The sequence below is a fragment of the Trichoplax adhaerens genome, genomic scaffold (assembly GCF_000150275.1).
Source record: "Trichoplax adhaerens TRIADscaffold_5 genomic scaffold, whole genome shotgun sequence".
NCBI classification, from domain to species: Eukaryota; Metazoa; Placozoa; class Uniplacotomia; order Trichoplacea; family Trichoplacidae; genus Trichoplax; species Trichoplax adhaerens.
In genome coordinates, this window is record NW_002060947.1 from 763,872 (window position 1) to 824,819 (window position 60,948).

The window sequence follows — 60,948 nt, forward strand, 5'->3', positions numbered from 1 at the left end:
TTATGTAGTTCTAAGATTCTTTATCAAACAAAAATACTTGATGATAATCCAGAAAAGTTTACAAGTTTGACTGCTGCGGCTGGAAAGGAGCCCATTACATTCAATACTTAATTTGTGATAAATTGCTACATCGCACGTGCAATAAAAACAGTTGTGATCTGTTTTCAAAGCGCTAGCGTCGGTAAATGAAATCATCATCACCGATGCTTCGTTACTTTTACGTATTCATGCACAAATTTGCTAGTCATTAAACTGCATTAAAAACACAGACATATTCAATTCCAAAAGTTCAGTCTTCATGGATGTCACGCTTTGCATAGCTTATTTTAAAAATAAGATAAAATTATCTGATTAACTCATATTAAGCTCTAGCTAATAAATAAATTTAATATTAAAAAAAGACAATCTATAAAATATGAAAAACCGAATAAAAATATTAAATATTTAATATTATGTAATGAAAGCTAAACCAAAATTCTGATTTACGTGTCTTAAAACTGTTAAATAAGAAATAAGTTATTTAATTCCAAAATTTAACATGCGTATTATAGTCGCAAGAACTTAATCGTATTACCGTAAAAGTACAAATACCGTCCATTAACCCTAGTAACAATAATCGTAATTCGTTAATTACTAATAGTGGTCTGTAATGATGTCGATTTTTATAAACAGGCTGTCTCATTAAAATATCGGACGTGATGCATATGAATAGCTGTATCATCAGTACGACTTCCTTTTTATTAACAGATTTCTAGGAATGTTCATGAGGGCGATATTAGAATTATTAGTCATAGGCCTATTAAATATGGTGTAATAAAGTAGGTGAGAAGTTTCTATGATTTACTAGAAATTAGCGATTAAATCATATTATCTTAACGTATTATCTTAAGATGAATAATTGAGGTTTAAATTATTGCAAACTATTGCAGTATAATGATGTAATCCGAATTATCTAAGTGAATTAATTTTATGTTAAAATGCCTTCTTTCCACATTTGAATTGATAATTATTGATACTGATAATAAGAATTAAAGCAAGACTACCTTAAATACTGAATTTTCAGTATAAAGTAATAAAATCTACGATCGTTACACCTCGCGTTCTGCGTAAAGGTAAATATACCTTTTCCTTTCCATTATAATTATTATTAACGTAAGTTTGATAATGAACTATTAACTCTTTATGCTATACGAACCAAATGAAAATAGGTATTATGCGAGTATTAATATTAGTTTGATTAAGCCTATTCAAACAAAATAATAAAATGCAGAATCTTGCAAACTTCAATTTATTACTTAAAATTGGCTTGATCTTAAAACTATTGATAGACAGTTACGCAATCTCATATTCTAACGTGTAAGTTAAATTATTCTCGTACATTCATATGATCTTAATTGTAGCCATATTTGAGGCTAAACCGCAAATAGCTAGGCTTAACAACCAGATTTATCAAGTCATGATCCGACTTTGTCAGTTAAAAGGTAAGATCGAATTAATTGCTTAAGTCAATAACTAAAATTAAGTCGATAGATCCTTGACGCAAATTTTACCATTATACCATTTGTTTCATATTTTTAATTGTTCAATGATAAAAGAGGATTCAGAGATTCACACAAAGATACAGTCCAGCAATAATCTTTACATAATGAATTACATAGATGAGGAATACTATAGTAATTTATGTATGGAGAGTTTAATTTTAGCCTATTGCAATCTGATCTTAAAAATGTTTTGATCATTATCAATTGAGCTTTTATTATCTAGTTTTGCTCATAGATTTAAAAACTATTCTTATAATACTACTAGCAAAGTCTCTCTGCTATAATAAATAATACTTACCTGCATTTATTACCATAATCTTTGCAAATACCAAATGCTGTATTGAACTTATTACATGCCATAATTTCTCTATTTTAATAATTGTTCTGGATAATGAACTGGGTCTCAATAGACGTAAGCTGGAAACTTACTAAGTATTAAAAAAATGAAGAGATACATAACGATTAGGTATACGTAGCACCAATACCAGAGTTTCCTTTAATAAAATTAATATGTAATTCGGTAGCGAACTGAAAAATGGAATCAAATGCTACTTTTTAGATTTTAGGTGTCATGAGTCAATCTCGTTGGAATTTCCTATATGTACGTATGTAGGTTGTAAGAGTCAATCAAGAAGGTCTTGACTATTTCTTTACTTTAATAGCTACTGGACTTTGTCACGAATGTAATCTGTAACCGCAAGTTTAGTCACAAGTGTTTTAGAAATTCTAGTTCAATTAATTTATTCAAATCCTAAGATGAGATAATTTAATTTAATCAACCTTAAAATTAGCTTAAATTCAGCTATCACTTCAACACCTCAAGTAACTATAAGGGTAATCGGGTATTTCTTAACAATAAACTATTATTTACTGTTTGTATATGTAGATCACGTATGAACACAAATTATAAAGTAAAAAAATAAGTGATTCAGCGATATAGTATACATAATATTTATCATATTCAAGAATACAGCTATATTCAGCCATTTATAAGTTTATTTTTTATTTTTCTTGTATTCAGATTGAAGTCTTTCACTAATTTGTCACTACAATCTGCATATGCATTATAAAAATAGATAAACAATACGATAATGAAGGAGAAAGTCTGTTTTCTCAATTTTATGTTATTTATTCTATTAATGCATTGAAAATTTGCATGATCCATTCTTCACGAGTTGCTTCCTGGAAACATAATATTATAAAGAATTAAAAGTTGATTTAATGAGTGGTTCCAAAGTGCTAACAATTTTACAGTATATAAAACTGATGAAATGGATTTATTCTTTGCAATAAAGAGTAGGATAATTTTAATTCCACAACATCAATTCAGTTGATCATTGAAATTATGCCACTATAGAGATATTAACTGTCAAACTATTTTTGTTGAACACAATAAGTGCTATCGCCATATATCCTACTGAGCTTGAACAGAAATTTGTTTAAAATTGTAAAAGGTCGCAAATGCTCTTGTCCATTGTCACAAACCAGCTTCATGACAAAGATAGCTTAAAATAAATCTCTAAATTACTATAGTCTCCGGGATTCAGTATCCCTTAACTACCTGACAAGAATTTAGAAGCCTTTGCTTCTGCATTAAACAACTATTAGAACACCTCTTTTATTCAACCGTCTGCTGAGCCGGCCGAGCTTAAATACCCTTCGGCAGCTGCTATCATGTATGAGTGATACACAGAATTATTTATAATATCATCTATAATTGAATATCTTCAGGATATTCATCACAAGTCTTTCAAGACATAACACTATAATCAGTTAACATCAGTCACCGTATAAGAACTCTTACTACAGTACAACATAATTTACTGTAACAAAACAATAACTACCGTAGTTCTTAGTGTAACTCATTATTAGCTATCTCCATATATAAATGTTAACCGCTGAATTTAGTCATTTACTTTTCACGGTGGTTCGTACCGTGGCATGGATTAATAGCTGTGTCATCACTATAGGGGGAAATAAGGACGGTGAATTGGATGGATCTAACTTTCACGTCGTTTCCAAATAACCTGTGCAATACCTGTTTATCGGATGATAATTATGCTGAGATACCAGATCCATTAAACTCTAATATCCTTGCTGTTACATATATCATCATTGGAGGCATTGCAATTCCTATGAATGGATGCTTCATAGGTTATATGATTTATTATCGAAAGCAAATGTCAATTCACGATATCCTGATCATGAATTTATCGATTTCGGATTTCTTCTATTTGGTATCATTGTAAGACACTAATCAACTTTTAACTTTGCTTCAGTATAATTTTATTTGGCTGCGCTTCTTATTATAAGATTTGATTTTGTCTAATCATTAGCCTAGCTATAGTCATAGTAGATCACTTTAAATTTCAAATATAAGGCGCTTACTTTTTGAACTCATTATTTAATTATAATTATTTACCTGATGATCATGAAGCCAAATTTTTCTTTCCTGCTCCATTAAAAGCTTCGTTTCGTTAGCAATCGATAGCATATAACACAAAAAGTTCTAAAATTACGATACCATTTATTCTGGTTACTCCTGCTAGCGCTTCAGGTTGATTACGATAACGCACGCAAATAATGAAATAAAATACATGTCGCCTTACAGAAAATTATGATGCGAACAGAAAATTTAATAACATTTTATTCCATCCGGAGACTATTGTAAAAATAAATTTAAACTGACAGTCATTCATAGTAAATATCCAAATATCTTCTGCTGTAGTAGGTACTTGTATATCTATGATATCTTTACAAAGCAAAAGAATTTACTATGGAGTCTAGCTAGTCGATATCATTAAAGGCAATAGTCAGAAGTGAATTTTAATCTTTCTAACGAAGCGTCTTTTCCGAGAAATGTAGCTTCTTATCACTATGCCATAGATCTTATTTTTCTAATACTGTAAACTTATTTCATTCGACAAATAATACTATAATGCTAGCTTAGTACACAGTCGGATTTACAGCGATCTCATGAATAAATTTAGATTACTAAATATATAATTGATGCGAAGTATGGTTAAAATAATTCGATAGTATAACATACAGTACGTTTGCTAGATGTATGACTAGAATCAGTTTTACAAATAAATTATACTATTCCTATACATTGTCAGTCTCGAATTTAATAAGATTTTATCAAGCTTAAATAACGGTGCCAATTAGTTATGTTGTCTCATACCATCTAACTCTAACATAGACCTGCTTCCGAGAAATTCCCTCTAAACGCTATCAGACCAATCAGAGAGCATGGCTAGATTTTAATCCCTCTTAAAATAAACTTCTGTAACAGTTTTATACAGTTAAAATTCAACTAGGTAATTTATAAATTTAACCAATATTGCTTTAGTTTAGTAGATATATTTCGCTATTTCATACAACTAAAATTAATGCTTTGTTTTTATTTCTAATGTAGCTGCTGGAATATATTCCCTGTCGTTCTGCCAAGTGTTGAAAAACCAATCTTTAAGGAAAATAATTTTCTATGTCGATTGATGTTTTCTTCCTTTGTTCTATCTTTCTTCGTCAATATTTGCCTGATGGCTGCCTCAGCGATAGCTAGTTACTGGAAGATTAATAATTCAGGCCCATCTTTTACGATTCGTCGCGCTTGGCAAATGGTCTGCGTGGCATATATTGCACCAGTATTATTACTATTGCTACCAACGGTTGGCCTTTGGGCAAGAATCACATATTTTCATGGTGTTGGTATCTGCATGATAGATTTTAGTTCCGAGATTGATACTAATCATATCGTATTCATGTTCGCAATTGTCTTTCCAATCTTATTTATTACAACAGCAATTATAGGATTTTGTTATTGTCGTATTTACCGAATCGTTCGTCGAAGCAGTAAAGTAATTGCTCAATATAATGCACGAAATCATCAAATGCAAGCTACCACACATAATGCACACAATTGTAATAATACTCCATTTGAGCATCGCAAAACTTATTCTAGACGTGATATCAGTTTAGCTAAGACCCTCGTTGTAATATTTGCATTATTTATTGTATCCTATGCTCCATATGCATTAGCTAACATCTTCTATTTTTTTAATTTAATTGATTTATCATTCACACAAGCACTATATTTGTTGACTGTATCTTGTGTTAATAGTATTTTTAATCCTATCATATTTTACAGTCGTCGGCGAAGACTAGCTATTACCGATAAAATATTCAGGGTTAAGCAAGTAGATACCGGTGTTACAATGGCAATGAAGCAGTTAGAAACTGTTATTAGTCATTGACCTTTACACTTACACCAAAATATACAAACGCTCACACGCTTATTTTAAGGACAAAACGATCAAAATCTTTATCAGATAAAGCTAGCTTGTTAACAAATCAAGTGATATAAGCATACTTTCGATATAAGTGTGATAACTATCAGGTAGTTTTGCTAGATTAATAAAGGAAAATTTAAAACTACTTTGCTTTGATTTCTTGTGTGACAACTTCGGTCTCGACAAGCAACTATTAAACATCGAAGTTCTAGTAACGATAACTATTGAGTCTAATATCAATTTTTAGTTAGACTGCTACAATACTGGTTGTATATTTTATCTATCAATATTTTCTATCACCAACTAACCGATCACAGAATGATACGAAACTAATTTCGACGATTTTAGCGATATCTTAAGTAAACGATAGAACCAGTGTTCTTTATTAATTTAGCTAACTCTGTATAAATATAAATAAGAGCTACGAAAGAGATCGGATATATTTGTCTTCAAAATTAGAAAATAGATTTTCTGAATATAGTAATTTGTATCTGATGGTAAATTGTTCGCATAAAAGATGAACCAATCGATATACGAATAATGAAGAATTCATTGCTTTCAAACAAATCTAATAATTATGACGTAAGATAAAGTTTCGGCGTGTTAAAATTTTAATCATATTTAATATTTCTTCGTGACCTTCCTTGATTTTGCATAAGTAAAATATCTATAGGAAGAATAATAACAATATAGGGGTCAATTGTCGATCAATACCACCTTTTAGCGTGAATAATACGAATTACCGACCAGTTATGTACAGGAGGAATTTGTGGTCTAAATTGAAAGCGTAATCGGATGAAATGTACAAGATTTTCCATTGAAAAGCTGTACATAAACTTTCATTTGATTCGTAAACAATTCTAACTTTCAATATCACTGCATATCAATAAATACATCGAAGCTGATTCCTAAGTTGGTACTGGTTACATATTAGCTGTTCTAAGCAATTAAACTCCTGCTTGTCAGAATAAAATAATCATATATTATTACTAAAAAATCATTCAGATTGATGATTTTGCAGGATATCGATGTGAATGAACACAATGGTATTACCTACTGTCACAAAACAGCTTTGCAACAAGATAAGGTAATGTACGATCAATAAGTTAATTCCTTGAACCACGTATCAAGGAACGATATCAGTACTATCAGAAACACTTTTGCTCTACTAGCAGACTATACAAAGACTTAAACGCCTCGTATTTTACGTTAAACACTAAGTTTGAGAATCTACTTTATTACACGATATACTGCATTTATATACTATTCCTCAATAGTTCATGAGTCATAGTTAGTACGACTAACTTTGGAATCATGTACTGAATTAGATATCAATTATAGCTACTGCTCCCTTAATGTGTACAACAGTATTTACGAACATAGACATCTAATGACTAATACAGAATAATCAGATTACGATATGTCCTATCACGGAACATTTCCACGATAATTTACAATCTACCATAAGTAAATTACAATCACAATGATTCGAACTGTAAGTAGATGATTTGCATTCCCTATTATAACTATTAATTCAGTATATGTATATATGTCTCTGTCATAAAAAGTCAGTGCTATATTAAAACACAGTATATCCAAATTAGAAGTTAACTAAATAAGGATTGGGTGCCAAGATTCCTTCAGTAATAAATGATAGTAAATCTCTGACTATCTCGTCTACATCTTCTGTGACGCTATAATTATACCATAGTATTCGGTCGTTGGAACTGAATTATTTGGTGATATAGCTAATCTCGCCTCTTTAAGTTAGTAACTGGCGTTCTCCGCAAGGATTGGCGTGTGTAGACTACTTTGTCACTAGTGGTGTGTGACATCCTAACATAGATATTTCTACTCTAATACAGTATATAGCACTGTCACACCTACTTTATCATTTTAGTTTGTTTTATGCATTAAATCCAAATTTTATTTCTAATCGTTATTAGACACTGGATGATTCGGCTGCTGATGTTTGAGCAGGTACATCACTGTCCGCATAAAGCCTGAGTAACAGTTCATCATCTATAAATAAATTTCATGAAAGTAAATCGAGCCTAGTAGAGAATGCATAACCTTTGACTGATAATACCTTATTCAGTAGCATTATGTAAATTCATTTGCTTTATTATGCTTGTTAAAAGCTTAACTTTGACGGAGTTACGGTTCTATTATTAATTATTAAGCTGAGCGCATGTCTCATCAAATAGTATTAATTTCTACATTATTAATAATGGAAATGATTTCATGAAAGAATCACCTGCCGGTTTTACTTTGTTGTAATGCTGTCAGAAAAATGGAATTGGTGTCTCGCGGTACATTATTACATGAAATTTACACAAATCGTAAATACTTATAGGGTTGTGCTTAAATCAGCTAGAAAATTATCTTTTGCCAGATTGTAAACAGAAAGTAAACCTTTAAATTTAGGTATGGTAACGATATCTTTTATGCAATATTTTGATGAATAGTTTATTAAAGAGGATGTTTTAACTTTGTTATTATCTCTATGACGCGCATATAAGGGTATCATAGCGTTTATAGTAATGAAATTATATCTTATACGAGCTGGATAAATTATTTTTGGGGGATTGTCAGCTTAGAAGTAATTTAAATAAGCAATTTTTATACGGTATATTTATTATTCTATAATATATCACTGAAAATTTGAAGGCAATTTAAACCCGGGAATAAGGAACACTAGTTAAAAGTTGAAGGAAGATTACAAATATTTTGCTGATTTAAATTAAAATTAGTACACTGGTAATAGTCTGTCATTTTTTCGTCGATCATAAATTTGCAATGGCTGCGTTACATTATATTTCAAAACAGTCACATAATAATGTGACAACACTTAAATTATCCCACGCTAAAATATCACTAATTTACTCCTCCAATCGCTAAGCTATCTAGAAATACCCTAACAGAAGGGTCAGAGACAAAAATTTTAGCACGATAAGAACAACTTTCACGTTATACCTTTAATCTAAAAATAATATATCTTCAACAACAACCGACTACAATTTTTATCTTTATATTAGCTTATATGTAAATTAAATTAAGATATCATAAAACAGGCTTAAAGAAGACATTTAGTCTGATAATGTCAACTCAAATAAAGCGATTCAAACACAATAGATTCTTACTCGGTTAAACCCTATTGTTAACTTAAATGAAATAAAAAATTATAGCGGATCCTTAGTTTAGCGCGTAGAAAAATTATAATATAGTTTATGTTAACGTACTGCAAGTAACCTAGACTTAAGCGAGCTTCTGTTTGGACACTCTTATGAGTTGGCACAATGTGAATGGTACCTTTATTCTAATCTGCTATTCTTTTCCTTGGTTTATCCATGTTTTGCACAAGTGTGAGTTTCATAAAAAAAATAGTTATTCTCATTCTTTATGTTTGGTTCGATTACTGTAAAAATAAAACAGCTTACTTCTGGTTTATCCGGAAGGGTGCTATTTTAAAGATGGGACTACCGCTGCTGGACTCAGAGGTAAAAGATAAACCTAATATCTATACCAAAGAAAATGTACAGACGACTATCTTTCGTTACAAACGGAAGAATAAAATTTCTATCCAACAGCTTTTTTCAAGCCTAAATAAATCTGTAAGGAAAACCAGTTATATACCGTAGTAGGCAGGTTGCTGGGACTACAGTCAAAATTATCGATAACAAAAGCTCTATTTACGTAACTTTCTATTCTGTTGAAATATTTTTCGATTCTATTAACATTAATCTCCAAAATATATAAAGTGCTAATACCATAATTAGAAAAGGGAAATATTCCACTGTAAAGCCATAGTTAATAACCAAGTATAATAATAGACAGGACTACTTAGGTATGCTTTTAATTCTACTGCTTTCTTTGTAACTCAGAAATTGTATGATAACATATAAGGAAAATATTTAAGTATGCGCTAAACAATATAAGAACTCAATATTAAACCATCAAGTTTCAGTTAAGATAATAAATACCGGTATTTCTTATCGAATTTTGAACAATTTTAAATTTAGATAGATCTACGAAAGAAACTTCTAAAATAGATATAAAAAAAGGTTTATTGTAATAATAATGGAGAATTTTTCAAGAATTTTGACGAGTAATTTATGGAGCAAATTACCGGCTGCCCAAATTATTTCAAATTTCACCATTTGACGATTTAGTTGCATTTAGATAGCAGTAGGTAGTTCCAACAAAGATAATTAAATTAGACAACTTTTACTCGTATTGTTATAGTCCAGTAATGAAACAGAAACGTATGCAGTATTGCACAAAACAATATTTTAAGTTGCGTAGAGCGGAATTATCGACTCCTATTTAGAACTAATCATGACAAAATTGACAATACGTATACATCGAGGTAAGAGCTTAAAGAATAGCTAGATTAATATAAATAGCTATCCTAAGAAATTTTAGTCATTGTTATTATATTTAGATGAAAATATATCTAATTGACATTCATTTCAGCATCTAAGGTTTGAATGCAAGACACTGTGATAAAATTGATCATGAGTTTCCTAACTTTGCAGAAAGATATTTAATAATTTATTAGATTTTCTCGCAAAATATATTGTACCATGTGCTGCTATATTCTAGCTGAATCTAACCACTAAAATGATCTTTAAAGTAATTACTGGATCATCTAAAGTTGATTGCTTATAAATTATCATTCGCATATACGGCCTCAATCGGCTCAGTCATGTTATCTCCTTACTTTACCTAAAGAATATCTTAATAAGCTGAGGTTTTATGGTCTGTAAACATACAAATTAGGAACCCATAATAATATTTTTCAGAATTTAAATACGAAGGCAAGATTTCACTTAAACACAGCTGTAGAGCCCACTTAGAGCTTGAATAATGGATTGAACTCGTTCGCTATTATTATAAGTTAAATTTGAAGACACTAATATTTTGCTATGGTATACTATAAGAACAGTACAACCAGTGATATTTAAGTACCTGAAAAATCTATATGAAATCTCATACAGCCATAATCTAAGCTAATTGCAGTAGTAAAGTATATGGCTAATAAGATGAAAAAGTGCCTTTGTATTATTTTTAGTATAAGGCTGAGATCCTCCAATCAATTCCATATCTGATAGCTAAATATAATAATACCATGAGTCTACTATACGGCCATTATAATGACATAAAACATATCAAATCAAGTAAAATTGTGTTAATTATATTGCATCGGCTGTATCCTGTTCGATTACAGCTTTTATCGTGAAATCTGTTTTTTTATCATCATGATCTGATAAAATACAGGTTTTATGAACTATGGTTACTCAGTAAACTTATTAGCCAATTACGAAATTTCTGTTAAAATGGCTCACGCTGCTTACTATTTTATTAGGCTTGAGAAAAATATTTTGTTTCTGTCTCTTAACGCATTTGATTATACTACAATTTTAATATGATATAGCATTTCGCGAAGATGCTAAAACCTATGTAACATTTGTCATAGGCATGCTTTTGCTCTTCTTCGAAATTCTCGATATTATCTAAAAACTGTCCACTTATCAGATATTTATTTACCAATCTATTGTTAGATGTTAAAGGCACTGAAACTACTGAGCATATAATTATTTTTGAATCAGCTTTGATGCGACTTTAATTTGCGAATTCTAGCTTAATTGCAATGGAATGCGATGTGATATACTTATTTTAACTATTGGCAACCCTACATTTTAACTAATTTTGTGAATTCATAAATAGTGCTATTGTGATAATCTCATTTAGGTGTTTCATAAAATAATTCTGTTGTTGTTTTTCTATAAAATACTAGCCTTACCAGTATTAGGTTTTGTGGGTGTTACAAAGTAATGATTTCGCAATTGGTTTAGTCACTCAACTAGTAGCTAAAATTCACATAGCCTGTAAGCTTATTTGATGAAACCATACACACACATATTTGCACTTTGGGCTTACATAGCACAGCTATCATAATATGTTCTTAGCTGGCTCATGTTGTTATTAAACTTACAGTAGTTATCGCTTTGATTGATAGGACAAGATTCCCGTTAACATTTCATGATATGCTGCAGCAAAGCGTTATTATCTTTTTAATTTCTATCCGTAATGGTACTAATATCTACAATATTGTTCATTTCTGCCCTCATAGTCTAATGAACTTTTCTTACTCTCTGTTACATGGAAATTTAACAAAGAAAATTTGCAGAATTTGAATAATACGAGTTAAGTTTCAATCAGTGAAATTTGCCTGTAATTCATTCGCTTATAATGCACCATACAGCTTGCTCTTATTAAAGAGTTACTCAATATAGGTATAATTTTGTCAGATATCTTTTTTGTCAAAAACCAGGAATGACATCATTAGAGCCCGCATAGAATATTTATTCATTTATACTCAACATGAAAATTACTCCTTTATGAATAATTATATTTTAATACTGTCAGACTGACCTTTGCGCTAATAAGGAAGTAATAGAATTTCACTCGCTAAAATGATCAATAAATGCAATGTGCTAATTAGTAATTCCAGCGAAATTAAAATTTAGAGTATTTTATGATCTGGTGATTGGACTTTAGTCAAGACATACACCAAAGTGCCTATACACTAATTAATTCTTGCTACTATTAAATCATTAAATCAAATCATATGTCATGTGTTTGTAAACATTTGTAGCTGTCACAAAACAGCTTTGCAACAAGATAACGTAATGTACGATCAATAAGTCAATAAAAAGTCAGTGTTATATTAAAACACAATATATCCAAATTAGAAGTTAACTAAATAAGAATAGACTAACAGAATTATCCTAACATAGATATTTCTACTCTAATACAGTAAATAACACTGTCACAGTAGCCTAAAACCGTAGTAGGCAACATCTTTTGCAATTCCCAGGAAAGCTTTCTAAGTTACCGATAAAGAAATCAGATGTTTTAACATACATCATTTCCTGTAAAAATATGCATATCAGATTAGAGAACTGATTATTATGTTTCGCTTTTGTATTTCTGTTGGTAAATATACCGGATATATATTGACGAAACTTGTTTTTGACTGTTAATGTCACCAATTATAGTCAATTACTATCAACAAATCACTCTTTATCAAAATATAATGGATATAGTATCAATTAAAAGATTACTGCTCGTAGATTATGACTAAAATAAACTTTTTCTATTATCTGCAAGTTGCTCATCAGATCATAAATAGTCTTATATTTTATTTGAAACGAAAATTTTAAACTCTAATATGCCAATAAGGTATAGTTACTATAGTAATTTAACATATTACCCGCACTGGATTATCACTATAGTAGTGTATTTCAACAAAATTTGTTAATATATGTGGGCTTGATCGGTAATTCCAATATGTTAATATGCAAAAAATGGAATGCCAAATTTGAGCACTTGTATTAACTATAATTACCATTCAATTTCTAAATTAGCAATTAATGTACAGCTATTTTTTTTGCGGCCAGATAATGAGCTATTTGATCTTAAATATTTGTAAACAAAAACTGATATTTATGAATATACCTCAATAAGTCTTGTTCTGCTAAATTAGTATATTATGCAATGAGATATCAATTTCATCATAGACTTCTTTAGTGAAACAGCATTAGCCCTATGCGCTTTTCTACAACTATTAACTGTTAAGAAATTTTAATTTGAGGTATACTGAATCAACTTAGTTCATGAGATGTTACTAATAGTGGAAGATATAACATTGAGCTCAGCATAAATGTGAGAATTGATAAAAATTCTTCAATAACTTTAATTATCGGCTTATAATTAATTTTGAAACAGTGACTATGAAATCTGTCTCGTACGTAAGATGCACACTTTTAACTTGTAGTAGTTTAGGCAGCTTACAGCTTTGTTATAAATAGTTTTGTGAATCAATTAAGAAATGCATATTAGATAATTGCCGACTGCAATATTCTAATGTAGATCATATATAACATGCCATCATTCCATAATTTTTAGTATTTGAAATGGTGATATTTTTACTGAAAATGAAACATTTAAAGACAAAATCAATCATTTACTTAATAAGGGTGTTGGTTTAAAATTTTAATTGTAGTACTGATTGATTTATATGAAATAATAAAGAAATAGTTATCATATTTAATGCTTTTTTTGACTCCCAGTTGCATTATCATTGCTATGATCCTGTACGAAGTCATCATGTATGCTGAGCGAACGAACTAGATACCGTAAAATTTATGATTAATTTAAAAGCAAGTCAGGTTCCGTATTTAGTTTTATTATTCATATTTAAATTACATTTTAATTTTAAAAACTCATACTAGTTATAGTCAATGTGTGTATAATAATAGTTATTGAACATTTATCTCACCAGATGATAACAAATTTTTAATTGGATCCAACTTGGTCGAATTATATACAGTAAGAAAACACACTACAGTTTTTGAAAAGTAAATACGTAAAAGAAATAGACTAATTTAAATTTAAATATAAAATTCTTCAATTCTTCTTTAAATAAACATCTAAATATTCTAGAATAAAAGGTAATTGATTGACAGTTAAAACCAACTGATAAATACAAAATGTGCACTTAGTATATCTAGATTTATCACGTTTTTATTAGGTTTGTTCGCTTGATCGTGCAGCGATTTTGTTATAATATTATAGTGTATATTGCTACATTATCTAGATGTAATGTAAATTCTACCATATGTATGGAATAAGTACAAACTCATAATACCGTAATATTAACGATGTAATGTTATATCTTGTTATATCGGCATCACACCGAACGCATGTTACCATACATAGATATTCTGTAACCTCTGACGCTACGAGTCAGTCTTGAAGCAGTCTTGCATCAGTCTTGAATCAGTATAGTTAGTTAGTCATCAGGCTGCAATTGGATCGTTACGCATATGTTTGAAATCAGTATTGTGTGAAGTCGAATAAAGTCTGAACACTGTAAGTGAAATAAAATTAATCTAAATTCTTAAACGTCATCGCACGTTGTTTAACATTGTGCCTTTAACTGCTTAACTAATATTCGGAGTAACTAAAATTTCTAGCTAGGCAATTAGCAAAACCCCATCATAACAGATCCTTATAAATTAAATTGTTTTAAGTATAGTGAAGCAGCATTTTAATTCTAAGTTAAATCCTTAAAAAAAGAAATTCTTATTTAAATACTGTTAATTAACTACCGGATATCGCCTTTTACATGAATAAGAAACTATTATCGTTTCAATTTTTAATTAAATCTCTCTCTAGAAAACAAAGGTTTCTATGACTTCTTATATCAACGCCTAGCTATTATTTACATGCGTGCAATTATAAAAATAATTAAGAGTCACAGCTGATAAATTTAGCTTCTAATAATTTATAATGAAGGACAAATTCCTCTCAACCTCAAATAAAAATATAACAATGAGCTCAGAAAAACGTAATTTTACCGATATGAAATTCGATCTAAGTCAAGGTGTTATTTTATTTGTTCATATTTGTAAAGATTCTATTATTCAATTTCAAGCATGCTACGTTATTATTTAACAAGATAGATAAATCTTGGAAATTTTCGTTGTTGATCATTTTAGCTAAGTAATTACAAGGCAGTAAACATGACTCACTTGCCGGTCCTTATGGAAAATTTCTGAATTAAAGAGCATTCGTACTTTGCCTCAATAAGTATTAAAATGTGGAATGAAAACGGTGTAATTAATATTTCTACTAATTGCAGCCTATGTGCAGCAGATGATAATTATGCCGAAGTACCTAATGTAACACACTCAATAATTATAATGTCTCTCTTCCTGGTTATTGGTGTCATTTCTGCTTTAGCCAACGCTCTATTCATTGGTTACATGGTTTATTACTACCGAAAAGTGACCGTTCACGATATTTTCATTCTAAATATTTCTCTATCCGATTTTTTCTACATCGTATCCTTGTAAGTAAATTTCAGGAAACATTGCTACATAAAGCCAATAGTAGTGATAATGGCTAAAATATCAAATAATTACGAAGTATCTAGTACATATATACAGTACGCGCATTTATAAGTGAAAAGATCAAATTAAAGTCATGACTTCTAAATACTAAGTATTTGACAGAGCTCAAAAAAATGATCCTAAAGAATATCCTTTTGTCAGTCTTACACATCGAATATTTAGTATTTTTGCTTGCAAATTATAACAACTTTTACGAATACTTACTTATGCTTTATACAAAAATTTCTGAGCGCCAATAGCGTATTATTCCAATAGAAAAGCATTATACACCTTTGTAAATGAGCTTATTCGACAGATATATGTCAGAAAATTTTTCCATAGCATAGTGATAATGATAATACCATCAAAACTTTAGCATTTGACTACAAGCCATATATTTACAATACGAGAATATCAGGCTTTGATAATTATTTTACTAATTATCTTTATCGTTTTTTTTCCTCTTTTAGTAGCTGGAATGTATTCCCAGTGGTTATACCATCAATTCAGAAGCCAGTTTTTTCACATAATACTTTCCTCTGCCGTTTGCTGTTCTCTTCGTTTGTATTGTCATTTTTCGTTAACATTTGCTTAATGGCAAGTTCTGCACTAGCTAGTTACTGGAAAATATCTAATTCTGGAATTTCTTTGACTATTCCTCGTGCTTGGATTATGGTTGGTATATCATATACAGCGTCAATTCTCTTATTATCATTGCCAACTATTGGTGTTTGGGCTAGAATAACATATTTTCGAGGCGCAGGAATATGTCAGATGGATTTTAGCCCAACAATTACTAAAAATCACATAATTTTTTTATTTGTAATTGTTTTTCCAATGCTATTTTCAACTACATGCATTATCGCATTTTCATACTATCGAATTTACAAAATTGTTCATAATAGTGCCGTTAATATTACAATGCATAATAATAGCAATAGGATCGAACTTGGTGAAAATTTAAATCACCGTAAAAAAGCTGCTAAATCCTACTCAAGAACTGATATCACTTTAGCAAAGACCTTATCCGTTGTATTTGGGTTATTTATATTATCGTATGCACCCTACGCTTTAGCAAATATTTTTTACTTTTGTAACTGGTTTAAATTAAGTCTAACTGAAGGACTGTACCTCTTAATTATTTCCTGCACTAATAGCATCTTTAATCCAATTATATTTTATGACCGCCGCAGCAAAAGTGTCCAACGAAGTAATATTACAATGGTTAGACAAATAAGATCCAGTTTTGTCGGAAATCAAATGCATTCTTCTGTTTCCACCATGACCATGGCCAAAAGCTCTTCCTTTACCTATAAGTAATGCGTCTTTTCAACGTTAGCACGATTTCTAGCATTTAATGGCATAAATTTGTAGCAATACTGTACAATAGCTCTTATTTTCTAGTACAGTTCAAATTCTTAATAATTGCACCAGTTTCGTTAATGTAATGTTGGAGATTCCATGCGCTTCATTTATTTTATTGGATAAAAGTCGATCTGAGAGCTTAATAAGTGGTATTCAATCAGAATAAATTCATGAATCTTTAGAAATACTCAATAGAAATTTTAAATTATTAGAATTCATTCCAGAAGTTCATTTGAAAGTTGTAGTCATGCTGCATACTATTAAGGATTCTTAATAATTATAATTATCGACCTTATTATGTATTAATATACTGTACTATGTTGCAATAATTAATGATCATTTTCATTTCTTAAAATAATATCTGTTGTAATCACAGTGCAATAAATCCACCCTAATATTTGTTAGCGTACAAGATACAAACTGCAATATCATGAATATTAGCACCAAGCAATGTGAAACTTCAATCTTTAATTTAGACTGCCAAATTTCATTATATCTTGTTTTCGTAAATAAGTATGCATATAAATTTTCTTAACGATAAGCCAATTAAATGTCATGAAAGTGAAATAAACTTAATAGATTGTGATATTTGAAAGTGTTCGATAGTAGTTACAGACTCTGCTACCTCCACATTTTTAGTTTTTCAAGACTGTTATTCAACAACTATCTTAGTATACGTAATACGATATATGGGAAAAAAAATTTTTTGCGCTTTGTACCAATAATTCGCATATATTCATGTCGATTCATCATATTAATCAAATAAATTACCGTAAAACTACTATTTGATCGAATAGTAAATTTGATCAGAATCTAGGATGTCTCATAATTTATGATATTTTTATAAAGTAGTCTAAGCTTTTTAGATTTAGCTTCATCGTTAAAAGCTGAATGTGACAGCTGGATATTTATGTTGCAAGTTACAATATATCATTTCGGAGAGTAAATATTAGATCACATGCATTTTATTGGTAATCAAACCATGCGCATATGTATAATAGTACCATTAAATGACCGATATAGGACTGGCTCTACTTTTATTGCATTTCAATTCACTAGACAACCTTTTCTTCTAATCGCTCTGATATAGAACGGTAGCTTAGCTACATGCTGTAGACTACTAAATTATTGTAGCATAAACTATACAGCATAGACTGAAATATCGTTATCAGTCTTCTAGTTACATGAAGTATCACGAGTAAGGAAATGAACTAGTAGGTGTATATCCGAAAAATTATTTTATTTTTATGCTATCAGTTATAATTAGAGAATTAGGTTAATTAATGAATATATCATAATTATAAATTTTTTCTTAACGTAAGTTTAAGGAGGTTAAGTGAAAGGATTACCGTTTTTTTCCAGAATGTTAACTATAACGATATCTTATAATAGATTTGGTTATTAAGCTTTCTCACTCGGCCCCAGTCATCGTTATTATTTTTCGGTTACTGCATGGTTTTATAACCTTTTAATTATACCCTAAATTAATACAATGTTTGCTTTATGTTTATTCTATCAGCAAAATAATACAGAATTCGAACGCAATAACCCTAACTTTAATCCTGATATCATAATGTTTGCATGTCTTTTAATGAAAATAAATTGCTTAAATTTCTACGTAATTATCTTTACTTAATAATAAAGGTACCATTATCAATAAGTCTTGTGAGAAAATTATTGCTGATTATATTATTATCAAGCAAGCGCAATTTTGTTATAATAGTTTACAAGTATTGAAGCCAGTATACAAGTAATTCGACATCCGCCTGCAACTTAGTCTAGGCGAATAATAATGAGATCAAATTAAACCGTAGTGCACCTGAGTTTGAGGAATAAAATTTTACTCTTAGTAAATGTTGAAGCATATTTTGATAGCCTCATAGTTAAATTTTCATGTTCAATCGCGACTTAATACTGTACTTTGAAAATAACAACCTAATTAGTTTTAAAGTGACATACTGACATTTGAATGTTAAGCTTTGGATATTTATATATTAATAATCATCTTGTCGCCTGATCTACAGGAAACTAATATGCAACAAAGGGCTTTTATCTTAAGTTTTATTAAGCAACTCTTTTTGTTCTCCCCAGAAACAAATTATTTGACCTTGAAAAAATTTGTTAATTTATAAATTAATACGAAATGAAATTTCTAGAATCCAGACTTTATTATCAATTCTATTCCACTAATTTACGCATAATATATCGATATTCACGGTCAATATCCGGTACTTTCGCATTTATTTCGGTGAAAGCTGGATGTCTACCCTGAATTAAGTATATTTTCCAACCTAGATTTGAGCCAGTTTCTTCATATTTACTTTATTTTAGTATTTCTCATTTTTGCCTCAGTAATTATTATAATGCTCACATACCAATTCTGTATGCCTTAATTTTAATATTATATAAACTAACGTACCAAGTCAAGTATATGCAGTTGTGCACATACAGTAAATCATATATTGACATTAATATTATATTTTAAATAATTTAAAGAATATGTCTAGCTTTCGTGGCATCTCACTCGTGATCATACTACATACGCGTATATTAGTCATATGAGATCCGCTGGCAAAGACATTACATTTATTGAATAAATACGATTGTTAGTGTTTTAACTGACGCAATATATAAAAATTTATCAATGTGCTCATTTGCCAAGTAATCAAACTCTGCAATACTACTAAGCACATTTCCACCGATTGAATTGCTTCGTATAGCTTCGTGCCAGCTGATCATTGGCTATCGCTGGAAAGCTGAGGCTAGCGCACATACCAAGACTTAAAAAAAAACAAAGATTAATATAAAAATGCAATACCTTAATCTAGTTCAACTCATTAACAGATTTATAAGTAATTTTACTTTTCCTTGCATCTAAATAAGCAATAGATAACAAGGTCAAAAGCTCCGTTATATCAATTACTTGGCGTATACTCTCCAAGCGTATTTCTTCATGTTTAAGTGGTAATTGCAATGAAAAGACTTTTCTTCTTTTAATTATTAGTTACGGAGCTTGAAGCTCTTTGATAATAGCTAGTAGCAATCAAAGATAGTAGAGTGACTGTAAAGATTATAATTAACCTTGAAAAATACTATCGTGTGATTAAAAATATTATTAAAGATTGTTGTATTGTAGACAGCAATCCTCAATTGTTAATTGATTATTATTAATACTAATGACTTTGAATTGAGCCATACTATACTGGTTATTAATTAATTATACCGAAGTCAGCAATATAACTAATTCAAGATGTGATATTGCACCATTGTGGTGTGATAAATAATTTAACTTGCTAATTAATATTAACTAGCGAAATGTATTAATTAATACTCGGTCTAGTCTACAATAAGCCTGGATTGGGTATTATATAATTTAATGTGACAGATTAGCAACGGGGAATTTGTGTGACATAGGAGATTGTATGTAAGCTTAATTGTTAATTTTAATCTCAGTACCTTTGAAACTAGAGTACTCTGTTACTAAGTTGCAATAGCTAGTAATAAAATATTTATTTACCCAAACCTATCATTGGACTCGTTTTCTATAGTACTGTATAGGAATAAGCTAGCTTTCCTTTACTGAGATCTCCGGAGCTATTCGAGGAACCTTAAAGTGTAGATAGTTTAGTTTAGTAACGATCATTAAAGCAGTTTAGTAACATTATTATATATACTATATTACGCAGTGTTAGCGAAAATATAGGATAAAAATCAGTATTGGCATCCGGACTTATTACGCTAGCAATCATCTGCTAGTATAATAGTCCAAGCAATAGGTTACATATAATTTATCATTTTACAATCAATTCTTCTAATTTCCATTCTACTCTCTGCTCATTTGAGAGGTAGATCTCAACTAGTTGTTAATAGTTTTAATTGGCCATAAACCCCTATTTGAAGTTCTTTTGCTTACTATACAGCATTTACTTTAAGAAATGCTACCGTACTATATTGTAATGATCCGCTATGGATCAGTAGCGCTAATTATTTTAAAATCATTAATTATCGAAGCATTTGGACATAATATAATAAAATTCGCTTTCAGCTAAAACTCAATCCTAGGCGTACTGATTTGTGAATTACTGTATACCGACATTTAAAAGAAATGTGATGCTTGGTGCCAGCGGATTTTATTTCTATTATTTTGATTATGCTATCTTGTGTTAATTTTACTCAGGTATAAAAATTATAGAGTGAAATACTCACTAGATTACGTCTAATGACTAATAGTCCATATCTACAGCATAGCAGTCTAGACCAAATCTCATGAATTAGACGGTGTTGAAATAAATGAAATAGTTTGAAAAAATTTAGCTCGACAACTAGCAAGCAGCCGATAATCGGATTGTTTGTTATTTATAATTCCTCATAAACGGTCCTGATTTAAAATATTTGATTTCAGGATCTGAAGAGTAAATAAGTAATCGTAATAAAAAGTCAAAAGTTTATGAGAAAACCGGAAATGATCGTTAGGTGATCACTTATATCTCGATACAGGACATTTATTCTATATTTAAGAGAAAAGCTAACAATAATGTATCTTCAGTATATTGCTATAAACAATGAATTGATTAAATCGCTCAAATCTTTCATCAAGTTTATATTATGCAATGTAAGTGATGCAAATCAGTTATTGGGTAAGCTAATGCTGGGGTACAGTTTTTATTAAAATATCGATAATGTCTACGATGGTTAAATTAAAAGTCTCAGACAGGCTTTATAGGTATGTCATTATTGAAACTTTATTATTACTCCCTAGTTTATTTGTACAATTATCAGCAAACGATCATCATTATGAAGTAGTGATCCCGCAGTTGGATCTGTCTATAAGAGTAATGTAGTACATAAACTGTAAAAATAGAGCTAATAAATAGATTGCAATAGGCTAAGGTAGGGGAAGAGACTGAATACGGGAAAGCGAATCCTGGAAATGTACGTATACAGTAAATAGATTAAACACTACATGAGTTAGCTTAAAAACTGGTAACGATAATTTTTGTCTTACATATTAAACCTTCATTTCTTATAAATGTTAGCTCATTTATTTAGCTACTCTTAGCGGAATTGCTGTGCTGTATTATGATTTTGATATTGCAAGGATTGAGAGAGATTAATCTTTACATTAGCATTTTATGAGTAAATTTTTCGTTAATATATTAAACTTCAACTTGTGTTTTGTTCCGAGTACGGTATTGTGCTGCATATTCATGATTTAACTTCGATAATGCATTTGAAATAAATAGTATTTCAGAATCAAATGGGAAAACCGTTACAAAATTTCAGTTTAATCAACAATACTTGTTGAAGATGTTTTTCAGGCTATTTTGATGCATGCTGCATATTTATCCATGTATTTATCTATACGCGTATAAATTAAGAAAAAAATTTAATTTTATCCCACACTATAGTTACTATTTAATAGTTAATTGTTACTGACGAATATTTGTTTCATTATTACGCTGTTTGATAGTGGAATAACATTTGTAATGGAATATGTATAGATTGCCATCAAAAATATATTATCAGTTAATATTAGATAAATTTTTATTGCATTTAGACTAAAATTCGATCAAAAAGGCGATTTTAAGTGCCTTATCCGAGCCCATCTTGATTGAAAGGCTGGCGAGTTACGTGTTGCAAACAAAACTGAACACCAGTATCAAATTAATTTATTGAGTTTTGTATTATTTTTTGGCTACAATAAAAGAAGTCTCTCAACTATTATAAAGTTAATCTTTTCAATAACATAGTTGAAATAGCCGAAATGATTTTACATTATTCTAAACTACAACAGAAAGGAACATCGCTTGAATTTTATATGCAAGGACAATAATTAGTAAAATCTTTCTAGAACGATAAGATTGCAGATAATATCGTAGAATATGAAACAAATATCACGACTTAACGATAAATTTCAAATTAGTCTATTCTTTTTGATTTGTGGTAAATAACGTCATAATATCATTGTCTTAAGTAATAATTTCTATTTTAAATTTGTTACCTACTATTAGAATGACATTTTAACAAATTCGCTTTAGCTACTCTGTTTGAGGTAATAGGGCCACAAACGATCCATTATTCATTTGCTTCATGTATGGATAAAATGAAGATAAATTTAGTAGGTGGGTTAATTAAAAAAGGCAGTAAATTAAGTTCAGTGTTACTATGGATACTCGACTATTCTCGCTTTACGTCTGTTTCATTCATTAAATATCAATACACGTAATTAATCATTTCCTACTGAATTAAATAAATTATTACTTGGTCGATATTTTTGTCTCACTTTAATGTGCATTACATAATCGATATTATACGCTCATATAGCTTGTACTATCACATGAATGATCCCTCCGCCGTATTTTTATCATAGTTTAGTAAAATTTTATCACATATCCGAAAGTACTTGTAAAATGGTTTAATTATGTAAGTTAAGTTTAGTAGTGTGATTTGTAGGGTAGGTTTATTGTTGGTATATTACTCTATTCAGATTATCATTCAGATCTATTCTCATTACTAGCTTTTACGATGTTGTAATTTCTGCGTACTTTCTCATTTAGGGCCTCAATGATTTAAAATGGATATAAACAATTTCGATAATCTTACTTACAACTGCAGTTCAAATATAGCAGATAATAATCTTGCTGTTGTGCCTACAACTTCAAACAGTATCGCCATAACAACGTTTTACTTGATCGTAGCAATTTGTGCGATTACTTCCAACGGTTTCTTTATTTCTTATATGCTAATTCAATATAAAAAAATAACTCCTCACGACGTCATAATCTTGAATTTATCTCTTTCCGATTTTTTTTATATAATATCATTGTAAGTATCAATATTCTTAAATTTTTTTAAGCATCACAAAATCTTGTTTATGGACATATAATTACCTTGATATTGGCATGATACGATTCTAATTTCTACAGATACCAATCTTGTATAAAAGCACAAAAAATTCAGATTAGGTCAATTATGCTATATCATGCTATATCATATTAAGCCTCGTAAGCCTGAAATATATAATAACGTACTATAGTTCACTCCTTAATTGCACCTAAATATTAACGTCGAATATATCATTTACTATATATTCTCCTTATTAAGCTCATAATTACAGAACTTTATTAAAATTAGATATGAAATGATAATCTAGAAGAAATCATAAGCAAAGAATCTGTAAACAAGTACGGTACTGTTCTCACACATGCATTAAGTTTTCTCTGACTGGAATTTACCAATAAGATAAATTCTCCTCAATACTTATAAAACTCACACCCGATAGGCTTCACATACTGTAAAAACAGTCAGTAAGTCCTTTCACTTTTTACTTTACAGTTTCCATACTAAATAATTCTGTGATTTACTTTGATTGAAACATTGTCAATTGCTAATAAATAATATGTATCAATTTATACCATTACTTTAGAGGGTGGAATCTTCTTCCTATTACGTCGCTCTCTGTGAGTAAACCCATTTTCCCTCACAACACATTTTTATGCCGGCTAGCATTTTCATCGTTTGTTCTATCATTTTTCGTTAATATCTGCTTAATGGCATCGAGTGCAATGGTTAGCTATTACAAGATTGCTCAATTAAAGATAAAGTTCACATTATCTCGATCTTGGCTTATGGTAATTTTCGCCTATACCATCTCTATCGCGTTGCTGCTATTTCCAACATTAGGCTACTGGGCAAGAATTCCATATTTTCGTGGAGCTGGTTTGTGCATGATTGACTTTAGCCCATCAATCACAACAAATAAAGCCATTTTTCTATTTGGAATTATTTTTCCTCTACTTTTGTCGACCACGATTATTGTGGCATTATGCTATTATCAAATCTATAAAATAATTCACAAAAGCAATAAAATTATATGTAATTATAACGCAGAAAATCATCCGTTGTCGAATTTATTTCGTCATCGAAATAAAAATATCAGGGGCTTTTCGAGGTACGATGTTAAATTAGCAAAGACGCTTGGCGTTATATTTAGCTTATTTGTCTTATCATATGCACCTTACGCCCTAGCCAATATATTTTATTTTTTTGGCTGGGTTCGTATAACTTTAACACAAGGATTGTATTTATTAATTATTTCATGCAGCAACAGCGTATTCAATCCTATCATACTGTATAGTCGGCGGCGTAAGCGTATTCAGAAAAGTAAGATTAAAGTGGTTAAACAAGTTAAAGGAAGTAGTAATCCACTCACGGTATCGACCAATAATTTAAAATTATGAATCCAACCTATCTTATTAATTCCAGTATTATGTCCAATTGGAATTATCCAGTTATAGATTTTACCCTTCCCCCTTACATTTACATTTATGCCTACAGTTTGACTCTATTCTCGATCTACTTAATCATTCATCCACTATTGATCTCTATAACTATTAATTAAACAAAAATATATATAAGATAATTGCAAGACGTCTCAATAAAGTATCTATATACGTATCATCCTAATTTATTGATTATTGATTTAATCAATTATGGAGGTAATGTGGATGACTGCATCCCATAAAAATCTACTGTCTTTAATAAGTTTATAATTTTCCAATATATAATTATTAACTGCAAATGATTAAATGAAGCCGCCTTTTATATATAGAGCAATATCATAAGCCCTCAAATCATAATGGTTTAAAAGTATGTTAATGAAATTTCTCACGATTTTACGTAACGATATGGAAAAAATATTTAATTGCATAGGTAGAGTATTTTAAAGTATATTTTTAAAATGAAAAATTTTTACTTTTTTATGAAAATCTTGATTCTTAAATTAATCATATTGCATATAGAAATGCTTAATCACTTATATAGCTAATAATTACAGTTTAATCTGTCATAAAATATCTTTAAGATTTTGACCACAAGGTAATTAGTGTTAGGTCCAATTGTTGTACTAGTAATTGCTAGACAACGCATTTTATATGATATATCTTGTGGATCCATGGAATGGTATCATTTACTTTATCAATGGCACCGCAATACTGGAATAACTGAAGCAGGAAAGTGTTGACAATATGTTGATGCCATTCATTATTATTATAACTATTTCTAAATAAATAGGATAGCTGTCAGTACTGCTGTACAAGTTTTCATTAAATCGATTCAGATCCACTTAATAACCCGATAATATTATAATCGGATATGAAATTATTCTGGATAGAAGTATTGATTTTTAAAGTCGTAAAAATATTGTCCCTGACATAAATAATTTCTACTTTATTAACTAAAAGTTAAGTTATAACATATATCCTTCTAATCAATAGAGATATTGTCATTTTTATCATCCTTTATCTACACGTTAATACGGTATTGTAATCACAAATTGATTTCAGTATCTTGCTAACATTCAATAAATTCTTTATTCTGTTTTAGATTTGTCAAGTGCTTAGTTACAAATGTTATGCAAAATAAAATTTCTTACTCACCACTTAATAAACAGTAGCGTAAACATTATCTAGCGATAACTGACTAGGGATAGTTGTGTGCATTATCAAGACTCTCATGTGCTACTAGAAAAAGGCTAGAGTTAGGCTTAGGCAGAATACAACTTAGATACTCGTTCAGAAACTGATATTAGAAGGTTGATTCGGATTAGTAGGCAGGTATGACACTGATTGACGAATACTAAAGCACAAAACGTTTTCTACTGCCATCTTAAGAATCATAGCCATGGATGTTATACTTATACTTCGTAGCTGATAACCTTGGCAATATATCAGTATTGGCGCTTTATTATCATCAAGGATAAAAATGAAATCAGATGCAAAGATTCCTTAAGCCCTTAAAATTTGGTTTAGCCATTTTACTTTATTGCAGGTACCACAAAGCTATGTATTGAGATGTGCTAATGGTTGAATCGAGCAAACTTTGAGCGCATTAATACTCAACCAAGTGAACTATGTCATTAGTATGATTGTATATTAATTACTACGTTTAAAGAAAATTAGAAACTGCGAGAGTAATGGGTATTTATGTCGTACTTTCCAGCATGTATTGTAGTAAATCGATTGTAGATGTAACTAAGTATGGTTATAGTCAAAAGCATCTAATGCATAGTATAGTCTGTCTAGGTAACACTACGTTTTTTTCTTGAGAAATTCCTAACAGAAATTATGTGAATATAAAAGTAGGGAAGCTATGGGTAAAGGAAAGCATTTATTTAAGTTGAATTCTCTATTACATCTCGTGTCGCTTAATCATGCTTTATACATAAGTATTATTATTACCAGCACACAATTGCGTCTGCGAAATCAGTTCTCAGTAATCAATGTAGCGATACTGTTTAAATTTCCTATCATCTGTCATTCTGAGTGTAGTTTATGTTTAAATTTCTATTAGTTTCTTTATTATTTCCAGTAATTCCCTGTAGCGCTGTAAAATTAAATCGGTTGCAGTATTTTATTATTAAGCTACCAGTTTACCAAGGGGTATATAAATACGCCCGCTGAAGATTTCCAGTTACTCACGTACAGTACATTGCTTGTTCTTTTTATTCATTTTTGCTTTATCTACTCACATATCAGACTATGTACTGTAATATGAAATATGCATACAAAATTTTTTATATAATATAGATTATTAGTTATATTTGTTTGTTTCTAGCAAATAGCTTTCAATTTGTAATCTATCCTATCTGTATTTTCGGATTGGCTCATCATCTTCTTTTAAGGCCTAATAAGATACCATTTGCTGGTGATAAAGTAGATCCTGCTGTAATTTGCAAAGGTGTTTCGGTTTCGTTGACGGTCAGTAACTGAAAATTTTGTAAAATAGCCACTAGAGCGGCTCTCACTTCTAACAAGGCTAAACGTGTTCCAATACAATTTCGAGGACCACCGCCGAATGGAATAAAGGCCATAGGATGGTGTTTGATTTTTTCTTCCGGTGTGAATCTCTCAGGTATAAATTTTTCAGGATTAGGCCATATTTGAGGATTGTGATGGACTGCATAAATTGGAATAACTGCCATAATACCCTTAGGAATACGGATGCCATTAATGGTAGTATCTTTTCTAACATCACGATGTGCCATGTAACCAGCAGGATACAACCGTAATGTTTCAGAAATGGTCATTTCTAAATAAGGCAAATTATTTAAGGTATCATAATTTACAGAGGTCGTATCAGGACAATTGGAATCAATTTCGTCGTGCAACTTGCGTTGTATTTCAGGGTTGGTCGCAATTAAATAAGATGCAAAGGCAATGGTATTTGCTGTTGTTTCATAGCCGGCTATAAGGAATACAAATGCTTGGCTTACGATTTCATCATCACTTAGTTTATCATTGTCCCCAGCTTCGATCATTTGCTGCAGAATATCTCTACGACAGGGTATCCCAGCTACCATAGACTTTCTCCTCTCCTTGATGACACTTTTGACTGTTTTAGTTAAATAATCCATAGAATAGGTTATTTTTCCACCTAAGATTGGTTCTAGAATGCGAAATAGTGATGGCATAAATATGATTAAAAACTGTAATAAACCAGGTAAACTTCTAAATAGCGTAGCAGCTGCTTCGGTTAATTTTTCTTCTTGCTCCTGTGACTCAATTTCTATTCCAAATACGGTAGCAAGGATGACAGACATTGAAAACTTGCCACTTTGACGCCAAAAATCGATTGGTAAGCCTTTGGCTATCGCATCATCGCAAGATTGTATTAGATCATCGCTAGCATTGTCAATAATGGGCATAATTGACTTTAGCTTTGCAGAGCTAAACGTTGTAGTTAGAATAGTTCGAACACGCTTCCAGTCATCATCCTTTAATTCTTGAAGCGAATTGCTAAAAGGGCCAAGACTTTTAGTTAGAGAATATCGATTTGAAAAATTGGAAAATTCTTTTACCATAACGGTCCTTAACATTTCAGGATCGTTAAACCATATCGCTGGGACTTTAAAAAAGAGAGTTCCGTAGATGTTACCGTACATCTGTAACCGCTTGAGTTGAGCAATGTGGCCATTGCCAGGACCAAAATCGGTTACATTACCAACAATTAGTTTGGGTTTGGGAACGTCTATTCCTAGTCTCTTAAGACGACAATATGGGGCGATGAGACTTGTATATACATACCATAAAATGCAAGCAGCAATACATAGGAAAATAAGACAAATTTTTCCTAAAATAGATTGAGGTAGGCATAAGAAATTTGCAATTTCAACGACCATCTTGACCAACAAATTCCAGTAATTTAATCGATGAATTAACAGCAAGTGAAGCAGACGATTGAGATCAGTGCGAATGTAATGATTAATTACAAAACTAGTTCAGACTTTTAAAAAGCTAGAAAGTATGCGAATTCTCTTAGTCAGCAAAATATAGTCATTAACGTGATAGCCGACAATGCTGATACAAATTCCCACGTTAAGCTTTAAATAATTACAATCAGCTGACCAAGCAGAATAAACTGTATTGAATTGAATTAATTAATTCGTGGGTAGTATTAAACTACAGTACTGTACTGTCGGAAATACGTGTTCCATGAAGCTGCTGAAATATTGAATGCGTTACCAATAGTTGAGCTGGCATTTAAAGTCGAGCTCATAAAATAAAAGGGATCTTCTTTACAAGGATCTATGTGTTAGGTTGCGTCTCATTATTGACTTATCAACACGAAATTGTACTATAATTTAATTCACAATCGTATAGTATTAAATAAACAAGTGAGAGCTGATCGTAGATAAAGCATAATGATCTTCAATATACTGTGCTGTAGTTAGTAGTGATAAAATAACTTGAATAAAAAATTTTAAGTTGAGAATTGGAGCATAAGATGAAATTGCGTAGATTATACTGCCCTCAATAACAGAAAGTAGACTAGCAAGGGCTGAAGAAAATTTCTAGTTACCTTGAATATCACACAGAATGATCCAACATTATTATTCTTACTGTCAGCAACGCCATTTGAACTGCAAATTACGGATTTCATAGTCATTTACTTGTAAATTCCTATTCGAGTTTAGGGTTTAGTGGTTCAATTAGGGTTAGATTTCGATCTTTAACATTACACAGAATAATATGCTGTCTTAAAAAACTCATCATATCAACGCATCAATTTCTTCCAGTTTCCAAGAAACTCTACAATCAGCGCTAGACCTAACCCTAGCAGTAACTTTAACACTTACTTTGACTTGCTTCGACAGATTCCAACCCTAATCGCTCGAAAGATCTGGTAAAGAGTAGAGTACTGCTACTACAACGCCTAAGAACTACCCTTGTAAAAGGCTCACCACCAGTAGATACGCTGTACTATAATCTACAAAATAGCTTTATACTATAACACAGAAATGCTGTGAGCAACAAGACTTTCTTCAACTCTATAATTTAGGCAAGGTAGTGCCTGAACAGGCTTTGAAGCCATCTTTGCCTTCGAAATATTTTGTTTTTATACGAGTAAACAACTTGCGAGCAGACAAGAACGTCAAGTGGTCTGATCAATATACGCTGTACTATAATATACAAAATAGCTTTATACTGTAATACAGAAATGCTGTGAGCAACAATACTTTCTTCAACTCTATAATTTAGGCAAGGTAGTGCCTGAACAGGCTTTGAAGCCATCTTTGCCTTCGAAATATTTTGATTTTATACTAGTAAACAACTTGCGAGCAGACAGAGCATCACGTGACCCGATCCATATACAGTACGTCCAATACAGTACATCGTACTGTACACTGTAAAGTCCTGTACTGTACTGTGTCGTACTGTACCGTACCGTACAGTACAGTACCACCATTCCAATTCGCACTTCATTTCCAAATTTCCTTTACGACGTCAAATCTACTTCTGGACAAATGGCCGAGCCAGGTATCGTCAGCTAAGATTTCTACTTAAACTTGACTGCTGCCATGAATGATATAATTATGACAATAATACTGTAGTCCTTTGTAACCAAGTCTTCTTTCTTAATCATGTTTCAAATAATTACTTTTATTCTTATTGGAAACTCAGTGATAATAGTAGTACAACAAGTCACCGATCGTACAATTTAGGATTCAGTCGAGAAGGATAGCGAATCGATTCATATAACCTTACAGCCAATAACAAAACAAAATCAATACCACGTTACGCAGTATTATCAAATGGAGTTCAATAGAGAATTAATCGAATCACTTATAGTAATCATAACTAGCATTAGCGATAACATCGAAGCAAGACTATTCGCTACATCCTTTCAATTGCAGCTAGTGAACATCAGCCACAGCCGAATATTACTACTTAGTTACTTCTCCCCTTTCTTGAATACAAAGATACGAGGCGGATATCTAAAGACAATGTTATTACTCCGTTGACATAGTCTGCTTGCATACGCACAGTGCTCTAATATGTTATTTTTTAAATATAAAATTGGCTGCCTTGAGTGGATAACCTCACAAAAGGAACTTGTCTAATCATAATTATGCAAATTCCATATCTACGAGATAAAAATGTCCGTGTTATATTTTACATAAATTAATATATCAGCATTGCATGGAGCAGTTGTTGTTGCAGCGGATATGGATCACAGTTCAAGTTGTAATTAATTTACATTATACCCTCGTAGTAACTCTAATCTCCACAAATATGGATTGATTATCTCGTCTAATAAACAACTTAATGTATCACCGACGTTTATATCTGTCTTATTGTAGATTAAATGAAACTTTCATTGTTGTGGTAATATAAATTTTTGGAAGCAAAACTGTAATCGATACTTTCGTTGAATAGATGTTGCCCAGACGGATTGTCAAGAAATACAGCTTGTGTCTGAAGATACCCCAAAAGATGATGAGGAGGATGACCGAGAATCTACCTACACCATTACATTAGGCGAAGTAGCTGTCCGTACTTTATTTACGGAATTCACGTCGGCTGCTCAACGTAAAATTGAGCAAGTTATGGCTGAACCTCTTGTAAGTTAATTGCACAATAATTATACGAAGATGTAAGACTCTTTATTATGAAAATTTATTTGGACTGAATTTTATCTCCTCTGCAATCTGGATACTAGGACGTGATTCATATAGAGCATGATAATCTAGCTTTCAATTTTCTTTTAGTGTAATGTTTTATATAGAATGCGTTCCTATTCATTTGAACGGGTATTGACTAGTAATTATTATTATAATAATCAGAGTAAAACATGACTTCAATTTTACCGTAAATTACCTTATTCAATACGATATGTGTATATGGATATCATCATTATTGATATTCTAGTAATTAATTTATTCGTAGCTGGTGACGATTTCAATTTGTAATATTTCATTGTCATTGAATGCATTCCTGCATCTACATTATGCAGGAGCAACTACTATCAAAGTCATTACAGAGAGGTGAAGATCCTGAATTCGATCAGGTAATCTATTGTAGGATCAACAAGGGAAAGGGCTCAACATACGAGCGTATTGCAATGATCTAATCGGCAACAGAAAGTCCCTTTCATGTTGAGAATATGCCATTGAGTGATAATTTGACCTAAAGTATGAACTGATTTTATTGCTTAGCTGGATCCCTATTGTAGCCAATCCTGTAGTTACGCTATTATGCAAGTGATATCGAGATAAAAAAATTATAATTGATGCTCGATAAAGTATTTAATGGACCGCATTCACAATTGACTAGAGATTTACGAAATGTATTTATATTATTTATGAAAAGTTCATTGCTGATGAATCCTTACATTTAATATCATTTTAAATATCGGTGTAGCTTCTGGTATCACTTAATGCAGTAGCTGAACATTGCTTGCCATCTTTAACTAAAACATTGCTTGAATGGTATATTAGACAGGTAAATTGATTATTTAAGGTTAAATTCTTAGTTATGTTACTAATTACCGTCTTTGTTAACAAAAATTGTATATATTGGAAAAGTATTGCATTGTTATGCACGTTTATTGAGACTCATCATAAAATTATGTTATTTTAGAATGGCATGGAATTAGATTGTTCCTTGGATAATTTATCGCCAAGAGTTAAAAAGTTGAAAGATTTGACTATCATTTATTAGGGTTAATGCTTGAAATTTAATTTCTAATAATACAATTATTGCTTTACAATATAGTTTATTTGAACTGAATAAGATCAATGCTAGAGACAGAATAAGAGATGTTTTGATGGAGCGTCGAGATGTAAATATGATCATGTATATTGCTTTAGCACATGTATTCTTTCTTTGTAATGACATGATGGACTTAATTGATTCAATATTTTCGCCTTGAAATCTTTGGCTTCAGCTGGCAGTTGATTTTTTGTTCTGTCTAGTCCTAATTGAAATTATTAAAAAGGTAACTTCGGATTATCATTATTCATTTTGCATATAATTTAATCGCTCTGTTCGAATACTAATGTGGTAACCTTTTTTTATTAATATGTATTGTAGCTACCTGATTGTCCTGTACCGGATCATTTGTTGCAACTTATAGAGGATTTAGCTTTCAAGCACTTTAAAGAAAGAAAGAGGTTTCCATAATGTATTACTTGATAATATATTACTCAATTTTAAATTTGTTTATTACATTTACATGTCGTGCCACCTTTACTTCAGCTACAATTCATCTGAAAGCCAGCATAATGGCCAGCTTATTGCGGACCTGTATGCAGAAGTACTTGGAGTTCTATCTCATGGAAGAGCTCAAGGCGTTCGTAAACGCTTTTTGAAAGAACTGAAAGGCGATCAACCATATGATGTAACTGTTAGCGTTGTTATGGGAATGCGATTTTGCTCTCTAAAGGTATAAATTGTTGTTGTAGACATTACTGAAGAAGGCTTATGCTGTTTTCGTAAACTAATCTATGCTTTATCAATATCGATTACAATGTAATTATAGATGTTTCCCGTTGAGGAATTAGAAGCGTCATTTCACTTTATGCAAGTAAGTAAAGTTAATAAGTTTATGCGAATGATATATACTCGTATGTATAAGAGTATATTACATAAACTACTAAGAAAGTGGAAATCGACATAGGAAGTCACCGCTGGGTGCCTAAATTGTGGGAAGGCTGATTATTTTCCGGTCACTTTACTGTATCGCATCAAATGAATAAGATTGGCATTTGTACTACAAATAGGATTGTGCTGCATTCTTTAATGAAGCCAGAAATCGTGATGTTCGTCACGCTATGGCTGCCATGATGGTGGAACTTTTAGTGCCTGTTGCTGGTGTTAGTTACCGCTTTTACCACTACTTTACATGTCCATAACATAGTTTGTATTTTGTGTATTTTTACTTAATAATTTGATGTGCAGATGGCAAAGCGAGAAGTTAATGTACCGGCAATGAAGAACTTTGTTGAAATGCTATACTTTAATGCCTTGGACCTAGCCAAGAAAAGTAGGCATGTGTCTGTAAGTTCAAATGTAAAAGTACTGTATTCTTCGTAGGAAGTAATATGTTTTGATTGCGAAGTATCGAAATAAGTATTTAAATATCACAAGAAGTATACTCGCTACTACGTTATGCAAGTAACGCGACTGCAGAAGGTATTATTTTCAATTTTACAGGTAATATTTCCTCTTGTAACAGTGTTGCTATGTATCAGCCAAAAATCATTTTTCTTGTCAAATTGGGGAGCCTTCTTGACTATGTGCCTAGCAAATTTAAAGGTTGTAGTAGTTGTGTAAACTCTGGCAAGGAATTGCATTTCCTCATCAGTGCATTTAACTCATTATTATGTAAATTCGTTGTGGTATAACTTCAATGTTCGTACTTAGTATATTTTACGTGATATTTAATGTTAAATAGCACAAAGTTGTTACTACTCAACGGATTGCCTTGGAATCGCTGTATAGATCCATTTGGTAATATGCTAAATTGCTGCAGTACGCTAATTACTTTACTGCAAAGTTGTGATATATTCTTTACTTTAAGGGTTTACATGATTCGTATCAATGGAGAGGATAATAACAATACAAATAGGTATAAATGTAATTATTAGCAAATATGAGTTTTATATATGTATTTAGCATAGTCAGTTTTAATATTGTTGAGACTGTTGCTAATACTTGCATTCAATGCAACAAATAGTCGCCTTAGAACTATTATGGAAGCACTGTTTCCACGAGGTTCTAGAAATGCTGTGCCGCGGAACATGCCTTTAAACATATACGTTCGAATTATTCAATTTATAGCTCAGGTACACTTCATGCTGTTTGTATACGTGTAAAGGATGAAGTTGAGTGACAATCATTTCTACTTTATTACAACACTATAGGAAAAATTAGATTTTGCCTTTAAAGAAATTATATCTGATCTATTGGGAGTTAATAAAATTTCGAAACAATTCGTTATCAACCCGGAAGTACGTACGGTGACGAAAAGTGTCTTTTCTGTGCCGCTGTTATAAACCTAGCTGAACTTGTTCTTCTAATAATTTATCGATTCCAGCGAATGACAATTGGTTTGAGAGCTTTTCTAGTTATTGCGGATCAGTTAGAGCAAAAGGTTTCAATATTTCGTTGTTTAATGGCCTGTAAACAGTAGTTAGTTTGCGTATTAAAAATTAACAATTTATGTAATCTTTACAAATGTATTAGGATGATCCACCGCCAATGCCTAGTACAATTGGTATGTTACCATCTGGGAATCTACTAAGAACGAAGAAATCGTATTTAAATACTACTTTAACTGAAACTGGTGCGAAAGAGCTTGGCATTGGACCATACTACTATGGGTAGGCTTTATGGATAGATATACAGCATTTGTAAATTCTTATCAAGCAATTAAGGATATAAAATGTCATTAATAAATGTGCAGTATAGGTTATATATTTCGAAAAATAGAATGCTGTTCAAAATGTAACTGCATTAATGTGGAATTTAATGCTTATATCATAGTATTAGAAAAGCCCTTGATTGCATCTTACGTGCACTAGATGCACAAATTGGTAGATCAATGTCTATGATCAACGGTCAGCTTCTTCACAAAGAAGTTGACGATTTAATGTAAGCAGCGCACTATCTTCTTTCTGATTTTCCGTGAGCTAGTTCTTAAGTTATAGTATAATTATAGCGATAAACATATATTTTACGTATTCAATTTTAGAAGCGAAGGTAAAGCTAAAATTGAACTATTTCGCACCTGTGTTGCAGCAATTCCGAGGTAATCATACCCCTCTTTCGAAATCCTATTAAACGTAAGGTTTCATAATTATGGTTATTGCACATTGTGATTGATGTATCAACAGATGCTTACCGGAAGGTATGACGAAGCTGGAACTGGTAAACATGCTTTCAACATTGTCTGTCCACGTAGATAATGAATTGCGAAGGTTCTATAATTAATCTATATTTTAATAATTTGACAATTGAAGTAAAGAATCAGCATTAATTACTAATGTATACCTAACATAATAACATTTTCTAGCTTTGCAATATCCTCTCTTCAAACATTGCTATTGCATTTTCCTGATTGGACTGAAATTGTCTTTAAAGGTTTAGTGTATAATTCTTAATGATATTTACGAGAAAAAATATACATGTTGCATATTTGTGTTCATGCTTATTCTTTATGGTTCTGATTAGGATTTGTCAATTTTATCGCGAAAGAAGTTCCTGCTACAAATACTGAAATTGTGCATAATAGCCTACGGTTGTTGTATCAACTACTTACAAACTGGAAATCAACCGTGTTTTCGCAGGACGATCATGTATGTAGTCAAACCACGTATAATGGAGCTGTTAATAGAAGATTAGCAAGTTTACTTCTTGTTATCTTTTATAGAAGTATGATAAGGTCAAGTACCTTGCTGAAGAACATTCCAAAAGTGCATTCGAACATGTTTTTCATTGTATTGAAGGTTTGGCTTTGGTAATGCTTTGCAGGTATTTGCCGTCATCATGATGATGTTTTAGGTTCCTTATCTGCTAAAATTTGATGCAAAACTTTTCACTGTCTGCAAATATGTTAGTTTGTCTTCAATAGTACGGAAGATCGCTATTGTAATCCTAAAAGAAATACGCAGTGTTATTGAAATAGCTGGCAAGCACAATATTTTAAAGGTTTGCAGAGTTTTGTTTAAGAAAAGTATTTATCCAATGTAAATAATTTTCGACATGATACCGTCGTCTTTTGATATTTAGATTAGTGAGCAACCGGTAATCCAGTTTATTGATAATATTGGACCTAGCGTTTTTGAAAAATATGTTGCCAACATACCTGGAATCGATAAAGTATTATCTTGATATTAATAAATTACCGTGTCTTATTCTTTAGCTGTATTAAAGCCCTTGCATATATTTTTTAATGTAGGAAAATATAAATATAAATGCTCTATTATTGAAATTTGACCTGCAATGGCTATCTGAAAAAGCTGTATCGCTTATATCAAATGATCCTTTCCAGTCAGAGGATCAACCTTTTACTAAAGCTACTCAGTATCCTATAAAAGAAAATGAAATGTTAGAAGCAATCACAAACGATCAAAGTATTCGACGGGGTGCAATCAGTACTTCGCCTTGGATTTCTTTTTTGTTAGGATTGTTTCATCAGCATAATCTTCCGAAGCATTGTTGTACTGCCTCCATGTATGCATGGCTAATTTTGCAGACAAGAACGCAGTGCTTGAGTCATTTAATTGATCCAAGGTAAGATTTCGTGAATAAGCACGTTTTTGCTCGATCAAATAATATTTAGTAATATCTTGCTCATGTTACTTAGCCTAAAGAAGCCGTCAGTAACCGCTGGACTACCTACCAAAAATGATTTCTTATTGCTCCAGTATTATCTGATGTTGTCATGTGCTTGTTGTACTCATAGCATCTTAAATCCTAATAATCAGTGTCTTTCTGACCAGGTGTACGGGTGAGTATGTTGTTGAAGTACATTTAATATGTATCATGAGTATTAATGTCAACCCAAAATATTTATAACATCTGCTTAAATTGTAATACTGACAGGGTATCCATCGAATTGGGTGAAAAATCTGAAAATTTAAAAGTATGCACCGTTAATTTATATAGGGTTAATTCAAATACTTAGTAACTGAACTGAAGTGACTAAAATTTCGTCCTCGTTCTAACCTTTTAAATTGGGTACGCTACCTGCTAGAGCAATGATCCAATTCAAGCATATCTTAAAACGGTACTATCTTTATTGAGGCACGATTCAGAGGCAGTATCAGATGCTGCTATTTCCGCTTTAGGGCACTGTAATGCTGCTACTTTCAAGTAAGATATGCACAATTGTAAAGAAGACGCACGGTTATTGTTTCGATTAACTTTTACATCGTAATCCTAAAATTTACCTTTTAACTCGTATTCGTAGATTGTTGTCGAGCGAGATTTCAATAATGTTGAAAGAACGCGTTGATAAGCAAAAAGCTGAAGTTAGTTTGTCGCTGACGTATTCTATAAGCTATTAGCAGTTGTTCTATTAACCTAATAGTTAATGAGGAATCACGTATTTTATAGTCTGTTCGTAAGCGCCGTAAAAGAGACCCCATACGCATCAAATTTGTCAAGATATTTGAAATTGCCGCTGAAAACAGCTGTTTCGTTCCAAAGTATGAGATTGAGCTATTTAACATCATTGAAGGACTTCCAAAAGCTATATTTATTGCTGCTGTACTACTAAATTTAATAATACACGCTTTACATAATAGTAACTTTACTGTGGACAAGAATACTGGTCTAAATATGATATTTGTAGACTACATTGAAACCACAAGGTTTGTAAACTGATTATAGTATGATTGTTAACTATTCTTCCTATGTAAGGTAATATCGTTTTTCTGTAAAACAGGTGCCATCTAGATTTAGAGAGCTCTAATGATGCAGCTTCTGCTTGGGACTTGCGTTTACATTTTTGCAATTTCTTACGAAATTTGATTAATAACGTTCCAGGTATGTTACTTAATTCTATTTAACAGTAAATGCATTTTCTTACGAAATTTGATTAATAACGTTCTTGATACGATAAATAAATTCTATTTAACAGTAAATAATTTACGGATTCATAAACTGGATTTTAACAGTCACACTTATAAATTACCAAGATAATTGTAGGCCTAATTTGCTTACCCACGATATGCGACGAAATCTATTTCTTCTTTGTGCATCGTGCTGTGAAGAGTTTACGCATTATTTAAGCGAGAAATTTAGTGATTTCAGGCAAGTGAAGTTCAGCTATAGTAACTATGATTTACCGATGAATTATTTAATCCATCAAATTTTATAATTCAGACAATGTCGCAATCCACCTAAGGACGTTATGTTGTCAGCATTAGAGGTAGTATGTTGTACTAAGTATCGAGATTAACCAACAACAAATGATACAATAATTATAATGGCAGGGTGTAAGATACTATTGTTTCATAAGTAATTCATTTTAGTTTACGGTTATTTACGAAGACATAAAAGAACAGATTTTCTTGCTAATTTTTCCTGCTTAATACTACTATGTGGGATAAGAATTATGTTACATCTATAAACTGGTCCTTTGTAGGGTATGTCCGCTATTGCGTGCTGCGGTCCAGTTTTCGATCCTAAAGGAATTGAAGAAAATGGATACCTGTATGAGTGGCTAGACTCTATAATTGAATGCAAGAGTAATCGCAAGGTTGAGTATTACATATCAGTATTTTAATTTTACAATATATCTGGTATGTAATCAAACCTGTTGTGTCAAATATTTTAGATTTATGGCATTGGTTGTAGAACTGTTGAATTACTTTTAGCTTATAACGAGACCTGTCATTATTTCTTGGATTGGATAAGCAATAAATGCTTGACGGCATCGCCGTTAGCTTCCTGTGGCTTGTTTCGCGCGTTTTTAAACATTTTTTCGAGAAGGTATTTTTCATTTTCAATGATTACCTTACCTTTTTTCTAGCTATAAATGTATTCTTCCAAACTGTAATAGCATAGTAATATGGTAAATGTCTTTTAGGAATTATCCCCTTCGATTGATACGGACATTAAATGTTATCCTCTTTAAAGCAATGGATACCGATCAAGAATCGCGAGGATGCGCAGTTCGGATGCTACACGTATTAGATAAGTCAGTCGCTATTTATCGTTGAATAATTATATTCTCGTAATGTATCTTGTACTACTATTGTTAAATGATGCTAAAATAATGCAATGTTATCCGCAGACGGTATTTAAGTATATATCGAGAAAGCACTGGATTAAATGTCTTTTCATCAAGTCAATTTGCATTAATAACTTTAAAGCCAGAAGTAGATCTGTCTGCTACTCTTGCGAAGTTATATCCGGAGTTTACCATACCAATGTTTTCAGGTAACATATCATGAAGTTACTATTTTCGTTCTTTCTTATGGATTGTAAGCTGATATTAAATAGAGATTTTTGATAACGTAATTTTCAATAGAAATGTGCGTTAGCCTAAGGAAAAATGTAACAGAAAAGCGACGTTTATTTATAAACATGCTTCCTTGGATGCAAAACATTGAACTTATAGACAATGCCGCCAGTAGTCATGTCACTAGTAATACCGAAATGATATGCGATGTTAACCTAGATGAGTTTCTCCAAGCACGTGGACGATTGCAAGGGGAAGGATGGGGTTCTGTAACTGCTACAGAAGTGGTAGTATGCAATCTATTTCATATAACCTGCAAGGTAACAATTTGGCAATGAAGTTATGCCGTAAACATTAATGTAATCAGTATTGTTTTAATTTATTTTAGTATTCAGACGACTATGCTAGAGAATTAGCTAACTTATGGTGTGCCCTATGTGATGCCTGGAATGGAAATTTAAGAGTTATAAAAAATTTCTTTTGTATTTTGGCCGGAGCTGGTCTTAGTAACAGTTTATTAGCTCAGGTACTCTATAAGATATTGATATTATGGTAATCTTACTTACTAATATTACTAGTAATTTGTAGATTAGAAATTCAAATTTTGGCAGATAGCCATATGCACTCTTGTTTTACGGTAAAAACTTTTTATCATTATTTATACTTATATTCAATTAGATAAAAACAGTTATAATGTATATCGGTGAGCGAATGCCTGATCGCGTAATTGAAGAATTATTTCAGGATTTAAGAGTAAGATTTTATTTTTAATTGTCTGTATTAATTCAATTTTGTAATATTTTCTTAAGTCATATAACTGTAAGTGAATAAGCATTGAAGTATGTTGACACCTACATAATTTGTTAATAGCTTGTGGAAAATTTAGCTTATTCGTTCGATAGCAGCGATAGTACCGGAAAACAATTGGCCTTTCTGGTAAAGGCGAAATGTTTAGATCCGACAGTAAATACTAGCAATCAAAGTAAGTCGTTTGGCGAAATAGTATTAATGTATAGTCTTAGTTCGCATCGTACAGACAGCAGTATTTTAAAAGGCGCCATTGATCATATCGATTTATTAAGAAGTGTTGTATGTGCATGTTCATATTTTAGATACCACATCAGACGGAGCAGATCATACTAAGAAGAGAAAGCATTCATCAGTTTCCGATTTCGTCAATGTAACTAATCCTAGTGAAGATGGATTTTATCGTACTATTCACAGAGATGGAAAATATGGTATGTCGAAAAGTTATATTGAAATATTATGTAAATAATTTCAGCACTAATCAGTGAGTAATATCGCTATAAATAGAGACGGAATTTTCTAGTGATACATCAACTGTAAAGGAAGAATTTCTGACGTGGGCTAAAAGCTGGTCTCTATCAATCCGTAACGGTAATGGTAAACCAGTACCATTACCTACTCCGAGTGATCTCTTGACTCATGCACCACTGTATGAGTTATTTTCTGCTGACAAGTCTACGATCGGTCATTTCAGGTAAATTAGACGTTTTCCATGATATGTAATTACGATCGAAGGTCTAGAACTTTTCCAAAGATTTTTTTTAAACATTGACTAATCGCGACTACTTATATACTTGAATCCGTAGGTGCTATTTTTCCTTAATGCTCATATCTGAATTACTGTTAAATCGAGTAACGTTCGATAGTCATATCCACATGCCACTATTACTGCATGTTATTTGTCTTGGTAAGATATAGGTAGTCACTCTTTCGCCTATACAACATGTCATGAAAACTTTACATAGAATACTTGCATTGATTGGTATTTAGAAATAGTTATTAGGCTTTTGTTGATGGAATTATTTTGATATTTGATAGGAATGGATCACGTACACCAAGTAGTTCATGATCATTGTAAATGCCTCTTAATTAGGCTTTTGATACTTATTTCCTACCAAGATCACTTGTTGGACATTGATACTTTTGTGGGGATACATCCGTTTAGTACAGACGTTTTAGATTCACCATCGGAAGTCATAAAACGGTTACGCAAAGGTCGAAAGCTAACAACTGGAGAAACATTAATTGCTGACGTTGATTCTTTGTCGACGAGGGAATTCAATAAAATAGAGAAATTAATTGAATTGCTACTATTGAGTGGCCATAAACCGTTATGGCAATGCGAAGAAGTCACTCCAAGAAATATGTCTATCAAAAGTATTGACTCTTTAGAAAATTTTGTAAAGAGCATCATCGATGCAGCCTCCGTATTGCAGTCCTGTAAAGAATTGAAAGAAAATTGGATACAAGTTGCTTTACAGTGGGCAACATCTTGCTCGTCACGTCATTACGCTGGTCGTTCATTTCAGGTTTTGCGACTTCTGTGTCCACCTCTTAATTGGCCGGCATTTTCAGACATACTATCGCGTTTGTGCGATACGGCGACTGATCTTAATGAAGATGTTCAAGGCTATGTATTGGAAATTTTGTTAACTTTAGAAAGTGCTATTGATATGCGTTTATCACCCTTAAAAAAAGCTATTGATGAAAAATTAGGCCGACTAAAAACAGATACTAACAACTTCCAGAAGAAGAGGAAAAACTCTACTGCGGAAATGTATGCTGGTAGCCAAAGAAGTAAAATTCGACAACGAAATACAAGCAGCATATCAGGTAATTCAATTATTAATGTTCATACGAAATCTGGCTCCCGAAGTGAATCAATATCATCAATTACTGAAGAATTAAAAATTGATGAATTTTGTAATGATGAAACTTTCGATGTAATTTCTGGCGACGTAAGTAGACAAGTAAATTACGATGATGTAGCAAAAGGCAATTCTGAAAGTAAAGCGGATCGTCATGGGAATAATCATACAGATGATAATCTGATTACAGAAGATGAATTAAGCCTGTTATTAAGCGAAGAATCTCGAGATTTACTTGCGAGAATCTTTTGGTCTTGTGTATGCTTGCTAGAGTCAGACTACGAGCACGAGTTTCTTGTGTCACTCAGAATCATAAATAAGTTATTCAAGTCGCTACGATTTTGCAAAGTACAATTTTATGCTAATTTAGAAATCATATTAAATCAGATGGAATGGACAAACTATCCTGGATTACATGCCTTATTGTTGAAAGGTTTAACGATTCCGTCCATTGTTACATCAACATTACAATTGTTATGTTGGTTAATACCTGACAACGATTATCGAATAATTGACCCATCGCAGCGTATTGCCTTACCGCTCAGTATGATTGCGGTGCTACCTTATTTAATCCAAAATTTTGATAGCCCTGATGATTTTTGTATATCATGTGCGCAAAGTTTTGGATCAACATGTGAAAAAAGTCGTAATTTAAATAACGTTGCTACTTTACTTAAAATGTACATTGACAAAAAGTACCCCCAACCATGTCAAGTTTGGCTATCAGCTGTGTGCAAATATATTAACGACGCTTATCCCGATTTACTAACAACTATATTAACTTTTTTACTGGAAGTTCTAGAGTTTTGCCCTGATAATGTACGGAGAGAACATCTGCTAGTTCTTCAGTCTTATGTTAAGCATATTGATATATTATCTTCAGACGTACAGCAGTGGGGTGGTGAACTTATTCGCACGATTTGCCGTTCCTTAACAGGCTCACATTGGTCGGAAGCGTTAGATATAATAAGATTGGTTGTTGCGAAATCTTCTGTCAATTCTCCACAAGATAGTAATGAACCTCGTGCACTATGGCGATTAGACACTTTTGGTGGAATGGTAAAAAGAGAATTGCCCGGACCTACCTTAAGCTTTAACTACGATTTATCTAGTACAAAAATTATTGGATTTAGCAATACATCGTACCCAGTAAACCTGATCCATAGCCCTATATCATCCGAAAATGACGAAGATGACGAACTTGAGATTGAGAAAATGTGTGCCGCACAAAATAGGACACGAAATTGTTTACGTTTGCTAACGAGCACATGCGGTAATAAATCAGCATTAATTAAAAATTCGTATCAGTCGATTGTATTTAGCTCTACCAGCAGCATGCAAGCGTTCGATCGACGTCAAACTATTGAAAAGAGTTCTTCAGATGAAGGATTGATCATGGACGAAGTTACTCATAAAAATTCAGATTTTCGCAGAAGGAGCCTGATTGGTGTTGTAACTGATTTCGACTTTCTTGATGATGAATACAAAGTAAATGAACAGGCTAATTCTCCCTTATTTAATTGGGCTAGTGTGAGTGTGTTACACTCTCCATCAGCGGAATCAATTATTTCAACTACACAAGAAGAAATCAACCTGCGTAAAGATTTATCGGAATTGGCTTCGATCTGCAAAGAAATGTACGAATCCTCAGATGAAGAATCACAAAGTACTATTGACGATGAAGAATCTGTTAAAAGCATTGATATTAACTTTAAAGTAGAATCAGAAGAATTATCGGTTTTGCCTGGTCCTCACACTGGCGATATTCCGGAATTAGTTGTTGATCAAAAATGTGATGTTGAAGTTGCTATTAGTGATAATAGGATGGAAAAATTATCTGAAAGCGGTACGGAAATTAGCCAAGATAGTTGCAAATTAGTCACTCATAAAGCTGGCAGTCATATTTCCATGTCAAGTCTTGAATCAAGTATTGGAATAGCAAGCGAAGAAACATATAAACGTGGCTCATCAGCATCAGATGGAGGCATGAAAGAACTATCTGAAATGTGGCAAATTCATGCTTCGGCTGTATTATCTAAAAGGATTAATAGCAAACTCTCATGTACGCATGAGATTTTTATAAAAACTTTTAATAGCATCATTTCCACATATCAGCGTTTGACAGACAAGAGCCGTGAAATTACTCAGTTAGATGAGTTTCAGGGTATTGTCGTTAAATTAAGTCACGTATCTCAACTGCTGTATCAGGTTGAAATTCCTTTTGTCTACACCGATTGGGAAAGTTTAACCGAAACTGGCTTAATGCAAGAGCACGCGTTTCATATTATCGAACTACACAACTACTGTAAAAATATCTGTAATCTTACTGATAAGTTATGGGAGGAATTGTATGATATTACGGCAACAGAAGACATATGTGAAACCGTTATCCTTAAAAGAGTGCAGGAATCCCGGATTCAATTATATGGAGATTTGTATCAGGCAGCTTTTACAATAATACTACTATTGGAAAATTACAATAAAAATATAAGAGAATTGTCCATGGCAATTTCGAAAAGCTCTAAGGTATAATATTTACGTATCCATGCTATTATTTGTTAATAAGACTTTAATTAAAATAGACCGTAATTATCTTAATGCCTGAAAAATTTGCTAGATCGTAAACATTACTGAGGATATCGAGAAGTGTCGTACAAGTCTAATTGATGTCAAGAATAAACCTAGTGATCGAACCAGCAGTCCTAGTAGCTTTTGGAGTGAAACCTCTAACGTAAAACAAAAGGCAATAAGTAATATTCAGGAATGTCTTGTGGAGGAAAGCTTCCAGGAAGCTCTTCGATTGTTACATAATAGCAGGTAATGAATCCGCTATAGTAGCGCATACGATGATTGGCATCGGAATAAATTGTTGCTTATCTAAATTTACACAACTAATCAACGTTAGTATAGTTAAAAATCATGGCTCACATGTAAGATGACTTTCGATAGCTTATATTATATGTCTTGCTTTAATCCAATTAGGCGTAAATGGTCTGGCGATGTATTTGGAAAAGATGATAAAGAAGATATTAATATTTTATTGACCATATATTTCAAAAGTATAACAAAGACTAAACACGGTAGCGTACACTCAACGTACTATAGAATTCTCTATTTGAGGTTTTGTAACATTTTTAGGGTTTGTGTCTAGTAACATTTAATAACAAAATGAATTCTTATGACTATAATACTTTAGGTGTAATTGCAATACAAGACTATGCAGAAGAAGTATTAAGAACATGTTACACACCAATTAAAGGATTATTGTTAGAAATTTTACCTCAGCTTAATGACTTGAAACATGAAATATTGTGCAATTATAGTAACACCTCTGAGGTGTTCCATGAAAGTAAAGTGTTTAATTAGTTACCTTCAGTGAGATTACTTTACGGCTTTCTTGAACGTATTAAATCTTTTACTAATGGGATAATACTAATCTCTTTGCTAAAAATGTATGATTGCTATGTTATACTTTGGCAATATATGCATTGCATGCCACTGCTACATAGCATCTCGATTTCACTTGCAGGTTTTATATTCACATATCTAGCTATCAAAGATGTACATTTAATATACTGTAGATATTTAGCAGTTCATTGTATAGAATTTTGCATCAGGAATGGGCTTATTTATCAGTTGATTTACTAAAAGTGAATTGTTTTGTTCTACGGAGTAGTGTAAGCTACCATTACAAAAATTTGTATGCATGTATGTACATAAATATATATATATATACTACCAAAGAAGAGAAAGTAGGTATATGTATACTGTATTTTAAGATATCATTTAATATAGTTACGGCGCATTTCAATTATTTACAATTGTATATTATTGAAATTAAAATATTGGTATACTACATTTTAGCTATCGACAGCTGATTAATGGGTTCATAAACTACGGCATTTTTGGTGTGTTGTTAGCGGCTACTATTTACTTTGCTTTGCATATCTCATGAAGATGCATGTACAATAGAACAACAACCCTATCATAAGCTTAAGTGGTGTAACTTTTCAATCATTGATTAAGCTATTAGTTTTTTACTCACATCTTGTCTTCAAACAAGCATATTGCGAATGAGATAGAAGGTTTAAAATTAGTGCATTACAACGATAATATTTATTTCAATGCGAATATTACTGTATCGTTCTAAAATTAAGACTATCCGTAAGATGTAATTTCTACTTGCATGATACGAATATCGATAAATTTGCTCCATCATAGACGACGCCAGCGATTGAATGCTTTAGACGGCGAGATTTTAAACATTATACGTGTATTATTTTAAAGATTCTGTAGATAAATAAGGAACAAGAATACTTAATGAAAAGATGCTTAAATCGCATTACATCTATCTTGTGTAATCAAGTTTATTCTTTCAATGTAATTAAAAGGGCCGATAATGGGAACTGCGTATAATTGCTGTTTTTATCAACCAAGAATTTTAACCCAATTTTGTTGCAGTTACAGATTTAATTGTATTGCTGTTCTCTAGAATTTTAACTTTAATTGAAGTGAAGAATAATTAAGTTATATAAATGCGCATAGAACTTTTAACAGCGATTTCAGCCTAAAATTTAGTAACATAAGCTATTTTTTCTGTAACTTATTCGTTAAACATCCTGCATTTTAAAAAATTTGAATATCAATATTTAGTAATAGATTGTAGTGAACATAGACCGATGATTGAGTTAATATAACTATCCAACCTAAATTCGGGTCTAATAAGCTGGGAGTAGGTAAATATTAAATTTTAGATTTATTAAATTATTAAATATTAAATTTAGATTTGCTTGTGGTGAAGATGTTGCAACCTATACTGTTTTTCTATTACTGATAGCAAAATAAAGTAGTTACTAATACCATCGCAAATGATCGCAAGAAATTATACAGCTTATCCTAGGGTTATTATGATCAAAAAATTCTATGGCAGTCACCCTAATTAACTAAAAATTATACGGAGATGCTAGCCGCACACAATATTTACTTCGATTAATATACTGTAGGTAAAAAAGTTAAGGCTGTTTAATGCGAATACGAAAGATCTAACGTACAATCTTGTAAGCGAATTTGATTACGCAATGCATTTTAATTAAAATTGCCAAGTAAGATATCAATATAATAAGTAAAAGTGCTGTATCTTGACCAATTGGTTCATTCGGAAAATATAATTGCAATACAAAACGGCCATGTTTGATTATATACCGATAAGTGGTTTTTGCGGTATATTTATCGTGTACCCATTATTTTAAGATGATTGCTTATCTGACTACGGTACTATGGCACCCTCTCTGTGCAAAGAAAATCTTGATGATTCTCTAATTTGAAATTCTAATAGCTGCCATCATTTACAAGAATTGTCTCTTTATCAATGGAACATTGATATTTCATCGCCAACTACTCAGATAAAATCTTAAATTGGTGAATGACATCGTAAAATTAATCCATGTAGTAGGTAAGACACTAGCATTAACTGAAATTAAAGGAATATTATTATTCATTCTACATCTAATATGCATTCTATACAAGCCTTATTTCTCTTGGCATTGATTTCTATCTTCTTTCATTCCTCTAATCATAGATAATCCAAGATAAAGACAATCTAGCTTCACCGTGATAGCAATCAGTATTGTATTATACGACCGTAATATTGTTCACATGGCGCCATTAGTGAGGTCATCACTGTTCTCCTGCGTATGCCGTTAATATATTGATATTTTTTTCGCGGGTAAGTTGTTAATCTATTATATGAAATTACAATTTATTTTCTATCTTACAACGAATAGAACTGTCGTCAATTTTGCTTTAATGTTGTCAGCAATGTCAATTAATAATTAACTCAAGCTAGCATACTGTAATAATGATGATCAAGTAAAATGCTTACATTCCCCATTACAATAATTTAGCCAACAGCGCCTTAATAATTTAACGATACCTAAGCTGGAATAGTATTAAACGTAGACTACATAAAGATCTTTTGAATTATATAACAATATAATCGAACAAAAATTTTACAATCGCCGTAGTAAACCAAGAATAAGTATTATCGTTGCAGATAGCAATAAAGTCAATATAGAAAAACAGATTATAGCCATCATTTATATTTCTATACCATAAAACAAAATAATAGCACACAGACCAATCTCCAACATAAATAATATGACTCGTAATGTAGCTAAACCTTGATACTTCTCTAAAAGTATCTAATAGAACAATTCCTGTCCATCTTTTCAATTATTGTATCCAATGCCCAGTGTGAGTCATAACATTTATCCATACATCTTCACTGTAGATTAGCACAAAAGAATCGTCCATTTTAACACATCTTGGTAGTCTAACTACTCTTGAATAATAAAAAGTAAAACAGGAAGGTAACAAACGCTATGGGGTGGCTAAATTGACTGTTTAAGCTTTATAATATGACCAAACAAAATCCGTCTTACATGTGGTTTATACCAAATAATGTAAAAATTTATGGGTTGGGGTCCAATATCAATTCCCTTAAGCTCGGCAGATAGCTTAATGAAATAATAATCTCCAGTTTTTAGCCTTAGATCAACTTTTTTATACAGGAAACTCAAATAAAAGGCATTTAGATATCGTTAAATCCGTTCTTGCTCTCATCCAAGTATTTCGTGCTTATTGCCTGGCTGCAATTGCTAAGATTGCTGGGGCATCTCGGGATAGCGATAGCTACTCTCATATACTGTATCTACGAATAGATATGGCAATCCCGCGAATGAACACTATGTATGCAAGTATATATGTATAATACGATATTAATCAATAAACTACTTGGTTTTGATATTTTTAAGACACTATGGAAGTAAATCGTTTAATTCCAATTTCCAGATTATTGAATGAAATTGATTGAGTGATTTAAATTACGTATTAGTGAATATGAATAATGCTGCAAAAATTAACTAGCTATCAGAATATCTTAAATTTTTTATGTAACAGATGATATATTTATTAAATAAATTAAGGGTGTAACGTATTAAGCAATGACACTATTACAGATACTGATTGACGGATAGTCAAAATAGTATTAGATATATTGGCTATCAAAATATAATGAAATTTGGAATAAATATTATATTTACCAAATTAAATTGAGGATACAAATATCTTAAGTAATGGTAATATCACAATAGTACAGCATGTTAATACCCATTATAATAAAATAATCGACTAATCAATTCGATTCCTAAATTCATACTAATCTGCGAAGGAAGATAGTTATGTTTCCATACGCATCAAAAATCTTATTATAAAGTCTATATTAAGAGTAAAATTCTGGTAAAATTGCACATTATACATTTCAAGAAAGCCATCGTAACGGCTGATAAAAATTGATATATACTGTTATCATCAAAAATGAATCAAATATATTAAACTTCGATCAGTAAGCCAATCTAAAAATTTGCCTCATGCATGAAACTATATTCTAATAGCAGTTTGGTAAAATGTATACAATATGACCCATGTTACTCAGTAATTAATAAGTACGATAGACAGAACTAAAAATCGATTTCAATATCTTAATCCCCAGTCTTCACAACAGTAGAGCAGTAAACTTAAAAATCAAACGTTAAAAATTGGGCCAGTATGCAATGGCCGATACATTGATAGTCTCTTTCTATTAGCTAATTATATATATAAATATATATTATCAGGATACAGTGCATTACTATATGGAATCTTTCAACATCTTGCATTTGATACTAGTCAAATAGTCTTCATATTTCGTATAAACAATAATTATAATTGATATTTAAGTTAATATGCCACATGATGTTAACATTAAATGTAATACCCATGGCAAGATTATTCTTCAATGTAAGGATATTATTCAGTGGATTTGTATCAACACAGTTTCTATATTTGTTTAAAGCTACTAATGTAATAGTTATCTTGATTTGGGCTAGTTACCATGCAGCATTCGGATTCTTCCATAATGGATCGATAATGCATCAAAGTAGAACCAACTGCTGAAATACTGTATGTCATTATTTACTTCCAGGAGAGTGTCACACTTGCGGTAATGAGGCTACTTTAATAGGAAATTTGCCATTCACTGGTAGTACTTGTCGAACGTTCATGTTAATACGTCCACCCAATAGGTAATTGTTGAATGACGTCCACAAAGTTTGTAAACTGTTACAATCATGATTTAAACTTAACACAGGTGAGGTATAATTGTCTATTCTGTCTGATAAAATTGTGCTGGTTGCATCTGAGCTATTAATTTCCATCAATTGATCGCTTGCAACTACATTACTATAGTCTGAATTTTTCAATACATTTTGTAATCGGCAATCTTCGCAACAAGGGTAATCAAAATAATTAATTGTATGTCCACATTCGCACTGTAAACTATCCTGTAGGTTACTGCAAGAATTTCTCTCTTCTAAAATAATTCTAGGCACAGCATGATAAGCTAATCGCGATTCCCCTGACATAATGCAGATATCACCACTTTCAATATACATAGCAACGGGAGTCACCGAAGTTGTCCGACCACCCAAAAGAAAGATTGCTTTTTGTCCAAAACTATGTGACATATTGAAGATATTATACATATAAATACTTACACTAGTATTAAAAATAGTGGCTGTTCAGATAGTGAGTTAGTTAGCCATTAGCATAGATAACTATAACAAGTTATGAATAAAATGTAGAATATCTTACCTGATAGAAAATAGAGGGGCAGTAAAATCAAATTCGGAGTGATCGGTATGGCCGCTTAGAGTAGAATCAAGCTTGTAGTAATTTATAATTGCAGCTTCAGGAGAAAATCTATATATAGTAAATTTAATTTATAGTCAAAAAACCCCAAAGCTCAGTGAAATGACAAAATGATATCAGATTGATTAATTATTATTTCTAATAATTGCAAATGAGATAAGGTGAAAAAATTATATAGTAATAATAATAATATATCAACGCACAAAGGAAACCCTACAGTTGCTGCTAGTAATTTGGTAAGTTCAGCAAGATCTGTTGGAAATTCACTCTTTCTGTTGTGATAGTATTCCTAAGCGATTAGAAAGAAGGAACGGGTGTAACGGTATGATATACTTATGAAACAAATCGTAAGTGAATATAGCCGATAACATTACAGATCCAAGATAAACATTTAACTTACTTTTGTACTCCAGTCATAATGATATCCTAAGGTTGTCCATCTTAACTTATCCATTAAGTCATTTCTATGTTTAGTTACGACCTCCTTGCCTTTAGTACTGTTACCACTGTTGTAAAAAGGCAAAAGGCAACATTGAACTTTCGAGATCATCTCTTCAATAATAATTATAATTACTTCTATTTAATCTGCCTTAGAATTGAAACAAGAGACGAAAAGCCATGATATGTAACAGAGGCAAATGAGAAAGCATAAAGGACACATGACTATCTTCTATTTTACATACCAGCAATAATGGCTAATATTCCACAAGTTCTCATCTACACCAAACGAATACTGGGCATCTAAATTTGTCTTACTTGGATAGGTATGAAAATTTTTTAAGCAACGTTTAATCCAATAACGCTGTCCGCAATTTAGGAAAGGATTGCGTATATATATAAATCCTATTCGATAGATAATTATAATAGTTACAAGAACGAAATATTTCAAACTATGGTAACAATTTTATAGTCTTTTTAGCTATTGCATTGTCTGACTCAGCATTTAATTTTGTAGGCTAGTTTTTTAATTTTATTTTATGAAAAGCTGCGTAATAAGCCTAGATTAGAATTATCTCGTGGCATTTGTAATCAACTGTAAGTTCCAAAATCGTTTTATATGCGAAACTTCTGTCATCTCAAGCTAGTAAAATTTTAGATTCTATGATAAATAGCTTCATCTTGGTTTTTTGTTATTAAGTTATACGTGTAAGTAGCTTTATTATGGACATATACCGAGCAACATTGATTACAGTCCTATCTGTAAGACAGACTTAACAAACATTACATTGTAATAGAATCAATCACTTTAAAAATACGTATCATAATTACGATAGTAGCTTGGCGTATCATAGCAAGGAAAGGACGAGACATAGATTTTAGAATCTAAATCTAGTATTATGCGAACTTTAGGTTGTGCTGTAATTTGCGTTGCATACAGTAATATCCCGGTAAGTCATACTTTGTGGTAATGCGTAGTGTCAACTTAGCATTCTAGGTGCGAGTAACGTATGTACTTACAACATGGCCATACCTATAGAGAATTTTGCTGCCAATAAGTGGAGTAATAATTGGCTAAAGGTATAGAAGTCTACAGTGTCTTTTTAATAGGTGGGTGGGTGATGGGGATTTTTCAAGCTACCTGTACCAATGTGTATGATGTGATTCATATAGCTGTTTACAAATTTGGGGTACTCCTATTTAAGGTTAATTTCGATATAGAGTGCCAGATTTGGATTCGATTAATAACTGGCCGTAACGTTAAGCCATAACAACAGTAATCCTGATTTACAAAACTATACGAAACTTCTTAATGAATATCTTTAATGTCTTCTTCATTTGGGGCGTACAGAATTCATTCTTATATCATTCGAATTCGCGTTCGATGCTTCGTATACTAATGCACTGTAGAATAAAAATTAATGTTGGCGATAAAGCAATATTATTCTTCAAACTGCTCGTCCATGATCACTATAGCATTCTAGCACACCTGCTAATAGTGAATAATTGTATCAACTTTATCAACTATAGCAATCATTTTCTATACTATACGGACGCGTATTTGCTCTATGCCATAGTATTGTTAACATACACTTTGCTACCTGTAAAAACTGTAACACGCTCGTATACTTTACAATTCCAATGTATGAGTACCGAATTAGTATCGTAGAAATCAGTCGATATTAATATAAGAAGTGATCAACCTGGAAACTTCTCGATGGTATAGCATTGCCACTGAGTAATAGGTTTGAGCCCAACATTCCTGCATTGAGCGTCTGTTGCTGCATTTGGTACAGGCAGTGGGTATTCCTAACAGTCAATAAAACAAATAAATATCAGTCCCATGGTTGAACGGATTGGTACCATTGATTCATTATTGCATTTGTATTTCAAGCTAAGCTGCAAAATATGCAAACTGACCCTGATCTAGATCACGTCATAAACGACTCTATTACTTACGTTAACCCTAACAGACGGATTGGATAGATGTGATTTTGTAGAGTGGAAATCAATTACAGCTGACAAATCAGGTGGTGGTTGACGACGTTTGTAATATTTAAAAACCGATCGAAAGGGCGGTGTAAAATCCTCATCGAGCGACATTGCATGAGATTAGTACAAAGGATAACCTTGGCATCAGCATCTCCCCAATCGAGGACTAGAATGTCACAGCTTGATTGTATTCCATCAATCGGAAAATATAAATAATTTACGTCCAAGATTCCAGCTAAATGGAGCTTGACCTAGCAGTCGGTTTGGTCGCTTTGCAGCGTTGATGGCTCAGTACTTGACCGTGATACAAATTTCAGCTCTTCGTGAGTATGCGCATGTCGGCGATGTCAGTACAGTACTGGTACCATCATTAGACTTCTGCTTTTGTATCCAGTTTAGGCTTGCGCAGTCAGTATCGGAGCCACGTGATAATTGTGCTCTACAGCTCCAGCATAGAGGATAGTTCCTTCTTCAACGTGCCTCTGCTGTGCTGCCTTAGGACAGCGATTTTAGGACAGAACTTGAAAACTAACTACTGTAATCCAATCCTGACGACAATCAACGAAGTTATTGTGTCTTGGTATGTAGTAGATTGTATGGCTTTGCTTCGTAGCCTGTGCAACTCGATTTAAGCCATCTCTGAATCCCATCTTTTTACTTGCACTTCTGACGTTTAAGTGTGGTATCGTACGTACCATTCAGTTGCTGCATTTCCTCGTTTGGGTTGACTTGGAATCCATTTTCGCAGTTAAAAGTAGCTATAAAGTGAAATACGATTTAATCAGTTTAATATTTGTATGGAAATTAATAAGTAGTGTATGTAGAAAGTATACAAATACAGGATAGGTAATGGATTGAGCTTAAAGTTGATGATTAACAGTGTGTGTAGTTATGCAGCAGATGCCAGTTTGCTACAAAAAGTTTTTAAATTTAGTTATGATAATAACCATTACTAAAATAAAATTTAAATTAAAAATGAATTGGACTAATACTGTAGCGCATTACAGACGCTTAGATTCCTGTATTACCGGCAGTTGTTATAATCATTTTATGTAGCTTTCTCTCGCTAGGAGCAGATTACATGCTGAGTCGCTTTACGACTAGCCCTTGGTTTTCCTCGTAACGAGACATAGCTTAATGGCTATTTGCTCACAAGTGCTGCCTTTTATTTTCGAAACTATACGAATATTTATTACATGAGTAAAATAAGTAACTTTAGGATTTGTATCTCATGCTGTAGGTGAATTTGGTTCCTGAAAAATTTAGGCAATTTTCCTTTCAAACTTTAGTTACAATAAACCAATATGTCATTCGGTGGGGCTGACGCTGAAGGTCTTGATCCTGAAATTCGTAGGGCTTTAGAAGTAGAGCAAGCCAAAGCGCGATTTCAAAGTCAAATACATAGTTTTACCGATCTTTGCTGGGATGCCTGCATAGACAAACCCTCTGCCAAACTCGATTCTAAAACTGAAAATTGCCTAATGAATTGCGTTGAACGTTACATAGATTCCAATTTGATGCTAGCTAATAGGTTCGCCGATAAAATGAAAAGGATGTCGAGCAATTAACCGAAGGTCACTATTTGCCTGCAGCTTATACCGGTATTGGGCTAACGTCATTCCATCATTGAATTATAATTGCTAGCTAGGTATTATTTGAGCTCAATTACTACATTGCAGTACCATATTTCAATTCCTATTCTACTGCACGTACACTCTTCTGCTTGTTTGGCAAGTACAACTATATTTATTTTTTACGGTACATAAGTGGCTCGAAAATTTCATATTTTCTGTAATAAATGCAATAATACTATATCACATATTGTATGTAATCAGTTATGCTTTCAAATCCAATTAAATCGTTTTTGCATCAATGTGGAAATTTTCAAGACTCTTGGCTGAAATTGTAATACGTTGCAGTAGATTCGAGTGCTGTACAGCACACTGAGAAATCTCTCACTGAATTCGTCAAGAACGCGTAGAATGTCAGATGCGATGTCATGGAGTTTACTGGATGCTAGTGTACAATTTCGCACACACTTGTAAAAGCTCTGTGTATAAATATCGTTACGGTGCCTAAATATTGCTGACCGGGCAAGTCTAGGATGAAATCGACGCTTATAGGTGCATAATATAGTTCTAATCTGATCTGATCAGTAATGCAATTGATAAATATCTTTGCATATGCATTTAGTGCTGCTGCTGCTCGTGCAAAAAATTCGATATCTCACGTATTGATAGGGTTTGTCTGAAGGCCATACAATACGTTGTACAGTATACTATACACCAGCTTAATAGTATAACTGTCATTGTGCAGTAGGGCTACTCTGTACGGAATTACTGTCGTCGCGTAGTTAACTGAGAATTGAGAATGCATGCCTTTAATTAATTAATTAACTGATTTACTACTCTACATGACGTCAGTATTAATAGAGAAAAATAATATAGCATAGCATACAGATAGATTTTTCAAACAAGGAAATTTATGAATCTTTTATACGAGTATATGCAATAGTATAATTAATTGATAAGATCATTAAGTCGTGAAGATTTTACTATCTATCAAAACTACATCAGCTGTTACTCTCCGGAAAGTGATCGGTTATGAGATAGACAGCATCATACACCGAGAAAGGTCATTTGATGAATACTTGCGAATCTTCTTAAGCTATCAGTATCCGATCCTATCAACTAATTATCTAAAATTTGTATGTATATATATATATATAAATAAATTAAAGATAGATAGGCTTTCATGCTTTCATGAGAGTTTACGAATCTTCCACGTATCTAATTATTGATAATAATATCATGAAGATGCAATATTTATCAAAAAACTACATCTGCTATTACCCTCCGAGAGATGATCGGTTTGTGAGGTAGATAGCTTCATTAAAACGCCCTTTGATACATATGTGTAAATCTGCATATATTAATTATCAGTAATAAATTAGTGGAAATATAAACACAAGATTACAATTTAAGATACTGAAACATGGTGATATAAAAATAGAACATGATATAGCCTATAATTTAATTATTACAAGTTCACTGTGACTTGTATTACAACTATCAGTCTAAAAAGTTCATCCTAAGCTTTATACTCGTATTTATCAACTTTTTGATTACCAGAACTATTACAGTAAATCCTACGTATTTAAAGATTGTTCTCTTTAGTACTGTATACATACACTTATACAATAGGGCAATATCAGTTTTTTATGTAATACGTTTATTACGTATTTCTTGATAAGTTTTTCGGAGCAAAAGTATTCCAATTGAATCACCTGCCAGATGATTCGAAGTTGCATGCAATCTTCGTTGCATTTAATAATGCTATTTCTACCCTTTACGCTTGACATCATCACATTAGGCAATCGCTATCCAGCGTTAAAACAATTTTAGAAGGTGCTCTTCCATTTCTTCTAAGCTGTAGCAGTATGGACCTGGACCCCCCTTATAGGCTACTTTGCCATCCTTAATTATGTATAACCTTTCTGGCATGGATGAGTAGGTCTTCAAAGTATCATCTGTGATGCTGTCGACATATAAAGGCACAGGATAGTTATAATTTTTAATAAACTCCTTGGCAATGTATATCCTGTCTTCGACTTTTCTGGGTGCACGATAACATACGCCTATAGAATCGTTAGACAAGTCTAACGCCCAACCGTCCGATGGGTGGGCTTCGGCAATGTATACAGTTAAAAAATTCGCCCGATCACCATATTTCTTTGCTAATTCCATATAGTGTTCGGTATTGTAGCGAAACGGAGGTCAGGTATACGAGCCAAAGTTGAGCACTTGGATATTTTTAGTACATTGGCTGACAATTTGTTGTATATCAGTTTCTTTATTTTCCAATGTGTAGAGTCTACCTGCCGGGGCTACTTGACCGACTTTTATTCTTCCTGGATTGAAAGGCTCAAAGGAAGTACCGACTAAGTTATCGATATCAAAGAATAAAAATTTGATAAAATCCCATGTGGTGGTGTTGACAAGTTTCGTTTCTTGCTTGTACTTTTCCAACAGTTTGACACGGTTAATAGCCGCAACTTTAGGATAAAAAGCATGCCAATAGATGCAGATATAGATTGTCTTAAAGAAGCCCCACACAGCCCATACCCAATACCATATTCCAGGAGGAGGATATTTTGAATTCTTAGCTTTACTCATTGTGATTTATGTATTCATTTGATAGATTGTTAGCACTAAAACTTGTCAACGTTTTGTGTAAAACAAGAGCAGAAAAGTTAGCTGTTACTTTACTCGGCGAGGATGAGATTTTTTTTGTTGCAATAACCAGCTGGAAAAGTAGAAATTATTCATTAGCTCATGTGAGGCTAGAGACTGATACACAGAGGTACAGCACTGTCAATGCCCGTCATTGTATTGCTATACATTCACTGTATATATATACAGTCCTGTATACTTAGGTGGACGTCGGTCAGTCAATCCCATAAAGTACTGCAGCGCATAGTACTGTTGTCATGGAGCAGTTCAGAAAAGTAATCATTTGTCTAATTTCTATGGTATAGTTTGCAAGACCCTGAGAACAAGAGACTCGTCATTGTTGAACTAGCAAATCAAATTTCAGAAAGTTTGGAGTATATTTACGTTCAATGTCTACAATGTAGTTTGGCATGTTACACTACACCGAGCAGACACATTCTTACATATTGCAAAACTTTATTTGGTAGGGTGGTCCACCTCAGCCAACGCAATTTTACGTCAATTTGTAATCCATATGCTCACGTAATAATAGCACGATTACTCAAAGGAAAGAGTACTGCCCCAATGAAAACAACGATCATCTCCAGAAATGAAGAAGAAAATAAAACTTCTACAGGGGACGATCATCTTTCCTTTCCTTCATCTCTATGGTTACTGATTTACCCGAAGTGTTTGTATGTACAGACCGCTGTTACGGCGTGACTTGCGTACTGGTTGAACGGACTGTCCATACTGTATACCAGTGACTGTTGGTTTGTATTAGAATTTCCGAAGTAATGAAATAAGTTAATACTGTAGTCCAAATGAATAGAAACATTAAGAGTTTATGACTCCAGGTTTTAATAATCTGTTTATGTGGAATCTGAGCCAAATTTAATATCGATGCCTTGAAAATTTGCAAGATCGACTGTAATGAAAGGCTACGCCCTAGCGAAATAGCTTTCAACCAGTACAGTCCTGTACAGTAAAGAGAGATCACTACGCTCCTGGAATAAGGATCTTTTTTATTAGACCAGTATTTCGACGTGATTTTTATAAGGGTTAGACCGACTCGACCGTACATGCAACAGCGACTGATCATTTTGTAGTCTGTACTTGTATAATAGCTTGGACGATTACGCTAGGTTCAAGCTTAGTATCGTATTAGCATGCCTCTAATAGCTGTAAATTCTCGGTCAGACGCTAAAGATGCGCAAAACCCTAATCTCAAACGATAGGCAAATACGCATGTGTAATGAAAATATTTCCCTTTATTAAGAATGGCAAGCTCCTAATCTTGTCCTTCCGTGAAGAGTCTGCAAGTAGTGTACAGTTGACGGTATCATCATGTGCTGACTAGTTTCGTCGACATCTGTACACTTTGTATACCATCGACAGGAGCTAAATCACTCCTCGACAACTTCCTAATGTACGCAAAGTATTGTGCACTACAGTATTATCTAGGATACATGTGGGCACATTATACTTCTAACTTAACTTTACATATTGAGATGCCATTGTACCGTATACTGTACAATCTGTACGCTTATGATCCATACGGTAGTCTTTGGTGAGATAATTGCATTAGCGCATTTCCCAACTTCAAGCATTAGTCTTGCAGTTTCCACTAATGCACAACAAGTTTGTATTGGAAACTTGACAGAAATAAAATTATTTAATACGGCAATCAAAATATCCAGAGCTAATTGCTCAAGCTTTCACTGAGCTAAATTTAGAGAACATTTCTTCAAAATTGAAAGGCATCATTTAAGGCAACACGTACAGTACTGTACCGTACAGCGTGGTTGGAAAGTCTTGGAGACTTTCCAACCTTTTCCCTTGAAATTTGAAACTTAATTTCCTAACATTTTCGTTTAATTGCATAGGCAATAGCTTCTATGCCGTGTTGAATATTTTCAAATATTTTCGAAAGCTCGCCACACCTCGATAATAATCATGTGACTGTGTGTGTACCAGAAAGTCTTTTGCGCGTACTACAAATCATGTGGATGTAGTAGAAAATCTGACCTATGCGAGTATGAGAAGAGTAAAGCGCTAAAGTACACCTATACAGTACTACGTTAATTAACCATTAATAGTACAGTATAATACCATATTGTATATTGAACAATATACAGTACACGTGTATTACTGTATAACATCGATTAACATAATTCAGAAAGAATGCAGGAACTGGAAAACAAAAGCTGCCTCGATTTTTGCATGTTTCCACAAATTCATCAAACTGATTAATAATATTGAGGTAACTTATTGCGGTTACATTTATGGAGGGTATAGTCATTATAGTGTACGGTTGCCTACGTCGAGTTGAAATGAAAAAAGTGTCCTGTGTTATGGGAAAAGGTAGAGGAGATACACGGCAAGATGTACAACGTCAACAAAATATCAATTACTATTTTAATCGTACAATTGGCATCCATCGATCGAGTCTATCAGAATCATCCAGGGCAGTG

General features: G+C 32.2%; 7 protein-coding genes across 7 annotated transcripts; 4 read left to right on the top strand and 3 right to left on the bottom strand.

Annotated features, from left to right (window-relative positions):
* Positions 1-5,083: 5,083 nt before the first annotated feature.
* Positions 5,084-5,797, top strand: TRIADDRAFT_56182 (uncharacterized protein; the record flags this gene model as incomplete). The annotated part of the gene is made up of 1 exon (XM_002112261.1): positions 5,084-5,797. One exon carries the CDS (start codon positions 5,084-5,086, stop codon positions 5,795-5,797), a length of 714 nt encoding a protein of 237 aa, XP_002112297.1.
* A 22,029-nt stretch (positions 5,798-27,826) lies between these two features.
* TRIADDRAFT_26042 (uncharacterized protein) lies at positions 27,827-29,338 on the bottom strand (the record flags this gene model as incomplete). The annotated part of the gene is made up of 1 exon (XM_002112707.1): positions 27,827-29,338. The coding sequence occupies one exon, from the start codon at positions 29,336-29,338 to the stop codon at positions 27,827-27,829; it is 1,512 nt and encodes a 503-aa protein (XP_002112743.1).
* A 2,640-nt stretch (positions 29,339-31,978) lies between these two features.
* On the top strand, positions 31,979-36,964 carry TRIADDRAFT_25535 (uncharacterized protein; the record flags this gene model as incomplete). The annotated part of the gene is made up of 23 exons (XM_002112262.1): positions 31,979-32,062; positions 32,455-32,508; positions 32,862-32,942; positions 33,081-33,133; positions 33,216-33,282; positions 33,388-33,438; positions 33,534-33,613; positions 33,699-33,885; positions 33,982-34,026; positions 34,223-34,315; positions 34,401-34,499; positions 34,656-34,757; positions 34,897-34,952; positions 35,023-35,070; positions 35,179-35,287; positions 35,366-35,452; positions 35,539-35,595; positions 35,688-35,824; positions 35,988-36,095; positions 36,196-36,252; positions 36,338-36,421; positions 36,517-36,584; positions 36,675-36,964. Coding segments are annotated over 23 exons (2,097 nt in total), but the record flags the coding sequence as incomplete, so codon positions are not given.
* A 710-nt stretch (positions 36,965-37,674) lies between these two features.
* TRIADDRAFT_56185 (uncharacterized protein) lies at positions 37,675-46,454 on the top strand (the record flags this gene model as incomplete). Its single annotated transcript, XM_002112263.1, has 22 exons — positions 37,675-37,736; positions 37,810-37,953; positions 38,049-38,088; positions 38,200-38,318; positions 38,416-38,476; positions 38,562-38,818; positions 39,333-39,378; positions 39,595-39,708; positions 39,787-39,941; positions 40,039-40,149; positions 40,246-40,391; positions 40,483-40,733; positions 40,802-40,939; positions 41,092-41,166; positions 41,284-41,395; positions 41,526-41,651; positions 41,728-41,914; positions 42,027-42,127; positions 42,259-45,614; positions 45,706-45,905; positions 46,071-46,147; positions 46,285-46,454. 22 exons carry the CDS (start codon positions 37,675-37,677, stop codon positions 46,452-46,454), a joined length of 6,048 nt encoding a protein of 2,015 aa, XP_002112299.1.
* A 4,661-nt stretch (positions 46,455-51,115) lies between these two features.
* Positions 51,116-54,032, bottom strand: TRIADDRAFT_24904 (uncharacterized protein; the record flags this gene model as incomplete). Its single annotated transcript, XM_002112708.1, has 7 exons — positions 51,116-51,288; positions 51,463-51,638; positions 51,777-51,884; positions 52,037-52,122; positions 52,234-52,339; positions 52,568-52,676; positions 53,975-54,032. Coding segments are annotated over 7 exons (816 nt in total), but the record flags the coding sequence as incomplete, so codon positions are not given.
* Positions 54,033-55,567: 1,535 nt separating this feature from the next.
* TRIADDRAFT_24994 (uncharacterized protein) lies at positions 55,568-55,831 on the top strand (the record flags this gene model as incomplete). Its single annotated transcript, XM_002112264.1, has 1 exon — positions 55,568-55,831. One exon carries the CDS (start codon positions 55,568-55,570, stop codon positions 55,829-55,831), a length of 264 nt encoding a protein of 87 aa, XP_002112300.1.
* Positions 55,832-57,652: 1,821 nt separating this feature from the next.
* Positions 57,653-58,438, bottom strand: TRIADDRAFT_56187 (uncharacterized protein; the record flags this gene model as incomplete). The annotated part of the gene is made up of 2 exons (XM_002112709.1): positions 57,653-57,999; positions 58,141-58,438. The coding sequence occupies 2 exons, from the start codon at positions 58,436-58,438 to the stop codon at positions 57,653-57,655; spliced, it is 645 nt and encodes a 214-aa protein (XP_002112745.1).
* Positions 58,439-60,948: the final 2,510 nt, after the last annotated feature.